Source organism: Thamnophis sirtalis, unplaced genomic scaffold, assembly GCF_051295495.1.
Source record: "Thamnophis sirtalis isolate CommonGarterSnake01/CBP01778 unplaced genomic scaffold, rThaSir2_p1.2 scaffold_4, whole genome shotgun sequence".
NCBI lineage: Eukaryota > Metazoa > Chordata > Lepidosauria > Squamata > Natricidae > Thamnophis > Thamnophis sirtalis.
Genome location: NW_028261384.1, coordinates 112,642,413 through 112,714,501, shown reverse-complemented (window position 1 = coordinate 112,714,501; position 72,089 = coordinate 112,642,413). Strand labels below are relative to the sequence as shown.

Sequence of the window (72,089 nt, the reverse complement as noted above, 5' to 3'; positions counted from 1 at the left end):
CTTTCTTATTCCATTACTTACCCAAGTGCATTTGTTAGAGCTGCCTCACTCAGAAAGTGATGTACAAAACCCATGTAAAACAATTACCCATTTAAAAACATTTTGCAAATCATTTTCTAAAACTGACCTAGGTCTATTCATTTTGGCATCCTTTTTATAAAAAGTTAGTCGTGTTTTTATTGTTCTAAAGTTTATTAAGAGCCAGAGCTGAGGTAGGCTTTTAGAGAGAAAAAAAGAAAAAGAGAGGTCTTTTTTGCTGACAAAGCATATTATTTTCCCCAAATACAAAAGCTGTGAATTATTATTTTTCTAAATATTTCTGCTTATCAGTTATTTTAACAATATCATACAATGTAAATAGATATACTCTTCACCAATGAAGTACAATATATAATACAATAAACCTAGGAACATTACTCAAAACATTTAATTATGTGAAGTATTTTGCAGTTATCAGAGCTTATTAGCTATTAGAAAATAAATAAAGTTCACTTTGATTTATGAATCTACTTCAAAAACTAGATTCAGTCAAAATTTCATAAGATCAGTTTCCTTTAATGTTTAAATGTTCTTATTATTTGTACAATGCTTTAGATAAATAAAAATAAATCCAGATTTCCAATATATATTATTGTACTACATCCATTATTGTACTAAATAATCTTTTATTTAGAAATAAAATGTAGTGATTTTAAAAACTATATGCTGTATACTTAATATATACACTACCATTCCTTCTGTGTATTTGCCTTCAGTCTTATTTCCAAGAACTGTTCTAGACTAGTTTCTGAAGTTTTTTTCTAAATATTTTTGGAAAAAAATTCTCCTTAATGCTTAGAGAAGTTACCAGATCAAAGTAACCTATTTGCTTCATGCTTAAGTCAGGACTAGTTTTGTGGCTTAAGTATTCCATCACACTGGCAACCATCCTTTTAAATAATGTTTTGTTTAATACTTTATATATCTTCCTAACATTTTTAAGCTTGACCATAACATATAATTAGAAAATCTGTACTAATTAAGTAATCAATTATTCCTGCTTTACAGACATTTTGAGTTCTTACTCTCCTGACAATTTCTGCATCAACGGCGTTAGCTTTTCTTAAGGCCCTAAAAACCTAATTATGTTCCCAAACCAGGAGTGCTGAATATTCCAAGGACCTTATTCCCTGCCTATATTGCTAACAGGCCAAATATCTTGTTCCTATTCATATTTCATTTGAATAATTTTAGTGCTTTTCTTGGTGTACCAGTTGCAGTTTTAATACATACAATTTTGAATTGTAAGCCACCCAGAGTCATTATTTAGTTGGGCAACCATAGAAATGGATGACTCAATGAATGAATTTCTCATAATATTTGATATTATTTCTGTGATAAATGATATTGAGCTATTCATTCTAATCATTTAGACAAAATTGTCTACTCTCATAACCTACTTGGTTGAAAGTGCTGGGCCAGCTGATGGCTTCCTCGTGAATGGTGAATATTTGGTCTTCAGCAGCCCTGGGATCTAGCTTCCCAACTTTCACTCGATGGAAGGACTGGTTGGGAAATGTGACCCAGTTCTCCACATCCAGTCCTGTATACAGTTCTCTATTCTTGTCAAAGGAAATTTCATCTCCAACACTGTTGTTAAATGACACTCTTTTCAAGAAGAAATGAAGCTGAATATGGGGAAAAAATGCAAAGCATACTTAATATATACAGTATAACTATGTGATACTTTATCATTCTTTTTACTTGAACCATTTCAATAGGTGGCACACTGTCCTGACTTTGATGTGCTGTTATTTACCTCAATAATGATTATCTATGATTCCTGATAAAAAATCACTCTCTTATACTCTATAACAATAATGGCGAACCTTTTTCTTATGGCGTTCCAAAATTGTGTTTGCGGGCACTATCACACACGCACATGTGCCCAAACCAATTCAATCATCCCTCACCAACCTACACATGAGGCCTCAGAAGCATATTTATTTTGAAAAACCAAATAGAAACTTTTAGTTAACCAGGCCTTACATGATTAAAAGCATTCTATTGTATTCCTTGTTTTGGGCACATACCCATATTGACTGAAATACTTCTGAGTGTTTACATTGAATTTACCAATTCCACAAAAGGAGAGAAATAAGGAAGAAACCTGCAAATCATTACAAAGTGTCCATCTACAGCTCACTTCCCTTTGTAACCAGGTGTGAGATGTTGGAGAATCAATGGCATTCAATTCCCATTTCCAAATTACCTGCCATGGCTGGGCATCCTGAAGATTGAGTTTTCTACTACTTAGATTTCTGTTCTGTTGTTGTGCCAGCTTCATGGCATGTAAAGCATGTGCCACAGCATACACTGCATTGTATATACTGTAACTATGACTGGTCATCCTCATTTCGAAAAAAGCTCCAGGAAGGTTCTCCAGTTTTTCCTTCCCTGTACACAAACTATCCATTTCCTCATTCCCAGATGGATTTGGAAAAACACAGCCAAATGCTTGCTCCCACACATTTTTGATAAAACCATCTTCTTTTGAAGTGAAATGGTTTCTTGTCCGAAGAAAATGTTGGAATCCTGCAACTTCATTTGAGTAAGCTGCAATGGTCAGAGCACCATGGAGAACTTGGATATCCCAGCTTTTCTGATAAAAGAATGATGCAAGACCCACTTGGGAAGCCACAATCCATACCTTGCCTTTTGGCTTTACAGAAACTATTTCCATTTCAGGTAGACGTAACAACCATCTTAAATTTAAAAGATAATTATCACTGATTATGATAACTTTGACTTTGCTGTTAGCAAGAAGTTGAAATGTTTCAACAAGCCATTTCAAATTATCAAAAAAAGTATTGAAATAAATTGATTTGAATTGTTCTAGGAAGGCAATGCAGATGCCTTTAAGAGAAAACATTGAAAAGATTAGATGTTCTAATGTTCTTCTAAGGTATTTTACAAGTACTCCAACCCAGGTCCACTTGAAGTGCAAAAGTATTTGAATAATCCCAATATAATGAACCTCTTCACTTGGAACTAAATGGTAGTAGAAAGGGCTTTCATTTGGAGCAGAACCAGTTGGGAACTATGGAAATTAGAACTGATTGTGTAAATAGAAAAACAGAGAAAAGAAAACAGGATGGCAAAAGAAAATGTGTATCCTCTCTAAATAAATAGTTCTGAAATATCTCAACATACGTTTTCAAATGATTTCTATACTCAAGATATTTATAAGACAATGATTGGACTAGATCAGTGGTTCCCAACCTTGTTTTGGCCATGCCCCACCTAAAAATCTCTAAAATCCTGATGCCACCCCTGTGACATATAATTCTTACTTTACTCAAAAAGTAAACTCTACTCACGTGGAGAAAGTCTAAAAGGCCATTAACTTGATTTAAGCAAGGTTCAAATTGCCCCCATTAAAAATCAAATTGCCCCCCCCCTGTGGGGCATGGGCCCCATGTTGGGAAACGCTGGACTAGATGAAGATTGTGTTCTCTTCAAAACCTTCAATTCTATGATTATCTTTTTTGCAATTCCCTGAATTTGCTTCTATGAAAAGCCTAACATGTGAACTTGTGCTTTGGTTTAATATTTATATATGGACTGACTGACTGACTGACTGACATACTTAGAGTACTTTTACTTTGGCCCAGGATTCTGGGCAGCACATTACCTATAAAAATGAAGTAAAGTATAATAATAATGAAATAATAAATAAATGATACAATCTTAAATAAGAAGAACTACAAAGTTTCACAACAATTATGTTTTATATACATATATTGAAGTCTGCATTAAAAGACTAAACTCACTTACTTTACAATAATTTTTTAATTTTTTCCAGTTGCTATTCTTACATGGTTTAAAAACAACGTTTGACCAAGCCTTACATTTATCATTTTACAGTATCCTGTGGTGCACATTTACTGTATGACCATCACAAAATCCCATTTCACAGACTTCACAAATGGCTTCCAACAAGCAAAATTTAAAAAAGGACACAGAAATGAAATCACAAGTCATGGTAAAATGATGTCTTGCTACACAATCATGATGAGTTGGTTAATGACAGAAGCAAAGGTGAGCTTATAAGTCTAGTATGATCAAATGATGTATCAATTAACAATTATGGTGCTTAGTGACAAAGTTGTAGATCCCAATTTTAACTAGTAAGTGAGGACCACCTGAAAAGGCAAAAACACTACCTATATGTCCTTGATCACCTAAATGAAAGGCAGAATATAAATATAATAATGAAAAATTTAAAAATGCAGAAACATTATTATTTTTCTCATAGCATTAGCAAGCAATAAAAGATTATGAAAATTTAAAGTTTCTGTATAATAGTTAATGTTTAATTAACATTAATGAATAACCTTTGAAACTCAATAATAGTTACATCAAATTCTGAGGTTGATTTTGTTTTTATTTTATGATATATTAAATACCTTTCTTTATACATAATATGTGTATGAAAGTCAATTATATCTTGAGGTCTTGCAATCTCCTATATTTGGGAAGACAAAGCTATCCATCTTACCTGTGGAACTTTGTAAAAATCTAAAATATCTACCATATCAAAAGTGATTCCAGGATCAATAGTTCCAATAACTGATATGAGTTTGTTCAGGAGGCCACACTTGTAATTGGGAATGAATTGCTTCTGACCAGAGAAAAGTTCCAACGTGGTATGATATGTCTGTGCCCCAGCATAACTATCATAGATTCTGAAGCCCAAAGTGATATTAGGTAAGAGCTGGAGGTCTTCATTGATCTTCTTCATAGTAAATATCATTGTCAATATATATTGATAATGCTTAGTCAGGACTCTGCCAAAAAATTAGAATCAAGTTGTATCAAATGAAATTCTCCTTCTAAAAAGACCAGTAAAAATAAATTCTTACAAAAATATTACAAACTAATAATCTGTCGTTAACAAATTGATGGTTAAACGTCATCAAAATGATGGTTTAGAGGATAACAGTTATTTTTTCATATTAATTGATTTATATTATATTATTTGATATTTAATATTGTGGAATTGTTTTTGAAAGAAATAATGGCAGTTTTTTCTACCCTTTTGATAATTGTAATCAATTCTAATTATGTGAAACTGACCAGAATCATTAACAAGCATGTAACATAGCATTGTATAAATGGGAAGTAAAATTTCATTAATCACTTTTTCTTACATGTGAGGTGGTTTCATTTTAATGTAAATGATTTTTTTTAAAGGCAAAAGTAGCATAGAATTAGAATTTAATCTTACTTCAACAAGAAGAGGACTTCATATATCTTTTTGAAGGACAAGGAACATTGACTTTTAAGGGACCACAAATGTTTTGCATAGTTCAATAATGTATAAATTGTAGCTAAACCCAAGTGTTTCTAGTTAGCTGGTGTTAAAGATAGTTTGGTGCCACAGTGAACTAGCATTTGAACTAGCACTAGAACCTGTTAGGACTGCGGTGTTTCTAGGATTTGTAGATTTCCTGACATTATATAAAGGTAAAGGTTCCCCTTGCACATATGTGCTAGTTGTTCCCAACTCTAGGGGGCAGTGCTCATCTCCATTTCAAAGTCACTGCTGCATGGTCATGTGGCCAGCATGATTGAACCCTGAAGGGGCACGGAACGCTGTTACCTTCCCACCAAAGGTGGTTCCTATTTTTCCACTTGCATTTTTACATGCTTTCAAACGGCTAGGTTGGCGGAAGGTGGGAAAAGTAACCGGAGCTCACTCCGTTACATGGCACTAGGTATTCAAACCACCGAACAGTTCACCTTTCTGATGAACAAGCTCAGTGTCTTAGCCACTGAGCCACTGCATCCCTCTTGATATTGTATACTGTATGCTAAATAAATAAATGTAGCTTTTTCTATCATGTTAAGAAACTATTTAAAACTGTCTGTGTATTAGACATTCTATTACAATTTAATCAAAATTTAGAGAGTATTTCTTCACTTAAAAATGAATTGATGGTAGTGGTGTGACATTTATAACCTTAATAAGCTTAATTTTAAGAACCTGTTGCAATGAAGAAATTGGAAAAAAATAAGATCTAGGAAAGGTAGAATGAATTTCATCAATAAAAGAATACTGACAGCCTGTCTCCTGTCTGCTCCTCCCCAAACAACAAAAACCATTTCTGTTCATAACAATATTATTCCTGGAAGAAAACTGCATGTCTCATTTTCTGAGATAAAATATTTATTTATTATTTGTATATTTCCACCCATCTCACCAAGAGGAGATGCTTACAAACAACTAAAATACCAAAATAAAACAGTAAATATTTAAAATAAATATTAAAATTTACTGATGCTGCAATTCTTATCCGAAGGAGACTGGGGACTTGGGAGGAATGAAACAGCCATGAGGTTGATTTTTAAAAAAATTAAAATCATAGGTTCTAATTGTGGATTTCCTTTAGAAAATTTAAGAAAATAATGTATAGGCTAAAATAACATTCAGTTCTGGAAGAGTGTTTAAATCACTCTAGATAATGATTCATAGAAGTAGTAAATTATTTTATCTAGACTGATATAGATAATATAAATAAAATAATATCTTACAGAGATTCACCAAGAAGAGAATGATGGGGATCATCCACAAAGCTTCCTACATCTCTAGTTATGAAGACAAAAGAAGTAATTTCACCAATGATTAGGTCACCTGGTTGGAAATATTTATGATTAATTGGGATAGGATCTTGTATTCTGCATTTTCTTATCTCTGCTTTGCAAGCTATATATGGCAATTGATGCAGGAAAAGATTCAATAGTGTCATAAAAAATAATAACCCCAGTTTGATAAAATCTCTCATTTCCATGTAATGCTCTACAATTTGACTATGTTGGACTGAATCTCTCTGTTCTTACAATGACTTCTGTCCTGTTCTGTTCTGAATCTTAGAATACAATTTGTTCTAAAAATAAATTATAATAATTAGCTGCCTCTAAACTCTAGACTATTGTCAGCACTATTTTCATTCTTTAAAGAATAATAATTTGTCAATCAGGAATTTGCTAAGTAGCAAATGTAATAATATTTTTTATTATATATAATTATAAGGGAAAGAGGAAATGGCAATCTTCAAATTATTGCTGATGTAGTAAGGTAGAATGAGTCAATAAGTTATGTTTTGAAGGAAATGGTTTGGAGATAAGCAGAAGTTATATGGGGTTAAGATGACCAAATTCATGTTGCATTCTACATTTTAAATTTTTAGCAAAAAGAAAGTTTGAGACAATGTAAGGGAATAATTATAACATCTCTTTACATCTTTATAATAAGGTGCTTTTCGCCTTTTCAGTTGTCTTCACAGCTGCAGTAATATCCTAGGACCATGATGATGAACCTATGGCATGTGTGCCAGAAATGGCACAGAAAGCCATATTTCTGGGAACATGAGTCATTGCCAGTTGCTCTTCTGGGTTCTGGCATGCTGGCCAGCTGGTCTTCATGCATGCAGGAGTGGGAAAACTGAAAGAGCAGCTGAACAGACCAGGTGGCCAGCACGCATGCACACTGGGAAGATGATCTTCCAGTTTCTGGTGTGTGCATGCCAGCCAGGATGGGCAGGCCAGGGCTTCCCTCCCTCCCCACTCAAGCGAGCTTCTTGCATGGGCCAGTCCTCCAGCCTGTGGCACCAACTTGTGTCCATGGTCCAAAGCAGTGGTGAGTTTAAAAAATCTTTGGAACCTACTCTGTGGGTGTGGCCTGCTTTGTGGGAGTGGCTTGACAGCCATGTGACCGGGTGGGAGTGACTTGCTGGCCATGTGACTGGGTAGGAATGGCTTGCCTGCCATGTGACTGAGTGGGAGTGGCTTGCTGGCCATGTGACTGGGTGGGAGTGGCTTGCCAGTCATGTAACCAGGTGGGAGTGGCTTGCTAGTCATGTGACCAGATGGGAGTGGCCAAGATAATGTCACTGAATTCTTTGCCCCAATGGATGATCTACAAAAAGAAGATATAAAAAAGGAAATTTATTATTTTGTGCACTTACTATTTAAATAAGATTAAAATAAGTACACAAAACAATAAAAGAGCTACTTACAGAAGGTATGTAGCTTACTATTTACTACTTGTATTTCAAAGGGAATAAATATATATTTAATTTTACACATGTTAACAGATGTTGGAATTGTGTTTGCACAACAGTGGAAAAACAAAGATATGAAAATGAATAAATATTAGAATGTGCAGGAATGAATAAATTGACAATTAAAATCAAGAAGGCTTCGACTACTTATCATGTATTTGACAGAGATCTTAAAAATGTAGTATTGACACCAAATAGAACTTACATCAGAAATGCAAAAGACAAAGAGTTTGTAGAGCATTGTAGGACAACAGAGTTTTCCTCCAAAATCTTTTTTTAAAAGAACCAGAAGACTGGACCCAATCCATCTCCAATTCCTTTTAAATTTTGTTACATGCAATTTGAATATCTGTCATTTAAAATATTTCCAGCATAAGGCATACCTGGCTCATAAGTTAGCAATTTGTAATGACATCATAATTTATTTAGAAGAGTCACTGAAATTAAGATAATGGTGACCTTTCAGAGATCTGATATGGATGTGGTTAAAATAGTAATACATCCACTGATTTCTAGATTAAATTTCATTAGAAAAAATACACTACAGCGTAGTAGTTCTAGTTTTTTTTAATCCTTTAGAAGCCTGAACACTCTTGTTCTTTGATGGATACCTGTCAACTGCAACTTGATTAGATCCTTGTTCACTATAGGAACAAGATCAGGAAGCATAAGCTAACAGTAGGGCAATGGCATCCTGCTCACCCATTTTTCAATGCAAGCATAACATGCAACAGGAAAAACCAATTACATCTGAGAGTTTTGCTCAAAGTAACATTGAGAATTGTCAACAATGATTATTTCTGAGGACCATTTCTTCATTGCACGGACTTCAGCAAAGAATGCTAGCATTTCCTGTGGAAACATTTTGGGGTGGAGTAACATCCCACCAATTTTGCTCTTTTTAAAAAAAAATGTTTTAAACAACATAAATAGATACACTGTGGGCATTCTGACAATAACCATAATGAAATGTTTGCACAGTTCACCACCTCCCTGACTTGTTTCAGAAAACTAAAAAAAAAAGTGGGGGGATTTACATATCACCAGAGGCAAGGAGCCAGAAAGTCTCTTAGCCATCCATAAAGCGTCTAAGACACCTTCTTTTCCCCCTTTTCAAGTAGATAAGATGTGATATTTCCCTAGTTGGCTATGGGAACATCTCTCACTCTCTCACACTCTGTCTCTCTCTGTGTCTCTGTCATGCACACACACATTTAAGAGGTTTCCCTGCTACTACAGGCAGCATTCGTCACATCTTGTTATCCGGGGGCTCCCACTTGGCAGGAAACTGCTCCTTGAACAGAAAGCTGGAGGGAAAAAGGGGGCGAAAAAGGTAGGCTACAAAAGAGGAAGCCGAACAGTGCAGAGAGACGTGAGCAACAAGAGGGACCAGGCAGCTGCTTGGGAGCTGTTGCTGCCAGCGTGTAGCTTCCTGTTCAAAGAACCCCGCAGCTGCGGTGTTACTATAGAGATACCGCTGCCAAACCTTAGGGCAACCCGTGAGACTGGGGCAGACCGAGTCCCAGCTGAGGCACCTTCTCTGCCTTTTTCCCTCCCCTTCTAAAACCACAAGAGTGGAGAGTCCTCGCAGCAAACCTGTGGAAGCCGCCTGAGCTCCCTCCCTGCACCTTCCCTCAGGTGGAACTTGCTCGCACTCACCCTCTCTCAAGGCTCTCAGCTCCTCCAGGGACCTGTCGCCGTGATGGCTCGACAAGTTCCGGCTTCCTCCTGCTGCTGTTGTTGCTGCCGCTGCCATCTCACTCCAGCAGAACACGGCATGGGAGGGTTTGGGGACATGGCGCAGCCAGCGCAAAATACCATCTGTCTCCCTGTGCTCAGAAAAGGAAGCCCGGCTAAGTCCTTTGCTAGCATGCAGGTTCTAGGACACCTGCTGCCACCAAAGGATCTTCTTGGAGTTGCTTTTCTGAGCACGGGGAGATAGACAGTAGTTTGTGTGGTGTGGCTGGCACCTAGGAGGTCCTAGGAGACCCGCCATGCCACGTAAGCTCCTGCCCCTGCCCCCTCCCCGCACTCTTGCTTTCTTGTGGCCAGGCATCTTAGACAAGTCTTCATCCTGGCCAGAGTTGTGGCAAAACTCTGGTTCCCCAATCTGAGCCCCAGAAACATCAATGTTCCTTACCTTTGAGGCCAGGAAGGAGCTCTGGCTTTCCAGCAATATATCATGAAGCTTTTTACAAACAGGATCTTAAAGAGAAACTATAAACTCAGATTCCCATAGTCTATGAGTTCCAAAGTCCATAGTCTTCTCTTAAACTGGGAAGGTACCTTTGTTTCTTTTATCTTGCCTCCATGAGATTATGACCTAATTAAAAACAATTCTGAATAGGATCTAGAGATAATGCCTAAATAACCCTTAACATTTATTTTTAGAGTTCTGAGCAGAATGGTTCCTAAATGTCTCAGGGCAACTCACACTTAAATTTCCACCAATTAAACACATTGAAACAAGGCAAACATATGTGATTAACATTAACTATAAATAATATTATCAGAACAATTAAACATTATTTAAAAGGGTAAAAATAAGGGCTCTTTGAAAATCCAGATCACTCTTTAAAGTCCTACTTTTTTATTTCCTTTATCCCTGTACTGAACAATTCTGATGAAATAATTTGAAAGGAACAAATGCATTATTTTATTTTATTTCATTGCAGTGTGGAAAAATGTTCATTTTCTCTTGTTTAGGATGGTAAAATATTGCCGACATTTTAAATCTAAATATAGTTTTCTAGATTGTTGATTGATTAATTCATTTTTACTCCTAGCAACCATATAGATTTTCTCCATGTTGATCTATCCCTAACCTGTTCTTTCAAGTCTCAAAATGGTACAATCATTACCGTTGTTAAGAATATTATCTAACGGTTGGGTTGGCAATATATAAATCATGTAAATCATGTAAGAATGCTATACCTGTGTCTTTAAATTATACTATACAATGTGATTAGTTGCTTTTTCCTCAATCGGCCATAAGAGGGAGCCAGAATGACTGTTAGCTCTCTGTTTGTTACATGCTGGGCTGATCTGATCTGAGTGTTTTGGAAGCTGGCTGTTAGAAAGTGCCGTGAGCTTTGTAAGTTTTGCAACTGCTAGCAAACTTTGAGTACCAGACTGTTTGTATGATTCTGGACTATGTTATTTGGATTATCCCTTAACTGAAAGACATTGATGACTGACTGTCTTATCCATGTATGACTTGGACTGTTTGATGGACTCTGATACCTCTATTTCCACAAAAGTAAAAGCCTATTTAAACTGCAGTTTCTCTGTATGCTGGTTTGTGTGTTCTCCAACACAAGTCCCACAATGCTTCTCTGAACGCACTCGCTCTCCCAATGGTGAGCTTACCTAATATCATTCACCTTGCTGCTGGCTGTTTTATTTTTTTCCCTTCAATCATTCTATTCCAACAATGTGACTCTTTGCATAATGTATTTGAAGTAGTATAATTTGAACTTAATTATTTGTGCCTCAAGTGAAAATTTTAGGTGGATCATCATTAAATGGATCATTAAACTGTATTATAGGGTATTCATGATATTCTCAGGAATCTCCTCCAACATCAAAGTTCCAAGACATCAATACATTTCTATTCTGTTTCTTTAAATCCCAACTTTTACTTCCATAGAGTGTCACAGGTAATACCTGTGTGAATGTTGAGTTTTATTGTCTAATTTACTTTGTGCACATTTCTTTTTTCGTATTGTCCTACACTCCCCTTCCTTTTTTGATTGTAAGCCGCCCTGAGTCCCCTCAGGGAAAAGGGAGGCCTATAAATAAACAAATCTAAATCTAAATCTAAATACCATAGCTTATATAATTCTGATATTTGTAGCTATAGATATATTACAGTACTTGAATATCTTTTCCAAGTCTTTATGGCTGCTGTACCAAGTACTAGTTTGTAGAATATTTCTTGATTGTTTGCTTCTTTACTATTAAAAGCTGATCTAAAAGAAAGAAGTTACCCATATTTTTTCATATTTTCACTGTCAATTCTAAGGCCAATAGTTCCATTAACATTATGCTTAATTTTAGTCCCATTATTTTACTGTGTCATCTGATTTTTAATACTTACAGATCCTTCACATTTTTCACTGTCAGGTAGTGTCATCTGTATAACATGCAATTAAGGAGCTCAAACAGAAGTGCCAAGTCAATTTAATAAATAATTAAATCCTTACCAAGTTTGAATTGACCTAGAAACTAGATTAGAATTAATCCATATATCCCTAATACAAATCAAAGTTGTTAAAAATACAAATACATATACATTATGTTATTCTTCTTATTAACTGATCTTTGTTATTTAATTGAGGTTTTAATAAAATTATGAAGCATTTGGGGAAAAAAATACAACCCAGCAACCCAACAGTAGAAGCTAAGATTGAGAAGATCTCCACAGCTACCGTGTATTTCCCCTTAGAACTTAAATAAGCTGGAATAAAGGATAACCATACACTACAAAATACCAACATGCTGAACGTGATGAATTTGGCTTCATTGAAAGCACCTGGTAAGTTTCTGGCAAAGAAAGCTATAGTAAAACTTACAATAGCTAGGAAACCCATATAGCCTAGGACACAATAAAACATTATCAAAGAGCCTTCATTGCATTCCAGTATTATATATTCAACTTCTGAATGCATGTCAACATCTGAGAAGGGAGGGGAGGTTACAAGCCATACGGCACAAATACATGTTTGAATCAAGGAGCAGGAAAGTACAATGGAACTCCCTAGACTTTTCTTCATCCATTTTCTCATGGTGCTTCCTGGCTTGGTGGCCATGAAAGCCAGAACCACTATGATGGTTTTTGCTAACATGCAAGAAACTGCTACTGAGAAGATGATTCCAAAACTCATTTGTCGTAGGGGACATGTTATTTTTGTGGGTTGGCCAATAAACAACAAACAACAAAGGAAGCAAAGAAGGAGAGAGATGAGGAGAATATAAGTGAGATCTCGGTTGTTGGCTTTGACAATAGGAGTATTGTGATGCTTCATAAAGATTCCAAGCACCAGAGCTGTGAGGACAGCAAAAGCAGTAATAGATAAAACTAAACTCATTCCCAAAGGGTCTCCATAAGATAGATAAGTACTGACTTTAGGAAGACATAAGTACTGATCTTTGTTTGCATATTGGTCTTCTTTGCATTTAAAGCAGTCATCCATATCTGAAAAAGACAAAATATGTTTGTTTGTTTGTTTCTCTCCCTCTCTGTGTGTGTCTCTGTCTCTCTGTCTCTGCCCCCCCCCCTCTCTCTCTCTCTCTCTCTCTCTCTCTCTCTGTGTGTGTGTGTGTGTGTGTGTGTGTGTGTGTGTAATTTCTACACATCCTGTCAGGGCAAATTACTCTTGGCAGTGTACAATAATCTAAACAAACTAATCATATTGTATAAATTAGAGGATATAATATTTTCCAACTACTTAATAAATCACGTCTTCAAATTTCCTTCCCCCTTGCTCCCCTCTGTTGGTAAAGATCAAATAATATGCCCCAGTGTTAATTTTTTGCTTTGGAAATTTGATGTCCATTAAGATTAATATTTTTTAGATTTTGAAAAAGCTATGTAAAGCTCTGCTGTACAGATGATGGAAGCAGGTTTGCTTGGATTTATTTAATTTGCTATCTAATGCAGCCTAGAATTCTTCCATTTTCTGCTTTTTAACATTTTAAATATATTCTCAGGACAGAGGCTTTTTTCATGTTTTCCTGTGAGGATGGTTTTCCAAAGAAAACCCATCCTTCCTTCCTCTCTCCCTCCCTTCCTTCCCTAAATCAAATTCCAAATTTAGAATGAGTGTTCTCTAAATCTTGATGCTGCTATTATTCATCCAGATTTTTTAAGTTCATGCCTGGTATATTTATACATGCATAAAAGTTTTTGCCTTGCTAATTCATTAAGAATAGCCCATTGTTGGAAGTACAGAATGTTGTTTTGCATGAATCTATGTGATGAGTTATCCTTGCATTTTAAATTTTGTCCGCCTGACAATAATTATTATTTCTTGACTGCATTTGAACCTTTGCTGTCTTCTTTTTCTAATTAGCAACCTGAAGGTGACCTGAAATAAATTTGGTATTTGATCTCTGGATATAGCAAATTACTGCCAATGCCTTATATGCTTCTCTCACAGTAACTTTTGTTAAATAGTTCTTTTTGGTATGTAACAATGCTCTTTCTGTATTTGGAAGGATAGGTTAGAAATTACTATTCATAACATTTTCTAACATACAATGTGGATACAGGGCATTACTATTGAATAAGTTATGTATGGCAATGTTTGCAGTAGAGTAAAAAATACCTAAATTAACCCATATAACATTCTGTGAAGCAGAAACTAGGATACTATAAACATTATTTTATCTGCATTCAGCATAACAATATGTGCCATACCTTTCCTGTTGGAAATTTTCCCTTCAGGACATTGATTGCAATGATAGCAGCAAAATGGCTTTCCTTCAATACTTTTTCGTCTATAGCCCATTTGACAATTGTGATTGCAAACTGAGAGAGGCAATGTCTATAGAAATGAAATACCAGTATATTGACTATATTTCAATGATAGAGGTGAATAGAAGTGTTTTTGCAGATCATCTACTAATAATTATATAAAACAATTTATATAGAATAGTGAAATAACTTGGTAGATTTATGTCTGCATTTTCCTCCAGGGTTTTAAGATATTGATTATCTCAATTTTTTTACAGTAAATGTCTGGGATGTATTGGACTAAGAGATCATGACTGGCCCAAATTATCTATTAAACTTCAAGGGTGGACTTCAACGTGAATTTTCCAGATATAGTCTAATGTGTCAATCAGTACAGCACATAAAAATAGGAAGTGAAGATCTAAACCAGCCAATTGAGTCTTCTAATGTGATCTCATCTCTTAAACAATTGGTCCTGAGTGTGGCTTTTAGGAAGATTCCTTTTATTCTACCACCTCTTACTCAGGGACGTGCAGTCAGGGGAGGCAGGGGAGGCGGGGCCTCACCAGTGTCATGAGGAAAAGAAAAGAAATTTTAAAATAATTAAAAATAGCAATAGCAATAGCAGTTAGACTTATATACCGCTTCATAGGGCTTTCAGCCCTCTCTAAGCGGTTTACAGAGTCAGCATATTGCCCCCAACAACAATCCGGGTCCTCATTTTACCCACCTCGGAAGGATGGAAGGCTGAGTCAACCCTGAGCCAGTGAGATTTGAACCGCCAAACTGCAGCTAGCAGTCAGCTGAAGTGGCCTGCAGTACTGCACTCTAACCACTGTGCCACCTCAGCTCATTAAGGCTAAGGCTAAGGTAGTTGCTGCCAGACTCCAGAGTCACAGTGACTCTGAGTCTGCTTAGTGCTAACTGTAGGGGGAGGCGAGAGAACTATGGGCTTCCTTTGCATAAAGAATTTTTTGCCTTTTAACCCTTGCTCAGAGTTAAGCAAGAGTTAAAAGGCAAAAAATTCCTCATGCAAAGGAGGCACGTGATTCTCCCGCCTCCTGATCTGGGAGCAGCAAATCATGCCTTGCCTAATTAAGTTGCTATTTTATTTAATTTTTTACATTTTCATCATGGCGGGCAGACAAGAGGAGAGTTGAAATCCACAGCTGGAAAAGGTATGTGGATCGGACGGAGGGAGTGGGAGATTCAAAATTATTGTAATTTAATTTGTAATTTTTTATTGTGAAGAATTTGTGTGTCTGTGTGTGTGTGTGTGCATGTGTGTTTCTTTCTTCAAAGTGGTGAGGTTGGAGGAGGGGGGCAGTGGCAGGGACGTTTTCACTGCTGTGTCCAACAGGGAGACCGGGTCCCACTCTATAGCGAACAGCGCCGGGACTTTAAAGCCCTGCCACCACTTTAAAGCCCTGCCGCCACCCAGGCTTCGGCAGAGCTTTCACGCTTGCCTCATCGGCCATGAAGCTTATTGCACGTCACTGCTCTTACTATATTTGACAGCACAATATCAGAGTAGAACCCTTCAGGTTTTTTGTTCTGTAATCTCCCAGAATTTGAAAGGGACACCTAACATTAAAACCATTAATAAAATGTATGTCAGAACAAAGACATCTAATTCTCAAAGTACTGTGTATGTACAGTATATTTACCCACATAATATGGCTATAGTATTATTGTTATACTTCTTATTATCTACTTTATTACGCATTCTTATTGGGATGTTGATGGTGGTGGTGGTGATGGTGATGATTTTACTTTGCATGTGCAGTGAGAACTTCTGCACCAGAGACAAATAACTTATCTGTCTAATCACATTTGGCCAAATAAAGTGTTTTATTCTAATCTCTAAAAACCATCTTTCAGATTCCCTTTTCCCATGGGTAGATGGAATTCCTATTCCATCCTTATTTCTAGATCATTAACTATTATAGGATGAATTCTGGAAGAGGAGATTGCTTCAGGAAAGATTTCTATTCCTAATTTCATACAGAAGTATTTAGAATAGGATTATGAAATATATTTAGTCATAAGGATGGTTGAGAAAACCAAAGGGTGGGAGAGGAAAAAATGAGGAATAGTGATGTTATATCATTATTTCCTAATCATTATAATCCAGTAGCGGGTTTCAATTTTTTTTAGAACCTATTCTGTGGGTGTGGCTTATTTTGTGGGCATGGCTTGGCAGTCATGTGACTGGGCAAATATGGACAACTTGACATCACTCATGCATTCAGTCACATGACCACCACCCCCAAGCCATGTGGCAAAAAATTTTGGGACTCCTATGAAGGGGGGGAGGGTAAACCTTCCAAAAATAGACAACTGGAGGATTAAGGGCCGAAATTAGGGAGACAGGAGAAGGCAGGACAGAGAGGAATCCAGTAGAAAGCTATCACATGTTGTGGAAAGAACTTTGGGAGATCTGAAAAGGCAGAACAGAGGGGAATTCAGTAGAAAGCTATCACACGCTGGGGAAAGAACTTTGGGAGATCGGAGGAGGCAAGACAGAGGGGAATCCAGGACAAAGCTATTACACTGGAGAAAGAACTTTGGGAGATCGGAGGAGGCAGGACAAAGGGGAATCCAGTAGAAAGCTAGCACACTCTGGGGAAAGAACTTTGGGAGATCGGAGGAGGCAGGACAGAGAGGAATCCAGGAGAAAACTTGTGCCACTGGACCTCTCCATGCTTCTCCATTCACCACCTCCACTACCAGGTATGGGACTTGACACTGAATTGAACTAGGATAGTGCAGACGAGTGGGGGGAGTGAGCAATGGAGCTGCTTCCTGATGAGCAGGGGTGAATGAGTGAGCAACAGGGCCGGGGCAGTCATTCCAGAAGTTACTTCCGAGTCCACCAGTCGAACCTCCTCTCACCAGATCAGTAAATTTCACCATCTGGTTTTCCCAAGCCGGTGCGAACCACAGAAACCCACCACTGTTATAATCCCAGATGTTACAGCAATTCTGTTTCTTCATCCTAAATGCATAATGTATTGTTTTCCTTTGTTTGTTCTTTTTATTCCAGAACTAACCCTCTGTATTCTGTGATGACATATAACATCAACCCGAATAACAGCAGCACTTGTTCAGATCTAACACAAGTCAGGCATAATATAGTAGAAAAGAAAGACAAATGCTTTCGGATATTAGGTAAAAAGACTGAAAATGTAATGGACTGTCCATGACCACACATATGTTTCCAAATTACAATTTAAATATCATTCTCATTAACTTATGCTGGCTGTTTCTACTAAGTGGATATAGTTCTGCAATATCAGGAGGGTTACAGATTTCCTATCTTTGGTTTGGAGAATTATAAGTTGAGTTGTTGATGGTTTGAACAGGAGTCAATCCAATTCAGGAAAAAATTATATAATTTATTTTGGAGATAACCTACTGTTAGATTATTACCAGAACACTAAAAATCTGCTTTTGTCCTTGAGATATACTGTACTTTTTAAATTCAATTATTACCATGTACTCAAGGACAAAAGACTGTCCAAAGTTTAAATGCTATTTTTTTTTTAAAAAGAGATGATGACATTCTTTTAAAAGCATTTTAAAATTTGATAGTTGTGAAATTTTAAGTGGCCATATAATATTAGAATATTACTTTTAGATTATGTATTTTCAAGTTTATATTCTAATATTATAACAGGATACAAAGCAGTAATTCCCGCACCTCATTTCAATATTAAATTGGATATTATCATTACTTACCTGGTTGAAAATGTCATGCCAAGTGATTGCAGAGTTATTAATGCTGAACTCTTGTTCTAATGTGGAGATAGGATTCATTTTTCCAACCTTCACTTTAAGAAAAGTTTGATTTGAAAATGTGACCCAATTCATAATGTCGAATCCAACTATTAATTCTCCATTATGATCAAATGAAATTTTGTTTCCACCGCTGTTGTTGAATGAAAAACCCCTGAGCAATTGATGAAACTTAAAGAAAAGGAAGATCAGCTGTATTATTTATTGAATCATAGAATAAAATACCCTTTTTGATTATCAAACTCAATCTCCAGTGTGGTGCATGCATAGGTCCACACAGATAAATACTCCATTTTAGTCATTGAGATGAATGTCATATTATGTGTAAATTTACAACTAAAAATTATTTCATAAAATGTATCCTTTTCAGAATCCTAAAATATGGGGATGACATTATTTGAATATGCATATATTTATATACATAAAAATAAAAGCTGGTAATCTATTAAATGGTACATATTTCAGTAGAAAAATAAATGGCATTAAAAATGGTATATCAATTCATGATTTTTTCCAATAGGTCTACAAGTTCCAGGTAAATGTCTGCAGGCCTGCAATCTAACATAGAGACCACATGTGGCTTCTGCATTGCTAGAATTCTACTATTGCATTTATAGGTATATCACATTTAATTTCATTTATTAGCAGTCACCTGCCATGGCTGATTTTGAAGGTTCCATCTTTGTACAACTGCCATGGATCCATATCTGGATTTGGATTTCTGCAGCACATGAAGTGCATGAGCAATAGCATAGACAGCATTGTAGATGCCGTAACTAGGTCCCATCATGAACATTTCAGAAACTGTATCAGGAAGATCCTCAAGCTTCTCTTCTCCCATGCAGATGCCCCCAGTTGCATGGGAATTTGAAAATTTACAGGAAAATGCTTGTTCCCAAAATGCTAGGAGAAAATTGTCTCCTTTTGAGTTGGAAGGTTTTCTGCTTTGAAAAAAATATTGGAAATCTGGAAGATTGCATGATTTAACAGTGAAAGATAGTGCTCCATTTATGACATCAATGTCCCATTCTCTTTGATAAGATAAAGAGAAGAGATCAGTCTGGGCTGACATAATCCATACCTTACCTTTTACCTCAAATAGTCGAAACATCCATCTCCAATATATCATTGTTCGAGTTTCTCCATAGAGAACCAACACATTGGCTTCACTCCTCTTAATTTTATCAATAATTTCAATCATTTCACTAATTGAACTAATATAATCATCAAGGAAAGGAATGTTGATTCTCTTTATGAAGGCAAAACAGATACCATTCATGGGAAATCCTGCAACAATTCTCTGTACAAACCTATCTCCATTGTCATCATTTATTGCCAAGATTCCAACCCATATCCATTTGAAATGCAGAAGTAACTGAAGAATACCCTTATACTGCAAAATTTCATTTGGAATCATCCGAAAGAAAGGGAGTGATTCTTTTTGATTATTCATCACTGCAGTGGACCCATATGTGAACTATACAATTTTACATGAAGATGAGCAGGGATAAAATAGAGAGAGAGAGAGAGAGAAAGATGGAGGGAGAGAGATGGGTTAGAATAGATATTTGCTAATTTTAGGATGTTAGTAACAGATTTAATTTAAATTGCAAGCTAGCTCTCTTCAGGCAATCTCCCAATGGGTGTTAATACTGGTATAGGGTAGTATTCTTCTGTAATTTCTTGGGTGTGTGGGGGTGTATTATATGTATGTATATGTATGTATGCATGCATGTATGTATATGTATATGTATGTATGTATAAAACATTGTATATATAATGTTTTATCAATAGAAATAAAATACAAACCAGAAATACAAAAGAGAAAAAACATATATTCAACAGTAACAATAATTGATTTCTTTGAATTTGTATTCAACCAGAAAATCTGAAGAGGAGTAATGTTTGCACATTATGAACAATGGAAATAATAAATATTACATAGAACAAGAATTCTTAGGAATTCTGGGGGTTTAAGCCCACACACTTGTTAAAGTTGAAAAACATTGATTTAATGCTTCTTCAAGTGAAAGTAATTGGTTGGGATGAGGAAACCTCTTGCTGCTTATGTTTGGATTATGAAAAAGTTTCCCTATGTACTAAGATATTTAAATAGTTTATTATCCGTCATGAATAACATAAATGTATTTGAAGAGTAAGGTATTTATTCACATAGGAATTTGAGTTTGTTTTATTTTTGATTAACTGCTGAGATAATTTAATACTCTGATATCTGAGGAAATATATACTGGAAAATAGGTGGATTCAGATTAGTAGCCTACTTATTCATAATGTAGCTTTCATGATCATTATATTATACAAGCTGTATTTTACTAAAAATTCATAAATCTAAAGCAAACCTGTAGTATTTATGACAAACTTGTATAGTTTGATTTCCAAGGAAGTAGCTATTATCCTTCTGAAAAATATACTTTCATATATAGTCCTAATCAAAGAACGCAAATGAAGGAGGGAAAGTTTAAACAATCAGAAGGAGAATATTTACAATCAGTGTAAATATTACACTGTCGTCACTGTCAGAGATGACGCTGTAATATTTACATTGAAAATAAGATATATTAAACATATATTTTATTTTATTTATATTTCTCCAAACAATATTTCTCCAGTTCAAAATAAAAGCCTGGTCACATTTAAAAAGTACAGTGGTTTTTAAAAATATATTTGTATATGTGGCATATACATGTTATAGACATTGAAAAACTGAAAATTTGATCTGAAAATAAATCTCCTTTTTAAGCTCACTGAAGAGAAGTGGCACTGCTAGAAGAATTGAATAAAAGACCATAACATTATATAATTTCTCTTGGAGAAACCCTATTAAACAATTGAAGCAAAAACATCTTACATTTGAATTATGGCAGGTAAATAAAATATTATAAACAAGAACTCAATTTATCAGAACCTCATCTGACTGGCTGACTCCTAGAAAGGTATTCATACAGCTAAGAATGTGTCTCCTCTACGGTCCGGAGAAGGAACTGATTCAATTATTTTTATATTATTTTAAAAAGTAATTAAATTCCCTATTTATCTCAAGTACACACTTTTTAAATTCAAATGATAGAAGCTGGAAAAATTAAAGAAATCATAACAAGCATTCAACCAACCTGTGGAACCTTGTAGATACTCAGAATATTTGCTATAGGAAGTGATACATCAATATCAAGCCCTTCAATGATAACTATCAGATTACTCTGGTTGTCACACCTGTAGTTGGGAATAAATCGTTTCTGTGTGGAGAGAAGTTCCATTGCACTGTGATAGGTCCATTTTGCTTCATAATAGCTATCATAAATGTTGAAACCTAATGTAAAATTAGGTAAGATCTGTGGGTGTTCATTTATCTCCTTTACAGCAAATATTAAAGCCAGAGTATGTTGATAATTTTTAGTCAGTACACTGCAAATAATAGAGATATATCAAATCACATGGAAATTCTACATAATGGATTGGATTGGGTTGGGTTTGCTCTGGTCAGGAGTTATGGTTTTCAGCGTGCACTCTTCAATAAAATGCAGACTTAGTATAAGTGTTGTATCTGTGAATGGATGAACAAAGGATATAGAGAAAGGACAGAGGCAAAAACCAAAGCCCCACAAGAATAAGCTATTCTAAGCTATGGAGCCGAGGTGGCGCAGTGGTTAAATGCAGCACTGCAGGCTACTGCTAGATCAGCAGTTCAGCGGTTCAAATCTCACCGGCTCAGGGTTGACTCAGCCCTCCATCCTTCCGAGGTGGGTAAAATGAGGACCCAGATTGTTGGGGGCAATTTGCTGACTCTCTGTAAACCGCTTAGAGAGGGCTGAAAGCCCTATGAAGCGGTATATAAGTCTACTGCTACTGCTATTCTTAAAAATACTAGAAAAAAAGGCAAAGACAGTGATTATCAGAGAAGAGAATAAATGGTAAGGAGTAATTCAGAGTTACATACAACTTAGAAACAAGTTCTCTTTGTTCAAACTGCTGTCTTCTACAGTTCCCAGAAAATAAAGCAAAATAGTAATAACTGTTATGATCAAGCGTGAATCTTTTCTTACACTAAATCAATTATTGGGTTTTTTTCCTAATAAGATATGCAGGCAAGATGTGATATAGCAATGTTTATAACCAACATGATAAATTACTTACTTACTTGGAAATGTTTACCTTCTCCTATTGAGAGCACCCTAAGGATGATTGCTCTAAAAACATTTTAAAATAAATAGATTAATTTACAAATAGAAAATTCGGGAGGGGGGGGGAGAAAGATGAATGCTGGCTTTCCACTGCAAGATACAACTATTTTAATCTGAACAAATTTATCCCGGAGTAGTTAATAGAATGGCAAAAAGAAAGCTAAAAAAAAAGAAAGAAAAAGAAAGTCGGCATTTAGAAATTCTAATATATTAAAAATGATTTTAACATTTTTGTATTATATAGCAGAATCCTTAAAACTTAACTTTTTATACAATTATTAGTATGAATCAAATGAATAAACATAACTTTAATGAGGCTAAAACAGTAATTGCAACCTCAAAAACATACATATTCAGAATTTAGTTTTGTACAAATATTAACAAAGTTAATTAACAATAGAAGTATACATACCATAAATAATGTGCAAGAAAAATGCCTGCAAATATATATATATATTATTGTCAAAAAATGCAAGAGAAATTTTAACACTTTTGACAGACAGGTAATAAAGAGAATTTTTGAGCAAGTAGCATAGAACAGTAAACCACTATTTCAAATTAAATATGAATTCATTGCATTGCATTGTGTAAGAATGATATTGGTTATCTAACATGTGTGAAGTATGGACAGTTCTTGATTAGTTCTAAATATTGAAAATACCTTCAAGGATAATATATGCCTCTTTGACAAGAAGTCATTGATAGAGTTAATTTGACACAGCTAAGAATTCAAACTAAACTTTGTCTGCTGACTCAAAAACAAAGGCAATGATAACTAGACTTTATATGACATTCTTAGCAGTATTCAAAGAATATCACATAACATTTTCTATTGCATTAACTACATTTTATAATCCGAAAAGAGCAGCTTTTCATTGGTAAAAAAATTAATAAGTAAAGCAATTTAATCAAATATTGTACATATAAGTGTGAATACTAAAATCATCTCTAGACAATAAGAATGTCCATTTCTGCCCAACTTTTAATTGGTTGTAAATCAATACACTTAATACCAATCAAGAGTTCAATTCTAAAAATCCTCCTTGCAATTAACAAGTAAAAATAAAATAAATGGACAGTGGTAGTTTAAAAGTAAAAAAATAAAATAAAATCCATATTTCGTAACAAACAATTATAATTACAGAGAATTACTGGAAACCTTGAGGAAGGACCCTGCCAAAAAGTATAGATCCAATTTACAACACACATAAATAATTATAAAACTTTTGCTTCTTATACAATGAATTTAGTCTTATTATTATAAGTTAGCTGTAAAGGAAGAAGACAATGTCCTTCTATACAACAGAGACAAGTGTGCAACACGAACAAAATAAGTTAACAAAATGTTTACACATAGAAGAGATAATGACTTCATAAAGTCATATCAGTATATTATACTGGAGTAATTATTATTGTGTTAAATTTTCAATTCCAGGACATGAAAAGATTCTAGTATTCCTCGTTTAAATTTTTAAAGTTGATTACTGATAGTAATCTGATATTATGTTTTTACACTAAATTTGAACCATAGTTCAGGATTGTTATAATAACCTTTTAATTTTATGCCAAGCACCTATGGAATGAAGAGGAAAGGATGCCGAATGTTTCACTATAAGTAAATATAAGATTTATAATAATTCTATTAGGTCTAGATTAGACTGTGACCTTAAATAGGATATATTTACTTACATTAGCTCATCAATCATTGCATGATGGGGATGCTCACTGAAGTCTATTGGATTATATGGCCTAAGGATTTGAGGAATAATGCCACCAATGATGAAATTACCTGACTGATAATATTTGTGTAGAATAGGAATTGGTTCAACTACAGTGCAGCTCTCTGCATGTGCTTTGCATATTGTATGAGGCAGAAACACTAAAATAATCATCTTTTTTGCAAATATTCCAACATTTGCATGGATAGGCATTACTGATAATTCCTGAATATAGTTAATTGTCTGAAAGAACAAATTACTTCTAAGAGAAAGTATTTTGTTAAGGTAGAGCTCTACTTGACAGGTATATAATAATATTTACAACTCAGAATAATGCAAGGGTTATATATAGAAATTTTTTCAGTAGTCTAAATGTTAGAGCTCTACAGGGATTTGGCAAGAACTGAATTAATCATAATCATTCCACGTGATAAATACAGGAGGAAATAACTGCTAATCAGTTAATGAGGTTTCTACAAAACTTCTACTCAGCAACAGGTTTATTACATTTGGCTCCAAAATTTTTGAACATTGGAATTTGAATAGATGTTTGTTACGTTGAAGTAAGGCAGATTCAGCAGTGAAATGAGAATAGATATAGTTATATAATACACATACATCCAATATTTCAATTGATAATTAATTTAAACAGTCAAATTGTCATATTAAGAGTGTTGGTTAAGTTCAGCTCTTCCTGCTAGCCATAATTTGCAAAACATCCCACACTTTTATACTATATAGTCAATTATAGCTTCATAGTTATAGGCTACTTTCACATAGTGATTTATATTGGTAGCATCACAATGAAATTAATATATATCTTTTTGCCTTTGGACATTGCAAAAAGATGTATCTTAATGAAGCATAATGTTTAATGCATTTCCAACAACAGAATGATGTACTTTTTTTCCTACTTAGTAATGGAAGCTTTTGAAAATTCCAGAACATTTCTTCTCTGGACCATGTCGATTCCAGTCATACTTTGTAAGGATTCTAGTAGTTAAGCTTTCAAATGAACTACTCAATGGTTTGAAATGTTCAAAACATGATATTATGGATGAAAAAGGTGTCAGGGTTCCAAGTAACCTGCAGCAAAAGAAGACTCTGGGGCTTGAGTTTCCTCAAAGTTCCATTTTATTAGAGATGTCATATTGGCACATCTGGGAAAACCCGAATCTGAAAGTTTTCAGATTTTTCCCATCCAAAAGAAAGTTCCTGCCCAGCACCCACAAGTCCATCACATGATCCAATCAGGTACCATCCCAAACTGTAGATGCCTCCCAGTCACCTCATCGCAGCTGCAGGGCAAGGTGTCCTTGACTCTCTGACAAAAGAATGTTATTTTGACTATATATCACCCATACTCTGTATAATCCCTCTTCCCATTTTCCCACAGTAGAAAATGTGGCAGGCCTGAAGGCCCAAATGTAAAAGATGGCTTCCAGGTCTGACAATAGACCTGTGTAAGGTCAGACCCCAGCTGGAATATCATGGGTTATTTCTAATAAAGAAGACTTAGTTGTACAAAATCTTCCCTAGAATCTCAGATTTTGATTGGATAGAGAAGAAACAAAAGTTCTAGAGTAACAGAATGTTCCAGATAGCTGAGTTCAAAGGGAAAAGATCAGACCAGCAACAATACAAACTTAGAATATGTTTGTGACGCTCTAGTCCTCATCTAGTCCATCTGCTGACATCTCCTGGCTTTGTATTTAATCATAGTAAATTATTTAGATCTAAGGATACCTATCCTGATCAATAACATCCTATAGCATAATAAAGACAACTTGCATTTTTCCAAAATGAAGCATTAAATTATTTGCGAAAATAAAATTATTTTAAAAAACATTAAATGTGGATTAGTTATTCATCTAGCAAATGAAAGCTTATAACCGCATTCCAGGATTTTATTCTTCAGATATTTAACTAAGCGGGTAACCCTTTCACAATTTTATTGCATGGTACTGTTATGCCTTAGTACATATTTTCAGGGTTTTTTGTTTTTTTACTTCAACTGTTTTTGGCATGTATTTGGGAATGCGAAACACCAATTGGTTCAAAATGTTTCATTATACGGCTGATTCCTCGGCACATGTTTGAGCCATTCTTTGTCTGTTTCTTTTGTTCACTGATGCCCGTTCTTCCTCAGTTTGATTTGCAATTACTCATCGCACTGTTTCCGCTCCGCGAGTACGACAAGTTTGATTTTCTGCGAGGCATTATTTGGATGAAGTATAGCAGAACAATTGCACTGAAAAAGAAAGAAAGTTATAACAAAAAAATATATAAAATTGCAAAACATTAAAAAAGCAAAAATCCGAACTGAAAAACAAAGGAAAAATATGGTAAATGACACAGTTGAATTCCAACACAATGTCACATGAAATAATTAAATTAAGGGAAATCTATGAAAAATCAATATAAAAATGCAATGGGAAACATTGAAATGGAATCGTAAAATATTTAGTATAGTGTGTGGCGCAGTGGTTAAATGCAGCACTGCAGGCTACTGCTAGATCAGCAGGTCAGCGGTTCAAATCTCACCGGCTCAGGGTTGACTCAGCCTTCCATCCTTCCGAGGTGGGTAAAATGAGGACCCAGATTGTTGGGGGCAATATGCTGACTCTCTGTAAACCGCTTAGAGAGGCCTGAAAGGCCTATGAAGCGGTATATAAGTCTATTGCTTTTATGTCCACAAGTTGGCGCTGGTTTTCCAAAAAGCATGATTTTTACAAAAAAGCATGTTTTTACCTGTCACAGGTATGACATGTATATAATATACATATATAAAAACATTCGCGTATTCGAATACAATGTTGTCTCAAAATTTCAAAGCAATCGGTGAAGAACTTTTGGGGATTTGCGATTTTGAACAAACAACCATTACATTTTTATTTATATAGACTTATGCATGAATGTACCAGTGGTGAGTTTCTTTTTTCTTTTTACTATCTTTCTACTTCTGTGCATGTGCAGAAACATCTGGTAGGGTGGGAAATATTTTCATCCCACCCTTCAATCACAAGCACTTGGCTTTTTCTCTTATATACAGGAGTCCCAAACTCTGATGGCCCTCCCTTGCTTTCCCTGTTTTGTTGGTAACAGCTCGGAGGAGCTAGCAACAGGCAGGGGTGCGGCTAGAGGCCAAACAGAGAAATGTGATTCAGCTATTGCCCAAGGGTGAAACCTCCCCCCCTCCCTCACACAAACACATATGTGCATACAAATATTTCCCATGGTTTCCATGTTTTAAAATTTAGAGAATTAAAATTTAGAGGTACTCAACTTCATTCCAAGCAGCCTTTGAGCTCAAAACACTAAACCTCTTTTCAACCTAATTCCGAACGGCGAAGGTCCAGGAAAAATCCACCCACAGACTCAATGGGGTCTGTGCCAGCAAGGGAGGCTTACCTGGGCCATATCCATTGGTTAGGTTAGCTTGAAGTCCCATCTGGGGTGCCAAATGTTTGGAGGAAATGTCCATCTGGGTTCAGCTCCAAGAGCTTCCCATTCCTGTGTAGGAAATGCATTCTGATTGGTGGTCAGACTTCCAAGGGGCAGTGCAGGGGCAAATCTGTAGGCTGTCTGAAGGGGGTAGATCTTTGTTATGTAGAATAGACTGACTCAGTCCTTAATAGCTCATCCACAAAGGTGGGGGTGGTGGAGTTTCTGCCTCTCTTGAGTTTCTATTTCTCTTTTTTGGAGAAATAGTCTGCCTTTTTAATATTTCCTAAAATGTTTCATTTCTCTAGGAGAGGGGTGGGTTTTAACTTCCAATAATAGATTATGACAGCACCATTAGATTTGGCAAGATTGGCCTTTCATATGGATTTGGACACTGAAATCTTCCAAGGTGCTTTAACACTTATTCTCTATCAACATAAATGTTTCTTTTTTTTAACTTAAAGATTCATCTGATTAAATTAAGATTGCTTTGCCCAAATATTCTAACAGCATTTATTTAATTGATTGTTTCCAAATACCAGGATTAATTGGGAAGTTTGAAAGAGGTTTGAAAGCCTCCCTGAGTTTTTGATTAATCTGAGTATGGCTGAGAGTTGGCTCAGCATATACATAGTATCTCCAGTGCTCAGGTGTTTACATGTACTCAGATGAAGAAGTTAAGCTGGAGTGTACTGAGAAAACTTTGAGCATCTTTTCTTGTGTCCTATATGAGTTTCCTAGCTTTGGAGAGCTTTTTGTAGCTAACCTTGCTAGAAAACTACCAGATAGTTTTAATGATTCTTACATTCTGCTTCTGGTGTTCTGTAAGATTAGATAAGCCAAATATAACTACCTAGTAAACATATGCACACATAATTTAAAAAGTTGCCATCTTTGCACTAACAATTAATAAAAACAACATTCTTTACTACATCTTCAAGATGGATGATAAAAATAAAAGGAATTTCCAGAATTAAAATTAGCAAACTAGCACATATAAGTAATTCCATAACAAACAAAACTTTCTATAATTCTTTTAAAGAATATTTTTAATTAAATAACTTTACAACTGAAAATCAGAACACATTTCTGTTAGGAATATAATTTAACGGTTGGGTTGGCAATATATAAAGCATGTAACAATGCTACGTGACCCGACAAAAGGACGAACGACAAAACCGCACCTGACTAAAACGTGTCGCTAAAACCATGACATCATCAACGCGGCGACAACAGCGCAGTGACAACAGCGCAGAGACAGAAGGGCGCTTTACAACAGCGCGTCGACAGAAAGCTGATTTAACTTAAGGTAAGGATTAGGTTTAGGGTTAGGTTCAGGGTTAGATTCAGGGTTAGGTTCAGGGTTAGGTTTAGGTTTAGGCTTAGGCTTAGGTTTAGGGTTAGGGTTAGGGTTAGGGTTACGTTTAGGGTTAGGGGTTAGGTTTAGGTTTAGGGTTAGGTTTAGTTTTACAGCGCACTTCTGTCGCCGCGCTGTTGTTGCCGCGATTCAGCGCTCATTCGTCGGAGTGCTTTAGAACATGCGGTTTTGTCACTGCAGTTTAGTCAGGCACGGTTTTGTTGTTCGCCCTTTTGTCAGTGAAGCACAATGCTATACCTGTTTCTTTAAATCATACTGTAAAATGTGATTGGTTGCTGTTTTCCTCAATCGGCCATAAGAGGGAGCCAGAATGGCTGTTAGCTCTCTGTTTGTTAGATGCTGGGCTAATCTGATCTGAGTGTTTTGGAAGCTGGCTGTTAGAAGTGCCGTGAGCTATTGTAAGTTTTTGCAACTGCTAGCAAACTTTGAGTACCAGACTGTTTGTATGATTATGGACTATGTTATTTGGATTATCCCTTAACTGAAAGACATTGATGACTGACTGTCTTATCCGTGTATGACTTGGACTGTTTGATGGACTCTGATACCTTTATTTCCACGAAAGTAAAAGCCTATTTAAACTGCAGTGTCTCTGTATGCTGGTTTGTGTGTTCTTCAATACAACTCTCACAATGCTTCTCTGAATGCACTCGCTCTTCCAACGGGGAGCTTACCTAACAATTTCCTTTAGGATAATTTATTGTTATTATTATTATTATTTTTCACTGAGATGTGTTGTAAGGAAAATGGCATTTAGGCCAATCTTTTTTTATTCCATTTATATCCCATAATTGTCACAAAAATCTCTGGAGCTTATGAATGACTCAATATGCTCCCTAAATCAAATTTTCATCAACCCTCATGAGGATTTGCTGAAATGGCATGATTATAATACAGTAAAGTTGTCAACATGTATTTAAAAGCTTTTCTCAATACTGAAAACTAAAATTCATCCAGGATTCATTCATCTAGTTTTTTTCCTCATTTTCTTATTTTATTCATTGTATTTTTAGACGGAAGAATACATCTTAAGACCTTTCAACACCTAAGTCACACCTTTCAAGATGGACAAGCAGAACAATACATTTGATATAATAGAACTGCAAAATCAGAGCATGTAGAAGGATCTGAAAAGCAAGATGGGGTGGCTGAAAATATTATTTTTTTCTCTCCTGCAGATGCCATGTCTGGAATTCTGGAAACATACTGATGCTGTTTGTGCTACTCAGAACAGGGTCTATATCCCTCATAAATATTTCACAAGTGGTGACTTCGTTATTGGTGCCACCAGTTCTCAAATGATAGTATTTATAGATCAGTTTTCTTTTGAGGAGTATCCTGCCCCTGATGTTGACTCTCCAATGTAAGTATGTATTAGTTTTAGATATAGATGTATGGATGTATAGCTGTAGATATATAGAGCTATAGATATAATTATCTCAAGACTGTTAATCATTTATTTGTTAAGTTAGGCAAAAGCTTGTCAGAGACATATCTGCTTTTCTTCTTTCTTCCATAACCTATAAATTGTTTTGATTACTGGTTTGCTTGTTCTTTAATTTTAATTTTTTACTTCTAAAATGTATAAACCCATTTAATAATGTATAGAACAAGATACATGGGACTTTCTTTTGCTCTCATTCTCCATTTATAAGTGTGTGTATGTGTTCATTTATTCATTCATTCATCCATTTATTCTATAAATCTAATAGAATATAATATTTCTGATCCATCAAATTTTATACACTAAAAAGATAAATCAATCTTTAAGAGTCCAGTTGCCTCTTGAAAAAGCATCTTTGGGACAACCATGACCTGGATGACTGAGAATCTCCACAGACAATCTTTAAGTGTAGCAAATTCATTGGTAAACCTATGAATGGTAAAATCATTTTTGATCATACTGTGAGACAGGTAGCGGGTCACTTAGATACGATAGCAGATTCCATTGGATACTTTCAAATGGAGATGAGAAATATTTTGTTAGACATCCTGTAATTTAGTCTCTTCCTTCTTCCTTGACCAGGAGTCTCTGATTTATTCAGTAAACATTAAAAGTACATTCTGCATTGCATTTTAAATGTTCTTGTTTTCTTTTGGTAAATATTGCCTCTTTTAAAACACTTTTTCATTCTTATGTTCTTGATTCCCTTATCTTACTATTGTAGCGGGTTTTTTTGTTCTGTCACATTTATTCGTGTCATTCCTTTCCTTGCAATATAAATTACTGCTGTATAATCTTTCCATCAAAATCATACTCTTCATTGCAATCTTATTTATTCACTTCAATGCCTCACAGGAGTATTTGCCACTACACACTGTAGTTCCAGCATAATAATAACAATGTCTCTTTAAGTTTTAATTTTCCCTCCCATCTTTTTGATAAATACTTTTCCTATTTGTGGTGTCACTGGTAAAATATTTTACTACTTGCTTTATTTGAATTTCTCTACATAATCAGCAACATTATGTACTAATAATTATAACAATTTGAAGACAGAAGGCAGTTCATAGAACTATCCCATTTCTTTAATTGCTAATACTGGGAATTTCTCTCCTTCCTTCTTCTTTACAGAGTTGTGACAAAGAATTATCAGCATGTGCTAGCATTGGTATTTGCAGTAACTGAGATCAATGAAAATCAACATTTCTTGCCTAATATCTCCTTGGGTTTCCACATCTCGGAGAGCTATTTCAGTGCCAGGAGATACTATCACATCGCCCTAGATTTTTTCTCAGCAATTCATACACTAATTCCTAATTATAAGTGCAATAATCAGAGCAGTCTGATTGCAGTTATTGGGGGATTGGGCACAGATACTTCCCAGCATTTGGCTGCCATTTTGAACATCTATAAGTTACCTCAGGTATAAAGAGAAAGTAGAATGTCAATTTTTATCATGATTTATCACAATGTTTTACTTTCCTATCAGAAAGGGAATTTATTGAAAGTTTCTTCATAGAGATGTTGAAAAGCACTCATATTTAACAATAACAATAATCAGCGTATGTTCTATGAAAATACCTTTAATACTATCAAACATCTGCCTATCCCAAGTCCTTGGGAAACACTCAGTGGCTGGATAAAAATGCCAATCTCATCTAAACATCTGATTGACTGTGACTAGTATTAGACTAATAATCTAATTAATTATCATACTTTTCTTAATCATTTCTTTGTAAACTGTAGTTGCAAGTTCAGAGCCTACAATAGAGGTGTCCCTTATCCACTTTCACCTTTCTGGAATTGAATCTCCTCACTGCTTCATAGAGAAGCTATGCATCCAATTGCTGAATTTAATAGGGTTGCTAATTTAATAAACTGATAGATAAATTTGATTCTAAGTGAAAGTAGTGAAGTTGCTGAAAATTGTTTAGACTTATTCCCTTTTAGTAATTCTTGTGAAAGGAAATTGGGAAAAAGTTATTTTTCTTTGAAATTGGTTGAAAAGAGTTTAAAATAGATAGGCAGCACAAAAATGTAGCAGAACCTGATAAATATTTACTCAAAGTAATGTAGCACAAGAGCACATTTAAACACTCACATGACATACAAGTGCTGAATGTTTCTTAATTTTTTAAATAATTTTTACAGTGTTTCTTTTTAAAGAAATTTTATTACAGATTATGATTAGAAAAATAAAAACTAATACACACTAACAGAAATACAAGATTCATTTTTTGGGAAAAGGGGAAAGGGGAAAAAAAGAAAGTCCATAAAAATGAAAAAATATATATAAAGAAGTAACTTCTTCATCACAAGTATAAATTTTAGTAATTTATCAGTTTCTTAAAATGCAACAAATTCTCTTTTTCCCTCATATTTCATCTGTTGAGTATAAACAAAAGCTTTAAACCTTATCATTCATCCCTAGTCAGCAAAAGTTCATTAAGAGCTATCAGAGGAAACATCACATCTCTTTTAAATTTGATCAAAAGCAAAATATATTCCTTCTTTGTATTTTCAACATTTTGATTTTTATGCCTTTCAAATAATATGCTCAATTTGTTTCTTTTCATTTTTTCTTTGTCTCATTTAAGATTTCTTTTATAAATTCAGTAAAAAAAGTTATCTAAATCAGCCCACTAGTTTTTATTTGCATGTCCCTTTTAAATACTAAAATGTGAACCAATTTCATTTATGTATCCAGTATACCATCTTTTTTCATATTGTAATTTGTAATTTGTCATGCTTAAATCTATATTCAAATCAATTCCAGTCTTATCCAATATAGCATGTTCCTGTATTGTAACATCTTTTGTAAAACATTGATCTATGATATTAGATATATTTAAAAATAATTTTTGAGTCATTTGTTCACAAATCTCCATAGAAATATCAATTCTGTAATAGTGTTTTATTTTTTTTCATTTAATTGTAATCTTTAGCTCCCCCCCACCCTGATTCCCTCAATGTCTGACATTCAAAGTCCCATCTCATGTACTTTTCTCCAAAGCCAAAACTACATTTTCCTAAAGGCAAGGGTTCTTATAATTAATTTCAAATTCTTATATTAAATCCATCCAGATACCTAGTCTGGTTTTGATATTCCAAAAGCAACATTATAAGAACTATTTTGATGTGAATGTGATAAAAACCTAATCATTCCAGAGGTTCTTAATATTTCAAAAGGAATAAAAAATAATAATTCCAAAGGTGATTAAGAAATGATGCTCAGTTGAGCTTTTTGGCTATAAAGGCTTCATTATGACTGAATTAAGATGGAATCCTTTGACTTTCACAGTCACTAATGGGCAACTTCACAAGCTCTCCTTTTTCCAGAGAGAGTTTGCTGATCATGATCCAGCATCCTACTTTGCTCTGACCTCATTACAAAATCTCACTACACTTTGCAGGTGTGTTTATATATTTTTATTATATACTATTTATATGAGTAAATCAATTGTGAAAACTTAACAAACGTGTTTCAAAATCTTTTGGGTAATAGAATAAGGAGATCTTAAATTATTTTGCAACTTTTATTCAGAAGGAAACAAAGATAATTTAAAAAATAAATCTTAACATTTCAAAATACAAGAATGTAGATATATCACCTGATACTCTAATTTGTTCATAGAACATGATTTCACTTTTTTCCTCAATCCCAGTTTAGTTATGGTGATTTTGCTCCCATGATGAGGGATCAATCCAATTTTGTTTCTCTCTACCAACTGGTACCAAATGAAATTCATCAGTACAAAGGAATTGTCCAGTTACTTCTGCATTTCAGATGGAAATGGATATGCCTAATGATCTTCAATGATGATGGTGGAGAGCTTTTTTTGAAGAACATGCTTCCAATACTTTTTGAAAATGGCATCTGTCCTGCCTTCATTGCAAGGATTTCTGCATTAGTTTTTTTTGAGGACTATGCAAATACACAGATAAAATGGCACAATATATTACTAGATATTATAAAGAGTAAGGCCAATGTTATTTTTGTCCATGGAGAAACTAGGACCATGTTATCTTTGATGATTGTTCTGAATTCAAGACATACTGATGATGAGAAATTATTTGGTAAAGTATGGATTATGGCAATGCAGCTGGATTTTGTAGCACTGGTCTTACATAAGGATTTGAATCTAGAAATCTTCCATGGTGCTTTAGCCTTTACACCTCAGACTCATGAAACACCAGAGTTCCAGCCTTTTCTTCAGAGCCTGAATCCCTATCTGGCTAAGAGAGATGGCTTCATTCAGACATTTTGGGAACAGGCATTTGGTTGTTCTTTTTTAAACACTAATATTCAGGAGGACATTGACAATAGCTGTACTGGGAAAGAGAGGCTAGAATGCTTACCTGGGCCTTTCTTTGAAATGAGCATGACTGGCCACAGTTACAGTATTTACAATGCAGTCTATGCCTTGGCAAATTCTATACATTTCATTGATTCAAGCATTTCAGCATTCAAAAGAAGATTTGCCAGAAGGGGAATAGAAAATGGGATTCTGCAGTCATGGCAGGTAATTGCTCTTAAATATCTGTGGCGAGTTCTAAATTAAGACCTCATTACAGGTCATTGTCTCTAAATATTATTGCTCAAATGATTTTGCAATAAATATGCCATAAATATATATAAATAAATATGCAATAAAGATTGCATATTGCAGAAATATATATCCTCTCTTAATATTCTGAGGAATATATTGACATGCAGTTGCTCCACAATAATTTCAATGTCCTTCAGTATTATTTTTACCTTGAACTTTTGTACAAATAAATGTACTTTGCAATGATGGAAAATTACATTAGATAATTGTGAGCAGAAAAATAATGAGGGGTATTTGCAGTAGTGGGATTCAAATAATTCAAAAACTGGTTCTCTGCCCTAATGATTTCTTCCAACAATCACTTCACCAAACTGCTCAGAAAGTTAACAACTGGTTCTCCCAAAGTGGTGCGAACAGGCTGAATCCCAATACTGGCTATTGCCCTGATATTTTATATAAACACACACTTGACCTTAGGTAAATGGCCAAGAAACATGTTACCAAATTTAATTACATGCTCCTCGATGATAATTATTCAAGAGCAGCAGTATGTTTACACACCTATTTAAAAAGATTTGTGTTGACAACATGCAGTGTCCATATACTTATGCACAAAATGTAATTGTGCCCATGAACAATTTACCCATGGACAATATACCCAGTGACCCATATAGACTCAGGGATAATGAAGATATGCCCCTGGACAATACCAGTGGTGTGTTGCAGGCATACCGGAGCCTGCCCTGAGCACCAGATACCATTCCAGGGGGCCTACCCGCCCGCCTGAGCTCCTTATCTGTCTTTTAAGCCTTTGGCACGTATGACACCTGAGCAATGCTTCGCCGAGCAGCTGGAGCATCGTGGAGGCTTGCAAAGGAGTCACAGGCAAGTACAATGCATGCATGCACCATGCACATGTGTGCATGTGCTGTGCGCATCCATGTGGGTGATGCTGGGCCCGTTCCAACCGGTAGGGTTGGAACTGGATCTGGAAGCCACCACTGGACAATACCTATGGAAATATATTATGACTAAGGACAATCTCATAGACAATGTATTAAGTAAATCAGTGGGATATTCCGTATTGTACTTTGAAGTTCTAACTTGAATAATTAATATGCAGAAGATACAAACAGATATCCCAAACTCTCCAAACTCCAAACTTTTCTAAGCAAAGTCCATATTATTGCCAAGAGCATCCAATAAACATATGCCAGCATTCCAAATATCATCCAAAATTAAATCAGAGACCAAGGCAAAGTAATCTTCAAAGTTCCAATTTATTAAGAGAGACATGTTGGCACATCTGTGGAAATCAGAATCTGAGCTTCCTGGGTTTCCCCACCCAGTTGAAAGTTCATGATCTTGCCCCCACACGCACAGGTCCATCACATGGTCCAATCTTCTACTGTCATGCTGGCAGTTCCACCCATCCAATTCCATCAGATGCAGAGGTGCAGAGACAAAGAATGACCTTGGCTTTCTAGAAACGAATTGTTTATTTTGACAACACATTCTACTCCTTACTATTCCCACTTCCAATTCCCCATTAATGAAACAGCATAGTAAAATAAGAGAGAGTGTAGCAAGCCAAAGATCCTAAAAGGAACCACCTGCATGCCTGATAGGTGGCCTCTTCTCAGAAGAAAAATGTTTCCTGAGGAGAGAATAACATACGGTTTAACATAACAAAATTAACCACCTCTCCCCCGCGCCCTAGAAGGACCCTTCTCATGGAATTGTTTTACTAACTTATCTACTTTTAGGTCCCAGCTTTTCACCCAAGTAGCTTCAGACAAAGGGTACCCCTTCCAATGCACTAAATACTGTAACTCACCCCTATACAGCCTGGAATCTAAGATTCTTTTCACCTCATAATGTGTCTCCCCTTCTATCACTACAGGAGGAGGGGAGCTTGGGTGGATGCTGGACCCAATTACTGGTTTCAACAAACTACAATGAAATACTTGATAAATTTTCTCTAGAATTCTGGGTACATTGCGTTGAACTGTAACTGGGTTAATTATCTTCGCTATTGGGAATGGACCTAGAAATTTTGGGCCCAATTTCTTGCTAGGCATTTTTAATCCTATGTATTTGGTACATATGAAAACTTTGTCCCCCACACAGAAGTGGGGTTGGAGCGAGTGGTGTTTATCAGCTTGCTTCTTGTAGGCTAGAGCTTTCTTTGTATTTTCCCAATCTTTCTTTAGTGTGTCCATCCATTCATTCAGAGACATGGAGGAGGGAGATTCTCCAGGCAGCTCAGGCATGGAAACAAATTCCATGCCACTGGCAATCTGGAAAGGAATTAATGCAGTGCTGCTTTGGACTGCATTGTTGTATGCCACTTCGGCGAAGGATAGCATGTTCAACCAGTTGTCTTGCTGATAGTCCACATAACACTGGATATATTATTCCACCATCGCATTGGCTGCATTGTTGTATGCCACTTCGGCGAAGGATAGCATGTTCAACCAGTTGTCTTGCTGATAGTCCACATAACACTGGATATATTATTCCACCATCGCATTGGCCCTCTCTACTGCGCCATTTATGCTGGGATGAACCACTGAGCTTAGTCATTGTGTGGACCCAATGGATCTCAGGAACTCTCTCCAGAACTTGACTGTGACCTGGACTCCGCAGTCTGAAATGATCCTCTTGGGCACCCTGTGCAGGCGATGAATGTGTTTCACAAACATTTTCACTAATTTCTTTGCGGACAGCAACACTGAGAAGCGATGAAGTGTCCCTGCTTGGAAACCAAATCAATAACTGTCCATATTATTCCTTCTGCTGTCTGAGAGTTCAATGTTGAAGTCCATTGTGATCTCTTCCCATGGTCAGTTAGGGCTGGCCACTCATTGTAGTAGTTCAGGGGGCTTCCCAGGCCATGTTTTCATTGTTTTTTTTTTTTTTTTTGGTTTTTTTTATTTGCATTTGTAGGCCGCCCTTTTCCCTGAGGGGACTCAGGGCGGCTCACAGAAAACCAGGGAAGGGGGAAATACAACATTGAGACAACGACACATAATAAAATAATGAACAACATGCATACAACATTCGGGCGGGGTAGGAATCCTTATCCCCAGGCCTGACGGGCGAGCCAGTTCTTCAAGGCTGTGCGGAAGGCTTGGACGGTGGAGAGGGTACGAATCTCTACGGGGAGCTCGTTCCAAAGGGTCGGGGCCACTGCTGAGAAGGCCCTCCTCCTTGTGGTTGCCAGCCGACACTGGCTGGCCGATGGAATGCGGAGGAGGCCTAATCTATGGGATCTTATAGGTCGTAGGGAGGTAATTGGCAGAAGGCGGTCTCTCAAGTATCCAGATCCACTGCCATGTAGGGCTTTATGGGTGATCAATAGCACCTTGAAGCGCATCCGGAGATCGACAGGTAGCCAGCGCAGCTCGCGGAGGATAGGTGTAATGCGGGTGAATCGGGGTGCACCCGCAATCACTCGCGCGGCTGCGTTCTGCACTAGCTGAAGTCGCCGGATGCTCCTCAAGGGCAGCCCCATGTAGAGCACGTTGCAGTATTCCAGCCTAGAGGTCACAAGGGCCCGAGTGACTGTTGTGAGGGCCTCCCGATTCAGGTAGGGTCGCAACTGGCGCACCAGGCGTACCTGGGCGAATGCCCCCCTGGTCACAGCCGCTATATGATGGTCGAATGACAGCTGTGGATCCAGGAGGACTCCCAAGTTGCGGACCCTCTCTGAGGGGTGTAAAATTTGACCCCCCAGCCTGAGTGTTAGATCATTGGCCAAATCTTTGGGAGGAAAACACAACAGCCACTCGGTCTTTTCTGGGTTGAGCACAAGCTTGTTAATCCTCATCCAGTCCATGACGGCTTCAAGCCCCCGGTCCATCACGTCAACCGCTTCATTGATTTGGCACGGGGCGGACAGATACAATTGAGTATCGTCCGCATATTGATGGTATCTGATCCCGTGCCTGCGGATGATCTCTCCCAGCGGTTTCATGTAGATGTTAAATAGTAGGGGGGATAAGACCGAACCCTGCGGCACCCCATATTTTAGGGGCCTTGGGGACGATCTCTGCCCTCCCACTAACACCGACTGCGACCTGTCCGAGAGGTAGGAGGAGAACCACCGTAACACGGTGCCTCCCACTCCCACCTCCCGCAGTCGTCGCAGAAGGATACCATGGTCGATGGTATCGAAAGCCGCTGAGAGGTCAAGGAGGACCAGGATGGAGGGATGTCCTTCATCTCTGGCTCTCCAAAGATCATCCATCAATGCGACCAAAGCGGTTTCTGTGCTGTAACCGGGTCTGAAGCCTGACTGGAAGGGGTCTAGATAGTCTGCTTCCTCCAAGGACCGTTGGAGCTGGAAGGCCACCACCTTCTCAACAACCTTCCCCAGAAAGGGGAGGTTGGAGACCGGGCGGTAGTTGTTAAGGACAGCTGGATCCAAGGATGGTTTCTTCAGGAGGGGTCTCACCACCGCCGCTTTCAGTGCGGCGGGGAAGTTCCCCTCCCGAAGGGAGGCGGTTACAACCGCCTGGATCCAGCCTCGTGTCACCTCACTGCAGTTAGAAACCAGCCATGAGGGACACGGATCCAGAGCACAGGTGGAGGAACTTACAGCTCTCATGGCCTTGTCCACATCCCCGGGGGTAACCTCCTGAAACTCAACCCAGAGCTGTTCTACTTGATCCCCCTGTGCCTCGGCTGGAACTGCAGGTGTGGAGTCCAAGTCCGTCCGAAACCGAGCAATTTTGTCCGCTAAGAATTGGGCATATTCTTCAGCTCTGCCCTGCAAGGGTTCCCCCGTCTCCCTTTTGTTCAGTAGGGAGCGGGTTATCCTAAACAGGGCGCATTCCCCATGTTGGTGGCCTAGCAGGCAGCCACAGACATCTCTCCCATCCATGACCTGGGAAGAAAGCCCAATTTGTTGGTGCTTAATTCACAGGCTGCAGCCCAAACATCAATGGCTGACTAGTAAGAGATGGCCAAATCCCTTCCTGGTGGTTGAGTTGAATTCCCCATGTTGATAGGGAATCAACTGCAGGGTAATGGGTCATTTCATTTGTCGCTATATGGAAGGACTAATTATCTCCAGTCCGGTGTAATGCTGAGCCTTTGCTGGGGAAGGAGGGGGAACTTTCACTCATGTTTGGCTGCACAAGTTGGTTTGGGAGGATCCTATCATCTTGTTGGCTACTGGGTGATTGTTCCTGCCCCCTCCAGCCATGTGTAGAATTAGTCTTTCCACCACCACCCCCTCTGGCTGCATCTTTCTAGATGCTATAAATCTTCAAATTTCCTCTCCCACAAATTCCTTTGCAGTCTGGAAGATTTGCAGAGAAGCGACTCATCATTAGTTTCTTTTCTCAAAAGGCTCTTCACTGATATTTTATGCTGACTGGGTCAGGTCAATGTTGGGAGTCAGCACCCCTCACCAGCACCCCGTGCCAGGGTTGCTGGTGATTTATTATAAGGGAAATTCGGGTTAATGTCAGTGTTCCAAATATCATCCCAAATTAAATCAGAGTCCAAGGCAAAGTAATCCTCAAAGTCCCAATTTTTAAAGAGAGACATGTTGGCATATCTGTGGAAACCTGAATCTGAGCTTCCTGGGTTTCCCTAGCCAGTTGAAAGTTGATGATCTTGCCCCCTGGCAGTTCCACCCATCCAATTCTGGTCAGGTCCAGAGGGGCAGAGACAAACAATGACGTAGGCTTTCTAGAAAGGATTTTTTTTTATTTTGACAACAACACATTCTACTCCTTACTATTCCCCCTCCCAATTGCCCACTAATGAAACAGCATAGTAAAAAAAAGAGAGAGTTTGGCAGGCCAAAGATCCTAAAAGGAACTGGCTGCAGGCCTGACAACATGTCTATGTAGTCATTGGGACTTGCACTCAGCTCAAGAGAATGTATATCATATTTTTAAACAACTAGTCAATTCTAATAATAATCTAATAATAATGGATTAATATGCCTGGTTTTAACCATTGTGGAGCAGAGAGGTTTGAAACATTTAAGTAAGCATGCCTAGAATTATATTGAAAATAACTGAGCTATAAATAAAATAAATCAGCTCTCTAAATTAGAATTATTGTTCTAAACCAGTCATGAATTTTATTCTCCTAGCTCCATCACATTCTAAAGAACTTTTCATTTAACAACACAGCTGGAGAAATTGTTCACTTGAATGAGCATGGAGAATTTACTGTTGGGTTTGATATTACAAATGTCATAACTTTTCCTAATAAATCCTTTGTTAGAATAAAAGTTGGAAAAATAAATCCCTGGACAGGTCAAGGTACAGAGTACAGCATCAATGAGGATTCTATCATCTGGCCTAGAAACTTTAATCAGGTGGGAGTTTCTTACTATTTCTAGGATCAAACATTCATTTATGAAATATTTTCTAAAAGTGACTTTATTATACAATTCTTTGCTAACTAATCCTCCCAATGAATGGAACAATTTTAATTGATTGTCTTAAAAGTTCACTGAATGTATTGTTGATTACTACATATAGCAGTGGCTACTATCTTGGGTATATAAACAAATAGAAATCATATCAGAAAACATAATGTTTCCAAATGTTCTATTCTTCTCAAATCCAAAGAAACAATTTTCAGAAAAGTGATGTTTTTATGTAATGAAAGACCATATTTATTATATTTAAAACCAAGATTCTGAAAATGATTTTTTTCTTGGTAGTATTATCTTCATTCTTTTCAAATAGGTAGTACCCCTTTCTCTCTGCAATTCCATCTGCCCTTCTGGTTGTCATAAGAAAAAGAAGGAAGGGGAGCCATTTTGTTGTTACGATTGTGTCTGGTGTTCAGAAGGAAAGGTTTCTATTGAAGCAGGTATAATATTTCTAGTCCATGATATTGTTAAGGCAAGCTTTCTGTATATAACAGTTTTAATAAAAAAGAAATGAGATAAAAGTGGCAGTTTCCTACACTCTTAAAATTTCTGTTTACTCTAACATATCTAAGAATAATATCTAATGAGTTTGTTTGGAACTATCACATTCAAATGTTATGAAGATAATTTACCTTGCTCTGGAATTTTGTTTCAGTATGTTTTGTTGGAATCTCTTAGAATACTTATCTTAAACCTTCATTTCCCAGTTGATGGCATCACCATGGTATCTAAGTCAGTAGTGGGTTTCAAAAATTTTTGCTACCAGTTTGGTGGGGGTGGCTAGGTGGGGGGACATGTGACTGAGTGGGTATGACCAACTTGACATCACTCATACCCATGCCCACTAAGTCACAAGTTTCCCACCAAGCCACACCCACAGGAAAAGATGGGAAACCTTTTAGGATTTCTCCCTATCTATCCCAGCCTTCTCTTCACCAGTCACCCCCCATTTCCCTTCCTTTAGCAGCCCCATCCCTGCCCCACTTCCTCACCCACCACTGCCTTTTTGATTGCTTACCTTCTGCAGTGGCTGGTCCAGAGTGTGGAAGGCAAGCTAACTGCAGTCTTCAGCAGCCCCCACCAGCCGCTGCTAATGGAAAGCAGCTGGCTGGCGAAGAAGCCTCCCAGCCATCACCACTTTGAGATCCATTTTGCAAAGCAGCTCTCAAAGAAGTGGTGGCTGGCCACAGGCCGCTGAAAAGTAATCCAGTCCATGAAAAAGCTGCTGTGGACTTGCAAGGCCATAGGATGCACATGCACAAAGAACATAGCAGTGACAGCAGCACCTTTTTTGGTGACCAGAGGACTTTTCACTGGTCTGCTGCCAGCCACCGCCTCTTTGAGAGCCAGTAAGCAAAGCATCAGAGCGAGTGAGTAGTGACCAGATGGGGGGGATAAGCAACGGGAGACAGGGAAACCAATTTGGGGGCATGCTCAGATGGCTATTGCTACCACTATGCCAAACGGGCAATATTTCTGCTACCAGTTCAGGTGAACGGATGTGAACTGGCTGAATGCCATCTCTGATCTAAGTGCTTTTCAAATAGTCCTATTCCTCTAGGTTCTGAGGACAAAGTACTACTATGAGCAACATTTGGGGGGGGGGGAAGTATTATTCAATTTGTTATGGCATCAGCCTATAGGGACAATCATTCCAGTTTAGCTTCTGATTCCATATTTGGTTATCAAGAACATACCTTGGCATAAATTCTGCGGCTGAAAAACAGAACATGGAAAACCTTATTCACATATGATTTGATGATATCAAAACTGATGCAAAGATGAACATCCAACAACTGAAAGAAGCTGTGCTTGACAGGGCAGCATAGAGAACACTTGCCTATAAAGGCACCAAGAGTCAGTCATGACTGAATGGTTAAAACAACAACATTGCCAACAAGAGCTGAGGTGGCACAGTGGTTAGAGTGCTGTACTGCAGGCCACTTCAGCTGACTGCTAGTCTGCAGTTTGGTGGTTCAAATCTCACCGGCTCAAGGTTGACTCAGCCTTCCATCCTTCCGAGGTGGGTAAAATGAGGACCCAGACTGTGGGGGCAATATGCTGACTCTGTAAACCGCTTAGAGAGGGCTGAAAGCCCTATGAAGCAGTATAGCAATAGCTATTGCTATTGCTATTTACAGTTCAACTTTTCTTTCTTTTAGACATGGATGCCTGCAACACCTGTCAAGAAGATCATTATCCTAATAAGGAACAAAATCAATGCATACCTAAGATATTTTCCTTCCTGTCTTATGAGGAACCCTTGGGAATGGGGTTAGCCATTTCTGCATATTTCTTTGTTTTCATCACAGTTTGGATTTTATGGATTTTTATAAAGTATCGCAACACTCCTATTGTCAAAGCCAACAACAGGAGCCTCACTTATATCCTCTTAACTTTTCTTCTCCTCTGCTTCCTATCTTCATCACTCTTTATTGGCAAACCTCATAAGCTGACTTGTCTCTTCCGCCAAATGGCTTTTGGAATCATCTTTTCAGTGGCTGTTTCATGTGTGCTATCAAAAAATGTTACTGTGATTGTGGCTTTCCTTGCCACCCAACCAGGATCTAGAATGAGAAAGTGGATGGGGAAAAAAGTAGCCAATGCTATAATTCTTTTCTGTTCTTCTATTCAAGTAGGCATATGCCTTATCTGGTTGGCTACTACTCCCCCTTTTCCTGATGTTGATATGCATTCAATGGCTGAAGAAATTGTGTTAGGATGTAATGAAGGGTCAACTGCCATGTTCTATTGTGTTTTAGGTTACATGGGTTTCCTGGCTTTTGTGAGTTTCCTTGTGGCATTCTTTGCAAGGAAGTTACCTGACAGTTTCAATGAAGCCAAGTTCATAACCTTCAGCATGTTAGCCTTTTGCAGTGTTTGGATATCCTTTATCCCTACATACTTGAGCACTAAGGGAAAATACATGGTGGTGGTGGAGATCTTCTCTATATTGGCTTCCACTGCTGGACTGCTGTTTTGCATCTTTTCCCCCAAATGCTACATTATTTTGCTGAGGCCAGAACTAAACAAAAGAGATGAAGTAATAAAACGAAAAAGATAAAATAAGCTATTTATGGGCTTAACTTAATTATAGGTATTCGTTGTAGATTATACACTGCAACACACTGCACCATTCTCTGAGTATATGACTTGGAACATGTCACATTAATCTATTTTACCCTTCTGCATTTTATCTTCTGTCTGGGCCTTTTATCAAGTCAGAAAACACTTTCAGTTGCAATATTTTGTTGAATGATTGATTGATCTAACTGACGTATAACCAATGTTAGATGAAGATTTATTAACATAAATTTGATAGATAAATAAATAAATAAAAAATAGCTGGCCATCTCACCAAAAGTAACTGGGTGGCATACAACAGATAAAACACCAAAGTAAAAACAATATAAAGTATAAAAAATGCATTGATAAATAGCAATATTTCTAAAAATTTATGTTTCTGTAAATACTATGGTGCATTTAAAGTAAAAACAAATAAAGGCTAGAATACAAGCAAAATGAAGTCAGTTACTTTCTCAGGAAAACTTAGTATGATTATGAGTAATGGATTTGAGAATTTATTTGGATCTAACATTTTATAATGAAATAATCTAAATTGTCTTTCTCAGCCTAAAATATTGATAATAATCTGTTTATTTGAATGATGTACATCCAAAGGGATTTTTATTTAAAATGTATTAATTAAAATTCATTTTTATGCATCCTTTGAAAATACACAGCCTTATGCAGATTGATGGCAAAACAAGTAGAATCAAGAAATAAAGGATAGTCTGTACAGTGTTGTAACATAATCCATGGCATGGAAAGGGTGTTATTGCTGCAGCCTTTCCCTTGGCAACTATTCCACTCTGTCCTAACTAAATTGAAAGCACAAAATACCATCTGCTCTATGAGTGACTTCTTCCAGTTCCTGTAAGAGCATTGCAGAATGAGGAATATAATGATCAAAGGGAGTATTCACAGTTTGATTGTGTGTTGGAAATGCAGTCAGTAATCAACTTACAGTGTTTGTTTAGTGACCATTTGAAATTACAATGGCAGTGAAAAAAGAAACTTATAATTGATTCTTGCCCTTATGATTAGTCCCAGTTGCCTCACAGTCACACGATCATAATTCCAGCAATTACATGTATTTACACATATTTATTGTAGCATCCTAGGGTCATATTATCACAATTTGCAACTTTCTAAAATAGCTTCTGACAAGCAAAGTAAATGGGGCAAGTTGAATTTGCTTAGCAACTGTGTGATTCACTTAACAATTGCAACAATCCACTTAATAATCATGGCAAAAAAAGGTTGTAAAATTGGACACAAGTCACTTTCCTTGCTTGGCAATGGAAATTCTGATCTCAGTTGTGGGGGACTGCTGGGAGGGCCGGACTAACTATCTGTAAGCAACTGATGAAACAAAAGCTCATGTAAGGCTTTTTTTTTTCAGCTGGAAATGATAGAGAAATGATTGAAGCCTGGGAAACTGCCCCTTGTCAGTCAATAGGATTTTTGATTTACCACAACCTGCTAGGTACTTAGGACCCAATGCCACACTGGTACAAGTAAATAGCAACCAATGACTTAATAGCTGGCCAAAAACAGTTGGCCATCAAGATTGTAAATCTGTGCAAAAAAAGCTTACCTAAAAATGTCCATTTGAAGTTTAAGCAGCAAGAGTGGTTCAAGATAGTTCTAAATAGTTGTTTTCAAGAAGGATTAAAGGCAGAGAAGCTACATAAATCTATATGTAGGGTTGGCTGGATACAATTGCTTGAGCCTCACCCTTTGCCTTGTGGGAAACCTCATTGATTGTGATTGCTCTGATCAGCTCTTCATGCATCAGGACTTGGGGCTTAGGGGGTCACACCTCATTATCCAGTTATTTCAACTAATAGAAGATGCTTGTAATTTTTCAGTATTCAGTATTTTCAGATAAATCATGGCTTGAAGAGTCCAACTGTCATTTTTGATTGGAGCAATGTTGTCAGAATTGGAGTCATTTTCTAAATCTGGATCCTGGCCCATGACATAAAGTTTTTCATGACTGGAGCAAAAGAAATATTCTACTAGGATATAAATTGTTTCTGTGGTTATAGAGTCAAAATTGTGGAATTACTTGCTTCTGTTGTAAGTAATAAAAATATTTATTCACAAGGTTTCAGTATGTAACCCTGAAAAGATCTCTGATAAATGAAATACAAGACATTAGAAAACACAACTAGCAATAAATTCACATGTAGAGGTACAAATTGGAGTTCTATTAAGGCATTGCCTTAATTGTAATCAATAGAAAATAGAATCTAGGTATAACCAGAATAAATTAAGAGCCTTATAACCAAAGTAAAGGAAGATACTAAAATCTGTAAAACTGGTTTCATTTTCAACCATGTGTCTGGAAGTCAAGCTTTAAGGGTAGAGGTGGGTTTCAATTTTTTTTTTTACTAGCGGTTCAATGGGTGTGGCTTATTTTGTGGGTGTGGCTTGGCAATCATGTGACCAGGTGGGAGTGATTTGGTGGGCATGTGACTGGGTGGGAGTGGCTTGGTGACCATGTGACTGGGTCAGTATGGCCAATTTAGCAGTCCATTTTGCCAATTTAGCAATCCATTAAACAATACACAGCAGCCCCCTTTTCTATTCATTTTATTACTGCATGAAAATTTTATTTTAGGGGTTTTTTTAACTAGGGAAAATGCCTGGGGCAATGCCTGGGAATTTCTGGGAATTTCTCCTCCGTAAGAGGCACTAAAATAACCAAGATGATATCTGGAGCAGGGGATTGGACTAGATGAGCTCTGAGGTTCCTTCCAGCCCTGGATTGCTGTGCTATTTCAAAGCATCCTCTGAAGCTGTGTTTAGTGCCAGGTTTGTGGTCCTTTTTCTCTCCCTCCCTCCCACCCTCTACCCATCCATCTAAATCTCATTCACTTTCCCTTCCCTTTTTTCCCTTCCCTCCCTCCCTTCCTTCCTCTCTCTCCTTCTTTCCTTGCTTTATTCCTCCCATCCTGTGAAGAACTCCAGGTGGTCTTTGGTAGGTGGAAGAAAAGCCAGACATTTTGAAACTGAGAACATGCCCATTGATCATCTGGCATTCTTAGAGCTCCACTATTGATTAGCTTAGTCTGGAGCCTAAGGATAGCAGCTAGCAGAGGTCTTCAAATTTGGCAATTCTAAGACTTGTGGACTTCAACTCCCAGAATTCTCCAGCCAGCAGAGTTGAATTATGGGAGTTGAAGTTCACAAGTCTTAAAGTTCCCAAGTTTGAAGACCACTCTGTTCCATGCACTTGGGGATCTCCAAATGGTGAGGATTTCTTTCTTTCTTCCTTGAAGGTCCCCCCAGGCTCCCAGGGGGCTGCAGGGAAGCTTGCTAGCCCCCCCCCACACACTTTATTTTGGGCCTAGCAAGCCTACCTGAAGCTTGCTGAGAGCCAAAATGGGTGCCCCCACATGCTTTATTTTGGGCCTAGCAGGTCTACCTGAAGCCTGCTGGGAGCAAAATAGGGCTGGTAGGGGCAGGGGAAGGGAAGGTTGCGAGCCTGGTGGGGACAGTGGGGAGGCACACAGCAACCTCGGGGGGGGGGCTGTAGGCTAGAGGAGGAGGCAGTTCAGTTGGGGGGTAGGCAGGCACCAGGTCGCAGTTTAGGCAGGAAAACCACCTGGGAGGTGAGGATTGATTGGGTGGGATAGATAGGTGGGGCATTTGCACTTAAAATGGTCTGTGCATGTGTATAACATTAAAAAAATGGGGAGAATTACATTTTCTCCTAGTAGGTGGAGACATTATCCAGGCATGGTTATAACTCCGTCAAGATCCAATCGGACTGGGTCTACAAGCTTTAAAGACATGCCCATGAATCTCCTTCTACCCAGCTTAGACTCTGTCAATCCTTTGGATAGCTCTGACTGTTATATCTCTCCTTCCTAAATAATTCAATTTTAAACTAAATTTGTGTTAAAAATTTCCAAATTGCTTCTAATTGGCTCCCCTTCCAAATTTAATTCAATTTGTGGTGAAATTTTGCTTTGAAGGCTTCGCAGCCTTCCAGGAGGCATTTGCCTCGCTCTCTCTTGGCTCAAAATATCGGGGAGATCATTAGCGGCTAGCCTACAAGGTTTTACCTCAGGCTCTTATCATCTGGCCGATCGCTGCAGCTGCGCGCCTGAAGAGCCGATTGCTGCAGCTGCGACGTTTGAAAAGCCTCTGCCCCTCGAAGATGCCAGCTGAAGACGCTTGAAATTGCTGCAGCTGCCTAAAAGCCGCTTGAGTGCTGGACACTTCACACGCTGCCACTCTTTCTTGCCGCCTAAGGGCAGAGTATCCACTTTCGGCCTCCTAAGATGTTTTCTGTCTGGAACGTCCTTGCACCAGGGCCATTGTCAGGTGGCAATCCCGGCTAGCAATCAGCCGCCTTCTCGGTGCAGTCCCTCAGCCCAGGTCTACTCGGTGGCCATTTTCTTTAGGTGGGAAAACTGTGGTAGCCATTTTGTGAACCACTAATCATGAGTAATGTCAACCAACGAGACCTCAACTCCTCAGGGGGATATCCCATCTACTCCAGCCATCGTTCCTCCTTCTGTGCCCTCTGAAACACAGAGCCACAAGAGAACCTCGGCTTCTCAGCCACCATCAGCTAAGCTGGCTAAGGCCTCTAAGCCTGCTTCATCTCAGGAGGCCTCCAACATTTCTGCCTCTGGTTCAGATCATGATAGGGCCTCAGATTCTGCCCCATAAAAGGCTACATCTAAGACTAAGCATTGCACTGGTCCTGTCTCTGTCTCAGTGGTTTCTCCTCAAGTAGTGGTCAACACCCCTGAGTATCTCTCTACTGACACCAATGGGGATGTTTCCACTTCTGCTTTTCCATTGAATCTGGAGGATAGGATTGGGTTTGAAAGGGGAGTATGCTTCCAAAGGGCATGGCAGTGTCACCCCGGATATAGACATGGGGTCCCCTTCCCCCAGACCTATTACTGTCAATCCTACTGATATGGCTGACATCATAGCAGTGGCTATTGAATGGGGGATTGCAGCAGGCCTTCAACACCAGGGCCTGGCTGGTTCCACCCCTCAGTGTTCCACTTCTAACAAGTCCAACAAGGACCAATCCTCCCGTTCTTGGGGGACTGCTCCTGCAAATACCTCTCATCCGTCTGCTGCAGAAACTGAGGAACAGGTAACCCGTGATTCCGATCTTGTGGATGATGCGGACTTGACACTTGCCCCTTCAGCCTCGGTGGGCCTATTCAAACGTGCCTTGTTTCACTCACTCTTATTCAAGGTCAAAAAAGTATCTGGCATCCCGGCCTCTAAACCATCCTCAACTGCAGAGGTTGACAAGTCTGGCACCACAGATCCACTCTTTTCATGTCATTCTGTCGAAAAGGATGTGGTTCCTTCCCCAAAGTTGTTCTTGGAAGTAATTCAAAATTAGTGGACATCTCCTGGGGTGGGGCCACTCCCTTCTACATTGGACAAACAATTGTACAATGTTAATCCTGAGCTATCTAAGCTGTTGGAAGTCCCTTCCATTGACCTCCCTGTGGTATCTCTTTCCTCTCCCAATGCAGCCTTTAATGCCCCAGAGGACGCTCTTCGTCCGTTGGACAAACGCTTTGAACAAACCTTAATTAAGGGTCATCAGTCCTCTGTGTGGGCTGTTCGGGCCACCTCGTCTGCCTCTTTTTTCAACAGGGCAGCTCTCCATCGGCTGAAGCAGCTACAAGACGGAATCCCTCCTGCTGATTCCCATTCTCACCAGGACATCAACAAACTAAAGGTGGCAATTGAATATGCTGCACATGCCTCCCTAGATGCGGCACATTTCTTCTCCAAGTTGATGGCATCATCAATCACCACAAGACGTCTTCTATGGCTGAAACAATGGCAAGCAAAGGGCAGAGCAAAGTGGCATTTGGCTTCTTCTCTGTTTTCTCCTGGTCTTCTCTTTGATCCGCCTCTGGAACCTCTCTTAGTAGAGTCCAAGGACAAACGAAAGGTGCTTCCTTCTGAAAGCAGAAGTAATTCCATCAGGGATCTCCCAATTGGAGCCTTTCATTGATTGTTGGGACGTCATCACCAACAATGTCTGAATCAGATGTACCATCAGATTCAGTCTTGCTGTGGAGTTTTTCTCCAGGCCCCCACAGACTTTCGTACTATGTCCAGTTTCTAGAGACGTTACCAAAAGACATTTGGTCGAACTTGCTATTAGGCATCTCCTCCTCATTCAGGCCATCGAGGAGGTGCCCCCTGACCAACAAGGGCTGGGGTTTTATTCCCATCTCTTCATAGTGCTTAAGTCTTCAGGGGATTGGAGAGCAATTCTCGACCTCAAATTTCTAAACAAATTTATAGTTTACAGGAGGTTTAAAATGCATTCTCTGCAATTCATCTTAGAGAGCATTCGGCCTAATGACCTCCTATCCTCAGTAAATTTAATGGAGGCATACCTCTATATTCCTATTCTTCCAGATCACAAGAAATTCCTCCATTTCTCCTATGCGGGGAATCATTTTCAATACCGTGCCCTTCCACTTGGCTTGTCCTCTGCCCCAAGGGTCTTCACCAAAATCCTTGCTGCGCTGGCTGCCCATCTCAGAACTATGCGGGTCAGAATTCTCTGTTACCTTGATGATATTTTGTTACTGTCCAGGTACCTTCACCAAGCAAACAGATGTCCAGCTCACCCTGTGGATTCTGGAAGAACATGGTTTTCTGATCAACTTGAAGAAAAGCCATCTGCAGACCATGACTCGCCTCCCACATCTAGGGGCAGTGATAGACACCTCCCTGGAACAGGTCTTCTTGTCGCCAAAGCGGCAGGGGAGCATTCACGATCTAGTCTCATCCATCTGAGGCCATCCGAAGATTCCTCTCATCCACCCTGTCACAATTTCTGGGGAAAATGATGTCCACCTTCAATATCGTTCCATCGGCCAGATTCCACAGTCACCAGCTACAATGGTTTCTGCTACCATATTAGAAGGCAGACTGCAGTTGCCCGATGCACAAGGTTCATCTCACCGCAGAGGTAAGCCGGTCTCTTCGCTGGTGGCTCTCCCCTGCCTTGGAACAGGGTTCTCTATTTTGCGAGTCCTCATGCATCACTCTAACCACTGATGTGAGTCTGCAAGCCTGGGGAGCTCACATTCTGTTGCACACATCCCAAGGCCTTTGATCATGCTCCGACCAGAGGTACAGTATCAACTGCCGTGTGAGCAATAGTGGGCGTATCTAGGTACACCCACGTTACACCTATCCTACGCGAGCTGCACTGGCTTCCAATTGGTCTCTGGACATGCTTCAAATTGCTAGTCATTACTTTTAAAGCCCTACATGGTATTGGACCTGGCTACCTGAGAGACCGCCTCCTGCCATTTACCTCCCAGAGACCCATTACATCTTACAGACTAGGCCTCCTCCGGATTCCATCTGCCGGTCAATGTCGGCTGGCGACTCCCCGGGGGAGGGCCTTTTCTGTAGCTGCTCCGGCCCTGTGGAACAATCTCCCCATGGAGATCCGGACCCTTACCACCCTTCCGGCCTTCTGCAAAGCAACCAAGACCTGGCTGTTCCAGCAAGCCTGGGGCTGTTGATTTATCCAGCCCCATCCTAAGCTGTGAATGTTGTGGAATTTTAATGTTTTTTTAATTTTTTTGTATGTTCCCCCCACCCTTTTTATCTGTAATCCGCCCTGAGTCTCTTGAGAGTGGGCAGCATTCAAACCCATTAAATGAAAATGAAATGAATGAAAATGGTTGGAGCTAAAAGCTCCAATTCTTCTTCAATTTGAACATATCATGACCAATGTGCATATACTCGTCTTTATGGACAATATCACCACCAAAGCGCACATAAACCGGCTGGGGGGATGAGATCCCAGTGCCTAATAACCTTGTCTTTCCAACTGGGGTCCTAGGTGAAAGCCCACCTATTGTCTATCTGGGTCGAGCACATCTCAGGTGTCCAGAACAGGCAGATGATCTCAGCTGCATGCACATCGACCCAGCAGAGTGGAGCCTGCATCGGTGAATCTTTCAACAACTGATGCTCAAGTACAGCCTTCTGGTTCTTGACCTCTTTGCTTCCCAGGGAAACAATCAACTGCCAAGGTATTTTGTGCACTATGTGACTTCAGGGGCAGAGAGCATTGACGCTCTGAGGTGCGAATGGCTTCCAGGCCTTCTGTATGCATTTCTCCCAACCCCTCTCATACAGTGGGTAATACAGGAAATGCTGATGGAGGAGGTGGAATTGATCCTGATTGCTCCTCGCTGGACCCACAGACCTTGGTTTGCCAATCTGCTAAACCTTTCTGTAGCTCCTCCATGGCAACTTCCCCAGTTCCCCTCTCTGCTCCTTCAAGGGTCATTCCAACATCCCGACCTTCCTTGGTTACAATTAACCGCCTGGAGATTGAGCGGGAGGCTCTAAGGACTGCCAATCTATCCTCTGAAGTTATTCACACAATTCAAGCCTCCAAGCGCTCTTCTACTAACTGCATTTATGATGCCACTTAGACACAGTTCTCTGTCTGGTGCATATAGGAAAGACAATGTTCCTTTACGGGCTTCTATCCCTAATATTCTCCAGTTCCTGAAATGAGGGCTAGATCTAGGACTCTTGCCAAACATTCTCCGTCACCAGATTGTCCTCCGTCCTGTCACTAAGTTCCACACAGCCCCTTTCTCTTGACCCACTAATCCGTCGCTTCTTGTGAGGTGCCACAAACGTCAAGCCACCAACAATACATATGTTCCCGACTTGGGATGTCTCCAAAGTCTTGGACTCTTTAACTCAGCCTCCTTTTGAACCTTTACAACTGTATCCTTATATGACTTAACCTTAAAAGTGGTTTTTCTTGTCGCCATAACCTCGGCGAGGTATATTTCTATATTTCTATATATAAATACACACACATATATACATATATACATATATACATATATACACATATACACATATACACATATACACATATACACATATACACATATACACATATACACATATACACATATACACATATACACATATACACATATACACATATACATATATACACATATGTACATATATATATATATATATACACACACACACACACACATATATATACATATACATATACATATACATATACATATACATACATACACACACACACACACACACACACACACACACACACACACACACACACATATATATATATATATATATATATATATATATTCAAAACAAACATACAAATCCTCCTTTACATACTGTAAATCAGTTGGTTACAAAAGGCTTTTGTGCATCAAATATAATGCATATTAATTCTAATATTTTAACTCAGATATTTATTATATTACCATAATCATACCTCCACTTTTATTTGACTATAATTATTTAAATGTCCTTCATCATAAAATATACCAAGATTTAATACATAACCAATGCTGGCATTTCATTTGCTTATTTATAAAGTCACCATTAACATTATATCCTCATATCCTGTTTTAACTAAACATCCGTAATATTTAATACCAAAATTTTCTAATCTTCCATATATATATATATATATATATATATATATATATATATGTGTGTGTGTGTGTGTGTGTGTGTGTGTGTGTGTGTGTGTGTGTGTGTGTGTGTGTGTGTGTGTGTGTTTTATTTGTGCTGATAAATAAATAAAGGGAGACTAGTATAGATCTATTTCAAGTTATTTAGCTCTCATCAGCTAGCCATACCCTTACTGGGAATCGAATCTTATTTATCAGCACAAATAAAACACAAATATAACAAAGGCAACAGTAAAAAAATATTGGGTTTCTGTCGTGATGGACTCTTGTGACGAGCCGATTGACAGAGATGGAAGCAGTTAGCTTCCTCCCATAATTGGGGCTTACCAGGGGTTGTGACACTATATATATAGTTTATTATCATTATCCTTTCTTTATTTAACTATATCCTATATCATAACATTTCCCCCCTATTAGTTAAAACTTAGCTGTGTCTAATTTTGTTCTTTTTTTACTGTTATTGTTATTAATAACCTTTATATACATTCCAAAAATATTTCTAGCCTTCCCTTCACGAATAACATTCAATATTCATATCCAAATATTACTTATCATAACAGCTCAACATAGTATACATTACTATCATTGTCAATTTTTATTTAACTATACCTATTATCACTGAGTTTAACTAAGTTTAGCTAGTTTTAAATTATACTCTTCCATCTATCAACCTGTATCTCTCCAATAGCAAAACAATCTTATGTCTTCCGCCATTTGTGAATCCAGACCTCCAAACATATTCTTAAACAAATCTGTTTGGACTCATCTTTGCAGCTCCTTGTTTATAGTATTTCTCATATAATATTGACGTCTTTCTTCTGTTTCCTTTTTCAGCTTATCTTTAATTTTCAACTGTGTTATCAAATATTTTGCAAATAGTATTTCATAGTCCATAATTTCTTTAATGCCTTCTTCTTCTTCTATGTCCTGTCCTTTGAAGTAAATTTTCTCTCCATTTCATTCCTTTTCCAATATTCCACTCTTTCCTCCCTCATAAATGAACCAATTGCCACAAATATCAACAAGCTCAGTCTCTTTATATTCATCTTCCATTTCAATTTTTTGAATTTCAATCTTCTTATTTTGTGTTTGAAAAACATCCTTAATTTCATCACATTTCGGTGCCAAATGCACCAAATAATCCACTTTTCTCTCAATTCTTTCCTCTGTCTCCAACACCCTCTCCAGAGTTAAAAGTACTTCTCGGAGAGACACCATGTTTATAAAATCTAAAAACTAATTTAAATCAAAGAATAGAAGAACTTAGCAGCAAATTTGATTTTTGTAATGGTTCTGGACTGTGGTTTTAAATGTTATTTACATGGATTGATTCTAAGCAAAACTTTTTCAAATGGATGGATTATCCTTTTAACATTTCTCTGTGACTCTTTGTAAGACACAGATGGATTGCTTTGGCTTCGACTTTCTAAGATTTTATTGTGCAGCTGTTTGGCTTAAGATCTGATAAGATTTTACAATTGTCCCTTTGAAGTCTGTTTTCGCTTGCAGAGAGTTTGCAAGTGAGTGTTCCAATCTTGCTGAGCTTCTAAAAAAAAATATAACTGCGTATAAACATGGTGAGGAATATTTCTGAGTTGGCTGCATTGTCCATCAGAAAAGATTTGTTCATTTTTCATCCAGATAAGGTCGTTTTCCGCCTTGATTTTGTACCTAAGGTAAATTCTGTATTCCACGGAGCCCAGGAACTGATTCTTCCTGACTTTTGTCTTAAACCATCTCATCGCTTGGAACATAAGTGGCATTATTTTGATGTGTGACATGCACTAGACATTTATATTAAAAGAACTGTTGTTTTCAGACACTCTGGGGCTCTTTTTGTAAAGTTCCAGCCAGGAGGTAAGAAAAGCTCCAAAGGCTCTTCTTCTGACATTGGTTGTTGGGTATGAGCTGCTATTTCTAGAGCCTACTCCACATTCTCCCTGCCTGTTTCACCCAATATCATGGCACACTCCACCTGCAGCGCAGCTACCTCTGCTTCCTGCTCATCTCAAGCTTCACTAGAGGAAATTTGCTGGGCGGCCACTTGGACCACTATATCTCTGTTCATCAGCCACTACAAGCTCAATAGATATGCCTCAGCTGATGCGTCATTTGGCCGGCACGTGTTGCAGCAATTGGTTTCTTCTTAGAATTATGAACTTCTATTCAGGACCCTCCCAATGGGGCAGATTGGGCTTCGGTATGTCCCATGACTGGATGATGTCTCCACCTACTAGGAGAATGTGTGTTGGTTACTTACCTGATACACCCTTTCTCGGGATGGTGGAGAAATCATCCATCCCCACCCTTTCTTTATGTCTTAATCCTTGATTTTTCTCTGTTTTCTTACCTTGAGGAGAAATATTATCTATCATTTGAGACTAATTACACAGCGGTCTACAAGTCACGCCTTCATCTAAGCTGGGTAGGAGGAGCCTCATGGGTGTGTTTTTAAAGCTTGTAGACCCAGTCCAATTGGATCCTGACAGATTCATACCCATGCCTGGATGATGTCTTCACTGTCCCGAGAAAGGGAGTATCAGGTATGTAACCAATGCCCATTTCAATGAAGATTGTTCTGAACATGTGCAGAACAGAAAACCAAGATGGTGCCAATGGAGGATAGAACTGATACAATCATGTGTGCACTGGAGTTACTACCTATTCAGCTGAACAGGACCAAATAGGTAGGAACCCACCTCTGCTTGAGGAGAGGCAGCATGATCAGTTCTTAAACCAATTTATATTTATTAATTAAGGGATATCATTTTATTTTATCATTGATTACCTTAGTGTTTGGGACATACTTGATTCATCATAATGTTTGAAGATTCTGCTACACTGACTTGACTCTTTTAAAAATCATAAGCCCTTTACACACTTGATCTCATAAATTGCAACTCTTGCAGATTTGCTACTAAATATTACTATCCAGATAGATTTCTTTTTAGGCTGAAGTGAACTGCAACAGATGTGAACCTTCTTGCAATAGATGGAGGTGTGGCCAGCACGCATCCGGCCAATGGGACAGGAGTTTGACAGTCCTGAACTAAATAACCCAATTGATACAAGAGGAGGATTTAATTCTGATCTTTCACTTCACATGGTCACTATTCTTGAGAATCTGTAAAAGTTCATGGGTAAAATACGACGCTTTTGTCAAGAGGACCTTTATTTTTTACATCTTTTTTACGTGTTGACTAAAACTGGAATACTGCATTTTTACTGCATGTAAAAAAGATATGGAGACTCTAGAAAGATGTAAAAAAGATATGGAGACTCTAGAAAGATGTAAAAAAGATATGGAGACTCTAGAAAGAGTGCAGAGAAGAGCAACAAAGATGATTAGGGGACTGGAGGCTAAAACATATGAAGAACGATTGCAGTCTGATGAAAAGAAGGACTAGGGGAGACATGATAGTGATAGTGTTCCAAAATCTCAGGGGTTGCCACAAAGAAGAGGGAGTCAAACTATTTTCTAAAGCACCTGAGGGTAGAACAAGAAGCAATGGGTGGAAACTAATCAAGAAGAGAAGCAATTTAGAACTGAGGAGAAATTTCCTGACAGTTAGAACAATTAATCAGTGGGACAATTTGCCTCCAGAAATTGTGAATGCCCCAAAACTAGAAGACTTTAAGAAGATGTTGGATAGCCATTTGTCTGAAATGGTATAGGGTTTCCTGCCTATGCAGTGGATTGGACTAGAAGATTTCCAAGGTCCCTTCCAACTATGTTATTCTATATTCTATTTTATTTTATTGTTCAATCATTTCTAACTCATTGTTCTAATGAGACAATTCCAATAGGATTTCTGCCAGTATTTTCTACTGTATCTCATTTTCTTTCAGATTTTTGCCTTCAGTTTTTCAAACTTCAGCCTATTTTTAGTCCCTTCATATAATTTTGCTATTACTGCTTCAAGTGAATGCTTAGTTTTTCTTTAACAAGTACTATAGTATTTTGTGTGCTAAATATATTCTAAAGAATATTCTCCAGCACTACAGTTCTAAGGCATCATTTTATAGTACCTAATCCATTCTCACAGTTTAACAACTATATGTACAACCATGGACACTGGACAGCTGCAGTTCCAACATTGTGCAACATTTTGAGTACACTCTTTATTCCCATGAGATTCAGATTAGGTTTGTGGCCACTTCAAACTCAGAATAGATTGACTATGCCTGCTTTTTAATATTTTCCAACAGATTAATTTGGCTCTTTACTTTCATCTTTAGTGAAAGATTCTCTTAAATGCTTTATATTTCCAGCCACCAAAGTCATATCAGCATAAGTTACATCATGAAAATGGTATTGCTTTGATTCTGCTGAACCTGTGGAAGTTGACAGGATCCTCCAGAATGTAAATGCCATTATTGTTTTAGTAAGTTGGCTGAGAAGGCAGGGTTTCATGGAGGAAACAAATTATCCTGTTCAATCATGTTTCAGGCCAGGGTATGGAGCAAAAATAGCATTTGTTGCTATTATGGATGACCTCTAGTGAGAGTGGGATAGTGAATCCATCCTTGTCTTCTTGACTTATTGGCAGCTTTTGACACTATAGACCACAGATTTCAAAACTGTGGCATCTTGTTGCTGTCACATGAGGTTTCACAGAGTTTATCCAATTCATGGAGCTGGAATGGGCTTGGTCTACATGTGATGCATCCAGCCTGTGGGTCTCAAGATTGACACCCCTGTTATAAACCATGATATACTTTAAAGCTATCATAGGGAGTTTGGGATGAGTGGCAAACTTCGTTCTAGTTAACTTCTTCTTCCATAGTCAGTCCCAATCAGTATTGATAGTAGCAAGAGGTCCAACTCATGTCTCCTTTTTTGTGTGGTACAGCCTCTGTAACATCTACATGAAATCATTGGGCAAAAGTGAAAGTAAAAGCTTCAGCTATTACTTCAAAAGTTCACCAAGTCATTCTTACCTTAATTTCAAATTATACTATCGTTTACACAAGTCAGTTAAGGATTATGTTATTAGGAATGCCTAAAAACTTGCAAAAAAGTAGTGGTATCTATAATGGAATATTTGAAAAATGTAATAATATTTTAGATTATTACACATTGAAATTTCTGCTTAAATGTTTCTCTTTATCAACTGTTCCTTGATGTTCAGTTCAGGTTTTAGGATAATAATGAAACATTTTGGGAAAAAGATACAACTTAATAATCCAGCACCAGATGCCAAGATAGAGAAGATCTCCACAGCGACCATATGCTCTCCATTAGTGCCCTGATATGAAGGAATAAAGGACAGCCAGACACTGAAGAAAACCAGCATGCTGAAGGTAATGAACTTGGCTTCATTGAAAGTATCTGGCAACTTCCTGGCTAGGAAAGCCACAGTGAAGCTGACAATAGCCAAAAATCCCAAGTAGCCCAAGACATAATAAAACATACCAAGTGATCCTTCATTGCATTGCACTATAATTTCTCCAGGAAGGGAATGCATATCAAACTCTGGGAAAGGAGGAGCTGTACACAGCCATACAGCACAAATACTAGCCTGAATGAAGGAACAGCCAAACAGGATGAGAATGGTCAGTCTTCTCCCAAACCATTTCCTTATCCTAGATCCTGGCTTAGTGGCCATAAAAGCTAGAACTACAGTTATTGTTTTTGCTAATATACAAGAAACAGCCACTGTGAAGATGATACCAAAAGTTACTTGTCGTAAATAGCAAGTCACTATTTGTGGCTTACCAATAAATAACAAGGAGCAGAGAAAACAAAGCAATAAGGAGATGAGCAGACAGTAGGTGAGGTCCCTGTTGTTGGCTTTGACAATGGGAGTGTTCTGGTTCTTGATGAAAACTCCTAGTATCAGAATTGTGAGCACAACAAAAAATAAAGCCAAAAATGCTAAAGTAGTCCCCAAAGGATTCAGGAAAGAGAGAAAATGTAATCTTTTTGCAATACATTGATTTTTGTCTTCATTTGGAAATTGATCTTCTGGGCATTGGAAACAGTTGTCCATGTCTAAAAATAAATTTAAGTGGAGATATAATATAATGAAATGAATGAGCCTTTCTGCCAGATTTTGCATAGAATCTTTATTTCAAATATGAATAAAAATTGATAGAAACAAAAATTGTGTGAAATGGTAGAATATTAATCCTAGCTGATTCTTCCTTCATTTTTTCTTCATATTACCCTGAAGTCAAGAATTCTCTGCTCTACTACAAGTATATATATTTAACTGCCTAGAACTAATGGCTAACTGATATCTGTAACAGATTATCATTCTTAACTTCTACCTGCAGGGTGGAGTGGAAATCAAACATTAATAATTATTCTGTGTTCTTAAGCTTACTGCAGAGTTTCACTAGCATCTTTACTGATTTCTAATTACAGTTTGTAATAATTTATTGCACTGACCAAAACTCTAAATCAAAGAAAAAGATTCATGCATAAAAGATCAAACTTCCTTTCACATAATGCAATTATATATAATATTGTCAAAGAAGTCATGCTCTTTATATATTTTGATATGGCAAAAGTTATCTTTGCCTAGTGCAGCAAATGTTCTACCAAGGAAGAAGTAACCAAGACATCATTCTGGATATTGAAAATTTTGATTGTTAAATAACTCTTTCTAAATGATGTATTATATTAGAGAAGGAAGATAGTCATCCTATATAAATATTTGTAAATGCCTTATGCATAAAGTCAAAAATTTACATAGTAGGTTTCTACTGGAAGAAGAAAATCTTTTTGCAGCAACTGATTTTTTCTGATCAATTATTTATTTTTCTCGTATCTCTCATTCTCTCTCTCTCTCTCTCTCTCTCTCTCTCTCCCTCCCTCCCTCCCTCCCTCCCTCCTAGCTATTTGTCTATATCTCTCTCTATCTAATATAGATATATATCTAAATATCTATCATCTACCATTTATTTCTATCATCTACCACCTATATCATCCATCTATCTACCTATCTATCTAGCATCTATCTATCTATCTATCTATCTATCTATCTATCTATCTATCTATCTATCTATCTATCTTTCTATTCTATTCTATTCTATTCTATTCTATTCTATTCTATATCTATTTATTGGACTGTCTGTCTGTCTGTCTGTCTATCATCTACTCACCAACCTAACTTCTGATTGTTCTGGTGTCTTATTTTGGAAGTTTATCCACATACTCTGATAAACATTCTTTTTTGTAAATTCTGGTATTGAATATATGTTTTAATGGTTAGTATAAATTGTTTAACATGAGAGGTTATTGTATTGACTTTAGTACCAGCATTTTTTTAATACCAGTGTCCATTGTATTTGTAATTCATAACTGTTTATTATGTCTCCTACCTTTCTGGTCTGAAATCTTCCCATCTGGACAAGGAACACAATTGTAGCAGCAGAATGGTTCTCCTTCTTTCTTTTTTTGTCTGTAACCTGGATGGCATTTCTCATTACACAGAGCAACAGGAAGGATCTATCCATATGGCAAAGAAATAAATAAACATATCCTTGAAAACATAGTTGCTACAGATTTTTTTTTTAATCTGGGGAGATTTTATAACTGAATAAAAAAAAAGCATCTGGGTGAGTTTGGAAATTGACCTAATTCAATGACTACAGCTCCCTAACCAGATAAGTAATAACAGGTAATGGTTCCAGGATTTCTCCAGTCTTCAACCCCCCAAATATTGAATCTTAAACTAGAGATATAACTATTAAAATCAAAGAAAGCTCTTCTAAAACAATTTCATGTTTTTGAAAAGAGGTTATTTTAAACAAATCAAGAGAATAATGAATATTTTTCCACTTCCTTGTCATTCTGCAGCTGACTTTGATTTAGAATTAAAAGCTGTTTGTTTTACACGATAGCTTAGAGTATAAAATATATTCACTGATTTACCTCTAAACTCAATTGAGTAGAAATCATTTATGAATTACAAAGACTGGGTGCTTTCCCATTTAGCTTTCATATTTGAAATTATATTTGTACTTTACCTGATTAAATGAACTATGCCACGTGATGGCCTCTTCATGAATAGTTAATTGATGACCACTTAAAGCTAGTGGGTCCAGGTATCCAACTTTCATACGAAGAAAAGATTTGTTTGGGAAAGTGATCCAGTTGATAATATCAAATCCAGCTACCAATTCACCATTCTCATCAAAAGATACAGTGTCTCCAGCACTATTGTTAAATGAGATGGTCCTTAGAAAATGGTGAAGCTAAAGTGAAATAAGCAAACAATTTTAAAACATTATAACTAGAGAAAAAATGTCTCTTGGTTGATGTCATTTATATAATTTATAAAATGGAGAAGTATGTATGTTCAACACGTCATTGTAATAAGAACTTTCCTCTAATATTATATTGTTAAATATATATTAAATATTAATTAAGAATATAAAACAGTTACCTATTTGAATAGAAATTGTTTTATCTAAACTGTTTCAGTTTATGGACTAGCCACTAAAAGCATTTGGGAAACTCACAAGAAAAACATGTAATACCTTCATTTTCATGCATTTCAATAATTTTCAATTATTTCACCCAATAATTATTCATTTGCATCTATAGAAAAATGGATGGAAATATGAAAGAGTGGCAAATTTGTCATGCCACAAGAACTGTGTCAACATTTTGACATTAGTCTGATCTAGTAGTTTAGGCACCACAATAGAAACTGTAACTTCTAATCCCACTTTAAGAATGAAAGCTAGCTGGGTAACTTTGAGCGAGCTCACTCTTTCTGAGCCCGACTCATTAAGAGGAATGCTTTTCTGAAGAAAAGAATAATAATAAGTATTGGTACCTACCACCTTGAGTTATTCATAAAAATAATAAAGGTGGAAATTTAAAAAGCTAATCAGTTTGCCTAGCTACATATGTTTTTCTGTTTACTACTGAGAAATCCAACAATCTATAATATTGTTATGATCAAGAACCATTTGTAAAATTTCTTTTTAAGTTAAAGTTAAATTATTATGCATAATATTTCATTTATTACTGTTGTTAAATTAGTTTTCAATTATTCTTGAACATCTGTGTTTTTTTAAATAAGTGAAAAATACATACCACCTCCTTTGACAATACTGCAAGCAGAATATATTTAAATACAGTAGATTTAAGACAAGTTCCAAATCTTAAATTGGAACTCAAGTTTATCATTATGAAATGATTCATAGAATATTTATCAACCTTCCAAATAAACCAGGAACATGTTATCCAAATTGTCCAAATATTGTCTTCATTGTCCAAATGAAGCCTGTTTATGTTTATGATATGAAATCTACTGGATACCTCTAATTCTTATCTTTCCCAATATTTAAAAATGGTAGGTTGCTTTGTACAGAACTATAGGAAAGTTGATTATGAGAACATTCTAGGACCAGTTATCTGGTTTCCATGTGATATTGAACTAATCATACAACTATTGTTAAATAATTCAATGGTTTCAATAATTCAATTATTACATTTACTGTTGCCTTTGTTTTTGTTTTCTTTATTGCTTGCTCTAGACTAAATTTTGTGTTGTAAGTCTTTCAGAGACAGACTTTATTTTGTTATTGTCCATAATCAGGAACCACCACAATTTGGTGGCTGAGATGTCTGACCTTTTGTGAAATATGATAAGATTGTACGAAGTGATTCATGAACCCAGGACAAAATCTACGTTATTTAAATTAGATCTAAAATTAATAAATATTTAAATGAATTAATATAATTCTTCTATCATGTGTATGCAATATTATTTGACAATTTTGGGAGGAGGCTGCAATTAAGGCTTTTGGAGAACCAAATGTGGGTCACAGATTGATGTTGCACATCTCCGTTATATAGAAGTAGGCTTGTATATTGCCATTAATATAATTCAAAGATGGGCAGCCTCTGGGCTTCATGCTTCAGAAGATGCTTATGACAAAACATAACATTAGTGATAAAAGATTTTGAAAGATGTTTTGTCCAACATTCCTATGGAGATTCAACAGAGAGGAGTCTCTTTTTTGGAGACTTATCTTATCAATTTATAAAAATAGGAAAGAAGAGAAAAGAATATTTCAGTTTTTATCAAGAGGCAAAGATATAATGTCCTTTGCACAAAACTCTGGACTGTGATGGCTAGTATGCTGCCCAAAGTCATTAAAGGTTGTGTGGCATATTTATTTATTTATTTATTTATTTATTTATTTATTTATTTATTTATTTATTTATTTATTTATTTATTTATTTATTTATTTATTTATTTATTTGACTTATATACTGCTTCATAGGGCTTTCAGCCCTCTCTAAGCGTTTTACAAATTTTTTAGCAAATTGAGTCAGCAACTTGCCCCCACAGTCCGGGTCCTCATTTCACCCACCCCGGAAGGATGGAAGGCTGAGTCGACCTTGAGCCGGTGAGATTTGAACCACTGAACTGCAGATCACAGTCAGCTAAAGTGGCCTGCAGTACTGCACCCTAACCACTCCGCCACCTTGGCTCATTCACTCATTCACGTTACTATGATTTGTCACACAGCAAAATATTCAGACTCAATTTGATATTTGTATTCTCCAATGGAGTCCCTCTCAAGGGCCTGGATTTGATATACATGTAAAGGTACTATCCAGGATGTATGTTATTCTAAGTAAATCTGCCTTTTGCAGATAATCCTAATCTGACATTGTCAAAGCCAATGATGTTCAAATGGGAACTAGGTGTTTAGGATGGCACCCAAGGTAGCTGTTATTATTGATACTATTTTGCTTACTTTTACCATAGTTGTTTTATATTTATTTCCATACCTTTGTATTTTTTTTATTTCCTCAATTTTTTACTCTTCTATTCTGCTGTTTCTAGATACTGCCATGTCCACTATCCACATTATCTGTGTCTTTCTTATCAGCATTTATAATCTGGGGTGTTATGTGGCAGGTATTTGTCTGTTCAAATCTTAAAGTCCCAAAGGACTCTACTTTCTTCATTTTCTTCCAGTTTGTCTGTTTTGTGGTTTCACCAGATCTCACTTCCAGAGAAATTGTATTTTCTCCAGATATCTCAATGTATGATTGTGGCTACTTTATCATGCCATGCTTATAGTCAATCTGTGCTAACTTTCAGCAGCTAACTGGGTGGTCTGTTTTTGCAAATATGCTATATACCAGTGATGGCGAACCTTTTTTGCCTCAGTTACCAAAAGCACACAATCATGCACGCTGTCACGCAAGCTCGCCTGCCCACCCCCATAATTTAATCCCCCAACACTATGCTCCCTGCCCCATGCATGTGCTCATAGCTTTCTTGGAGTCTGGGGAAGGCAAAAACGGCCTCCCCCGCTCCCTGGTGGCTTTCCAGAGGTTGGAAACGGTCCATTTCCTGACTTCCAGTGGGCCTGATAGGTCTGTTTTTTGCCCTCCCCAAGCTACAGATGCTTTCTAGGAGCCTGGGGAGGGTGAAAAACAGCCCAACATGCAAACCGGAAGTTCGGGAATGGACTTTTGGGTTGCCCATTGGGCAGCTTTTCTCCCTTCGGAGGGTGAAAAACAGCCAAAAATCAGCAGGCCAGCATGCACATGCATGCTGGAGCTAGCAGGGCAATTCCTCCAATGCCCTCAGAAATGGCTCCATCAGTCACCTTTGGCACGTGTGCCATAGGTTTGTCATCACGGCTATATACCTAACTAGGTATATGCTATATACCTAGATCTAATCACTATGAGATTGATGGGAAGAGAGAGCGAGAGAATACCCTCACTTATTGGTATTTATTGAGCTTGGTTGTTGGCTATGGCAAAAAATTGCCAAACAAGCCAACAACAGACAGTACAATAAAAAAAATGAGAGGAAGAGAGAGGGGGGAGGGAGGGAGAAAAAGAGAGAGAGAGAGAGAATAGGCAAACAGAGATCTAAAGATGGAGTAATAGAAGAAAAAAGAAAGGAAAAGAGAAAGAGGAATATTGAATTAGTCCCCAACATAGCTGTGTGGGAGAAAGTATTTTATAACAGGCAAGATGAAAAGTTTGAATGTAGTTAAACACTATAACTCCATGATAACCTCTCAGAAATAACACCTGTTATATATTGCATTTACCATAATAAATACAAGTATTTATCTGGAAAGCATTACCTGCCAATGTAGCAGTTTTGGGGGATCTAACCTGGATGGGACATAAGCTTTAATCTGGGTGGAAGATAAGAACATTTTATGCAAAGCATGTACTATGGCATGGACTGCATTGTAGATGCTGTAGCTTTGACTAGTCATAGTCATTTCAAAGAGTGTTGCAGGAAGACTTTCCAAGTTCTCTTCTCCAGTGCAAGAATTATTGCTCTCTTTGCCCTCATGAGAATTAGGAAATAGGCAGTTGAATGCTTGTTCCCAGAAGATCTTGATAAACCCATCTTCTTTTGACCAGATAGGGTGAAGAGAATACAAAAATTCTGTAAATCCCAGAACTTCTTTTGAACGACTTGCCAAAGACAAGGCACCATGGAAAACATGTATATCAAATTGTCGGTGGAATGTCTCTGATGAGAAATCCCACTGGGCTGTCATAAGCCATACTTTGCCTATGGTTAGTTGTGTTGGACTTTCTAAGCTTTCATAAAGATATAACAGCCATTTCAAAAATGCCACAGTTTGAGAATCTGCATTTACAATATAGACTTTGACTTTGGCTAATGAAGCAGCCATAGAAACAAGGGGTTCAAATGATTCAAAATTCTCTAAAACACCAGAAAGGGTTTGTATTCTTTCAATGATGGCTGCACAGATTGCATACTGGGAAAGCATGGGTAACAAGGCCTGCACAAATTTTTCTCCTTGATCATCATCTGGTGAAATAATTCCAATCCATTTCCATTGGAAAAAAAGGAGCACCTGAATAAGTCCCATGTATTGATTTGTTTCACTGGGGATCATCCGGTAGAAAAAAGGGAGCTGTGTTTTAATGTTCGTCACTGGAGCAAATACACAGCAAGCAATCTAAGTTAAAAATATATTAAAAGAACAAAAGAAGGGTAAATGATAACTGTTGGTTCTGAATTTTCCATATTCTATTAACATTCTCATATCTGTTTCATTGTTTGTAAACTTTAACTGGGTAGAACATAGGACAACATTTTTTAAGCAATATACATGTACATCAGACAATGTAAAAATTCATTAAAAGCTGGAACCTATTACTTCCTTGGGAGAGAAATTTCACAGAGTTGTGGACACTTCGCTAGTGCTGCCACACTGGCACACTAAGATAATCAGGCACAATTATAAAATCATCATTTTCAGTGCTCTCTGACAAGTTCCTACAAGAAAAGTCAATGGGGAAGTCAACAGGAAGTCAAAGTCCTGTTCCCACTGCTTATTTGCCTAGGTGTGGTCATTCTGCCTCACAATTATCTCTAAAACTGTGGCTCAACTGGTCACAGAGTGTGTGTGTGTGTGTTTGTGCATGCATCTCTCTCCACACACACACACACAGACATGCATATACACTCATACATTCATACATACATACATATAATATACTGTATATGATTAGACTATCTTGTAAGCCATTCAAAGTCACTTCAAAGTGCAATATGAGCATCACTCATCTCACAATTTGAGGTGGCCCTTGGGTAACTCACAGATAATAAACTATATAGATAAATAAACAATTACAACTATAAAATCATATTTAAATTACAAGAGATTAAAACAAATGGAAAAACAACAGGTTTAGAGTAGATAGGTATTAATGACTTCTCTGTAGTATACTAGTCACCAATAGCCAACAGCTTCTCCTTTAGGGCCTTACACCAACCAGCATAACCAAATTTTATGACATTTCCTGAAAGTCAAAATGGTTGGGTCATACCTCACTTCCTACAGCAAGGTATTCCAAAGGAATATGGCAGAAAAGGCTCTTCTCCTGCATCCCACCAGCACAATTTCTTGGCCAGTTGGGACTGCACTAGGCCTATTCTGCCAGCAAGACTGGGATTGGTCTATCCAATGAGTAAAGAGGGCTCCTCCAATATCCTGGACCTATGCCATAAAGGACTTTAAATGTAAAGACCAATACCTTGAATTGGACCCAGAAACATATTGGCAGCCAATGCCATTTTCCTAACATTAATGTTATATAACCCATTCTAGAGACCTCGAAAACTTTCTTTACTGTTCTATTGTAGACCAATTATAGCTTCCAAATACTCTGCAATGGTAGCCCATGTTGAGTGTGTCGCAATAATGAAATGGCATAAGTGACTGAAAGCAGAGCCTCACAATCCAGAAATTAACACAGTTGTTGCACAACCCAAAATAGTGCAAAGACTCTCCTAGCTATGATTGGCTCATTCTTTTTGAGCAAAAATCACAAGTCCAGCAGAACCTGCAAGTCTTATAGCAGATTTGTCTAGGGTAGTTCCCCCTCATCCAGAAGTAAATATGATAACTCTCCGGATCTTGAGGCTCTGCATATTCACAATGACTCGATCTTACCATGGTTCAGTTGGTGCTTATTGCCCCCTATCCAGACCCCTACATCCTTCATGCACGATGAAAGGGCAGCCACATCAATACAAAGATGGAGATGTAAAGCTGAGTATTGTCAGCATATTGATGATATCTCATCCCATGTTATTGGATATTGTCACTCAGTGGCTTCATGTAGATGTTAAAAAGAGAGTACCGAGTCCCACAAAGGAGTGGCTACAGGCTGGATCTCTTAATCCCTATCAACACATATTTTCAGTGATGAAAATAACAACTGTTTTACTCAATAGGCAAGAGCCACATAGTTTTGGAAAACCACCATCAAAAGAGAGAAATTGAGACTGTGTCTATTTGCTAATGTGAACATGTCCACATTTTGTACTTGTTTAAGACTGAGAAACTATCGCCTTTCATGACTGAACTAAAGTGATTTTCTCCTGGTGTTTCTGAACTACCTAATTCCAAAAAAGAGTAAAAGAAAGGGAAAAACCAGGAGTTGTTTCCAAAATCCATTTGAGGATATAATTCTATTAGGAAAATTCAAAATTATATTATGGTGCAGATGTTTTCAAGGTATAAGAATTCTTCAAAGTGAAGTTAGTTTTTAAAAACAGAGAAATAAAGTGGGTGGCAAATAATTTGCTTCTTATCATCTTAAATTGAATGTAAAACTAGAGAGAACAGAAAATGGGCTTCCATGAGACTGCCCTTAAATTACATTCCTGACCTATTTCTAATGTCATTGTGATTATTCCTTAAAGATAAATTTAGCAGAATTTTAAAATTCATGGCCTACCTGCACATACCTGAGGAATCTTATAGATGCCTAAAACTGTAGACATATGAAGAGAGACTTTGGCATCAAGACCTCCAATTGCAGATATCAAATTAGTTTGCTTCTTGCAGTTGTAATTTGGAATAGTCTTTCTCCGGGCAGACAGAAGTTTCAGGGTGTTCTGATAAGACATCTTTGCATTCTTGTAGCTGTCATAAATGTGGAACCCTATGCTGATATTTGGCAATATGTCGGGATTCTCATTGATCTGCTTCACAGCAAATATTAATGAAAGTACATGTTGGTAATTCTTTAACGTTGCCCTAAGGAAAATGTATATAACATATGAAATAACTATCACATTATTTTGTATGCATATTACTGCATCTAGAAACAAATTTAAATGTTTGAAAAGTCACATAAAGGCTTACACAGAAATGAATTTTCATTGACATACTTTGAGTACTGTTTGACAAATAACAACTTTTTTGTTTTTGTAATTCAATTTTAAGCTATAAATATTTCCAATTATGTTGAATAAAAAAAGTGCTGCTCTAAAATTAAGTTTGATTTAGTGTTTTCAAGGACATAAACTTAGCTTTGTTTCAAGCATTATGGAACTAACCTGTCTCAGCCATCAGTGATTATATCTAATCAACAATCCAATCTAGAAATCCTATAATTCCTCTCCTAGTAATAAGCAAGCCTGAAAATTCATTACGATCAGTTAAGGATACATAAGTGATTCAATATTAACTGTAAAACCAAAAGTCAAAGCTAATTTATTTCACAATTAGATGTTTTATTCAATAGCAATGGAAAGTATTGATTATAGATTGTATGAAAGTGCAAAAAAAGTTTTAAAATCCAACCAATAATAGTATGTTTTTGGGCTATTGCAACCACAGAAACAACCTGCATCTAGGTCTTTATTTTTTAAAATTAATAATATTAAGAGGAAAAATATATTTCTATTGCTACAGTGATCAAAACGTTCAACAGAAGTAATGATTTGCTGGGTTTTTCCGTGCAGAATAGAAGAGTGTAGATCAGGTGGGTTCAGGCAGTCACTATTGCCGGTTTGCTTGTGAGCATGCATGCGCAGTGCAAAAAAAAATGTTCTGCGCATGCGTAGAAGCAAAAAAGAAAGATGGCAGTGCCTATGGCATCACCCAGAGAACCAGTTCAGGGGTGTGGCAGGCTGGGGTCGTTGCCAGTTCCAGTAACCCAGGCCGCCAAACCACTACCAGTTCAGCTGAACCAGTAGGAACCCACCACTGGTGTGAATAAGATTTGTCTTCTTTTCTCCTCACTTCTCTTCCCTTCTTTTTTTCCCCATCTCCCTGTCCTCTCTTTCTCACTGCCTGCTTCTAGCTATGGCATATTGGAAACAGATTGAAAAGTAGGATGTATCCAATATTCACTTTTTTTCTGAGATTGTAGGCTGATCTCCAACACAAAGGCAAAAGGTGTACCTTGTGAATTTTTTTCTCCCCACCCCCACTCCCCACCCCCCAAAAAGTGATGTAATTTATTGATTCTTCCTTATTAAACAAATGAGTTTAAAGTGGCTTATGTGAAGCAGTGTTATATTATTGTACACTGAAACTGACATCTGTGGAATATCAGTGGAATGGTAATAATCTATGTAATGCCAACAGAACATGTAAAAATGTAGATATTTATATAGTCACAAGTACCTTTAAACAAATTAGCTTGAGCCTAACAAATTATTAAAAAATCAATATAAATCAATACACATACAGACAGACACACACACACATTTGAATGATAAAATATGATACTGTGATCTATTTAAAAAGGAAAGGGAATTAAAAGACTCAAAAAACAAACATGGAAATGTTAGTATTATTTTAGAGAAAGAAGATGAAAAAAGTAGTAATAAACCCAGATCCTACCTTGAAGGAAGTCGTAGGATAAGAACTATCAAGGGATTTTAAAAAAAGCAAAACTTGTCATGATATAGAAATAGAACTTAGAACCAAGTGAATTCAAATTTATTTCTGTAAGGTTAACAATAACAAACACTTCAAAAATACTTTTTTCAAGCTTTTTTTTAATGAATTAGATCACACTCAGAATACTTCCTACTTCCAGTTACTACCAGATGAAATTTCCTTACACGAGTTCTTCTACCACCTTTGTTTCGGGATGTTCCTCAAAGTTGCTTATTTCCACCAGGCAATGAAATTGTGAAGCAATCCCTCCGATTATTATATCCCCTGGTTTGGAATACTCATATGGGAACTGGAAGGGATCACTCATAGAGCAGATGTTATCATGTGCCTTGAAATTTGTTAGGACCAGGTGGAGCAGTTGCCAAAGGAAAAGCTGCAGCAAAAATACCCTTTCCATGGCATGCATTGCTTTAAGACACTGTCCAGTACTGCCTATTTTTTGAGTCTACTTGTTTTATTAATATTCAGTCTACATTACATTATAAATTTTAAAAGGATAATAAAATCATATTTCACTCAACCCACAACTTTAATAAGATTTTTCTTTGGATTTCTCCTTGAAAATATGCATCTATCCTAAAATACACATTTTAGCTTAATTTTTCCCCAAATCCATATTTTCTCCTCATTCTTTCTTTTTAAAATTTGAAGTACATTTTAAGTGAAGAACTGCAGCATGTAAATCAGAATGTATGATCCAAATAAGCAGCTTATTGAGCTGAGAAAGACAACTTAGTTTAATTAATTACAAATTTTGTGATCCAAACAAATTCTGAAGGTCATCAGTACTGGATTGTTCTGATAAAA

At 37.4% G+C, this 72,089-nt stretch overlaps 3 protein-coding genes and 1 pseudogene across 3 annotated transcripts in view; 1 reads left to right on the top strand and 3 right to left on the bottom strand.

The window, feature by feature from the left end:
• LOC106551910 (vomeronasal type-2 receptor 26-like) overlaps positions 1 to 4,795 on the bottom strand; it is an 8,241-nt gene extending 3,446 nt beyond the window's left edge. Inside the window, exons 1-3 of the mRNA XM_087714603.1 lie at positions 4,541 to 4,795; positions 2,252 to 3,079; positions 1,440 to 1,667 (exon numbers count right to left, since the gene is read on the bottom strand). Of these exons, the coding sequence (XP_087570729.1) occupies positions 1,440 to 1,667; positions 2,252 to 3,079; positions 4,541 to 4,795 (1,311 nt within the window). The remainder of the gene's footprint in view (positions 1 to 1,439; positions 1,668 to 2,251; positions 3,080 to 4,540) is intronic.
• Positions 4,796 to 12,400: 7,605 nt separating this feature from the next.
• LOC106551911 (vomeronasal type-2 receptor 26-like) lies at positions 12,401 to 24,490 on the bottom strand. The gene is made up of 7 exons (XM_087714602.1): positions 24,249 to 24,490; positions 21,492 to 21,783; positions 19,013 to 19,837; positions 18,586 to 18,734; positions 18,304 to 18,493; positions 14,527 to 14,653; positions 12,401 to 13,302 (listed from the first exon to the last, which is right to left on the bottom strand). The coding sequence occupies exons 1-7, from the start codon at positions 24,488 to 24,490 to the stop codon at positions 12,401 to 12,403; spliced, it is 2,727 nt and encodes a 908-aa protein (XP_087570728.1).
• A 5,787-nt stretch (positions 24,491 to 30,277) lies between these two features.
• Positions 30,278 to 44,590, top strand: LOC106551912 (vomeronasal type-2 receptor 26-like; annotated as a pseudogene).
• Positions 44,591 to 59,182: 14,592 nt separating this feature from the next.
• On the bottom strand, positions 59,183 to 71,589 carry LOC106551913 (vomeronasal type-2 receptor 26-like). Its single transcript, XM_087714600.1, has 6 exons — positions 71,447 to 71,589; positions 69,335 to 69,626; positions 66,177 to 67,034; positions 62,067 to 62,294; positions 61,419 to 61,545; positions 59,183 to 60,084 (listed from the first exon to the last, which is right to left on the bottom strand). The coding sequence occupies exons 1-6, from the start codon at positions 71,587 to 71,589 to the stop codon at positions 59,183 to 59,185; spliced, it is 2,550 nt and encodes an 849-aa protein (XP_087570726.1).
• Between the last annotated feature and the right edge of the window lie 500 nt (positions 71,590 to 72,089).

Coding starts and splice junctions, on each gene's coding strand:
- LOC106551911 (XM_087714602.1), bottom strand. CDS start 24,490: ATGCCTATCCATGCAAATGTTGGAATATTTGCAAAAAAGATGATTATT. Junction 18,494..18,585: donor GAGTTTGATAATCAAAAAGG/GTATTTTATTCT, acceptor ATTCAACAACAG/CGGTGGAAACAAAATTTCAT. Junction 13,303..14,526: donor GAAAATTTCCAACAGGAAAG/GTATGGCACATA, acceptor TGTCTTTTTCAG/ATATGGATGACTGCTTTAAA.
- LOC106551913 (XM_087714600.1), bottom strand. CDS start 71,589: ATGAGTGATCCCTTCCAGTTCCCATATGAGTATTCCAAACCAGGGGAT. Junction 67,035..69,334: donor GCATCTATAAGATTCCTCAG/GTATGTGCAGGT, acceptor TTTTTAACTTAG/ATTGCTTGCTGTGTATTTGC. Junction 61,546..62,066: donor GGCATAGTTCATTTAATCAG/GTAAAGTACAAA, acceptor CCATATGGATAG/ATCCTTCCTGTTGCTCTGTG.